Consider the following 71,906-nt stretch of genomic DNA (forward strand, 5'->3'; position numbering starts at 1 on the left):
TAAATTCTAAGTTGCAATTTTTCTTTTCCTTCAAAAGGTTTTAATCTTTCATATGTTTGTTTACTGGGAAGTTTTTCTACTGAATTAATTTCTTTTAGATAATTACATTTATTTTCTTTAAATTAAGAGTTATTTTTAAAATTTAATGTATTGTTTATTTATTTTATTATTTTCCAGAAGTAATTATCTTATTGGGTTATCAAAGTAATAAATTACATCTCATTAAAATTATTTCACATATGAAATTCCACATCATCCCCGTCAACTTTTGTAATGGTACTTTCATTAAATCTGTAAGAAAAATCATTCTGATAAAAAATGAATAAAGGTTGATGGCCAAAAAAGGCTTTAAAATAGAATTAGGGTCATTTTGACAAAATATGCAAACGTCAGTGGCCAATTGAACCATGTGTGTTAACTTGATGTTAGGGCTTAAGTTTGAGTCACGTTGCTGTTAGGGCTTTACCTTCCTTTCGAAATTCACCAAAAAAAAATTAATTATCCTTTTTCTATTATATTATTTATATGTATAATAAGTTAAATGATATGATGTTATTATTATGAAAATAATTGGGTTAATTAATAGTAAAATTAAGATGATCATGAAATTATGAGTTTTTTTCTTTTTTATGTTTCATCTATGGGAAATGATAAGATTGAGGTGAATTTACTTTTTAGGTTTAAATATCATTTATGTTTCCCAATAATATCTAAGCTGGCAAATTGATAGCCATTCATCATGTATTGGTAGTCAAGTTAATTACAACAATTAATCTTAGCATAAATTACTTTGAAAAATTGAACTTCTAACCACAAAAATAAACTTATTTCAAAGATAAATTATTTCTTATTTGTTTAAATTGAATATTTGTATGTATAGATAAAATATGAAACTCGAAAATAAATCGAAAAATAAAAAAACTCGTTTTAAAAATAAGTATGGGTTAAGATAATATTTTATATGATAAAGTTAATTGTGAATATTTGATGTATAATTAGCATAAAAATTTCATGCAAAGAATAGTAAATAACAACACGAAATTCTATTATTGGTGAAATAAAATTAGAGGAAATACCAAAATTATACATGAACTTGATCTAATATGTAATGTCATACATGAACTTTGATTTGTGCAATTTTATGTATTAAATTTTGACTTGATTCAATTTTCGAAACCACTAACGACATTATCAAATTAGCATTATTTTACGTTGATAGATTATATATACAAACTATTATATTAATCCGATATGGAAATGAATGAATGTATTTCTTTCTTTAAATGTATACAATCGAATCGAAATCAAAGTTTCATGTATATATATAAACTACAATTCAAATTTCAAGTACATAATTACACCAATTTAGAGTTTATATATCAAATTGAATATTAAAATGAAGTTCAAGTATAAATTTAATATTTCTCTGAAAAATAGTAAAACACTTATAAATAAATACTAATAACTTTTAAATATATATATATAAACTCGAAACCTAAAATCTTAATCTCTAAAACAAAATCCCTATGTAAAACTCAACTCCTAAACAAAAAATTTAAACCCGAAAATAATATAATAACTTAATTATACTTAAATAAAATTATTAACATTTATTTGTAAGTCCTAAACTATTTTTTATTTTATCCAATGATAATATATCAATAATGATACATAAAACTCATGTAATGACCGTATGTTAAATATCATATAATTTTTGTCCATTTTTATACATATTTTAAATAGGGTGTTCAATCGGTTAATGTAATCGAACTAGCATTAAACAAACTTTTAAACTCTTAACCGTTAACCGAATTGAATTTTTTTCAAAATAAATTAACCAAACCGAACTATTAAGATTAATTAGGAAATTTTATATTTTTATTTTTTTGTTAAACAAGTATAAAACATATCAAAAATAAATTGGTAATGTTCATTTAACTCGATTAACTAAATTAAAATTAACTGAATTAACTAAAATTAGCTGAAATTAACCAAAATTAACTGAATTGGTAATATATAATATTGGTTTTTGAAGGTTCGATTAATTACTCGATTTCAAACCAAATTAATCGATAACCAAACTTTCAAAAAACTATTAACCGATTTCCGACCGAATTAGTTCAATTAATCGAATAATTCAATTTTAACCAAAATTTAAAAACCCTTAATTTTAGTTATGCCTGCGCCTAAACAATAATGATGACGCTTCGATCCAAACCCAACTATTCATTAGCAGATTTATCAAAATATTAATTATTATTATTATTACTATTATTATCAAATGGGAATGACTCAAGAAAATGTTTTAGGAAATTTTTAAATTTTGAAAATTTCAATTTCATTTTAGAAAGTGAGAACTAATTCTGTTTTGAGCATCTTTTTCCAAGAAACCATATAATCTAAATTTTATTTAAAGAGAATATTGCCTATTTAAGAAAAAACAATTTATAAAATTATCTATAAATTTTAAAAAATACTTAATATTATGTGTTTGCTGAAAAGATGTTACTTTGTGAGGGTTTTTTTTACATTATTATTATTTGTTGTATTTACTATTTATTTAAATATTTTATTTTATGAAATATATTTAATTTATAAGTTTTGGTCTAACTCTCTAACTGCAGGCGATACCAAATTTTAGATATAAATTATAACGAAAATAGTAAAACCGTAATTTTACTATCAAAGGAAATATAAAATTTAATATTATGAATTTAAATAATAAAATCTGGATTAAATTTAAATGAGATTTAAAGTTGGTAAGTAAAAATAAAAAATAAAATAAAATGGAAATAATAAATATCTGCCACGCTTTATAAGTGGGTCACTCTCTTTTTTCCGTTTCCTCTTTCCATACAAATCTGCAACAAAACCAAACGCGCAAAGCAAAGCCAAACATACTGAAAAAGGGCACAAATATATATATATATATATATATACACACACACAGTTGCTTGCACGATCTTCAACCCAAAACGACCTTTTTGTGAGCTTCCATAGTAAACTCTTTAACCCCTTCTTCTATTTCGTATTTCTTTAGTTGCCTTAGCTTTCTGGTTAAGCAGAGACTTGTTTAATACTTGGACGTAATAATATAAAAGAAAGGTACTTCTTCTCCTTGCTTTTTGTTATCCATTTTCTTTCTTTTTTCGGCATTTCCTTACATTTAAAGGGTTTTTATTTTGGGGGGGGGGGGGAGTTGAGAGAAAATGTTGTGTGGGTTTTGGTTTTTGGGTGGTCTGGAAATGTGATACTGGAGATGGGTTTGGAGTGAAAATCGAGTTTTTCTCCTGCTTTGCTTTGGGAGTTTCTTGTTTTATTTGTTTTGAATTATATGGATTTTCCTTTTCTTGTTCCTTTTTTTTTTCTGGTAAAAGTTGCTTTATTATCGAACTCTTGAATTGTTTTTATAAAAAAATTTGTTTTAGTCGTGATTTTAATGAGATTTGTTGATGGAAGCTTAGTTTTTATGTTTCTTTTTGGTATGAATTTGAGGTGAGACATAGCCTTCATTGATGGATTATTGATCAGTTTCTAAGGTTGGTAGATTAGAGAATGATTCAACCCTTTCTTTTATTGCTTTGCCTAAATTGCTTGTTGATGTAATCCCCCAAAGAAATTGTAACCTAAAGAATTTGCTTTTGAATTGGTTCATATAGTTATTAACTGTTTGATTGAACAGTAAACCTTGTGGTACTGTATACTTGATGCTTTGTTTTTTTTCAGAAATTTTCCATTTTGATTGTACATTAAACAAAAAGAAATTTACGAAACACTACTTGGCTGTTTATTGTATTTACCGAAAAATGCTTTAATTGTTACAGTTGAATCAAACTGGATATGCCAAATGATTCTTTTTTTTTTATGACATTTCTAGAACAAGAATGTATGATGAAATCAAACTCAATTGTTTATATATGAAATGGTTGTATTTATCTCTTCCTTTTTTTGTCCTTGTTCTTGTATGCTTTCTAGTTCATGCTGATTTTTGCCTCTCGAAGTTTACTTCAAGATTAATTCGATCATAGGAACTAGCTCCTAGTAGCCTTTAATCTTTTATGTCTTGTTCTCCGGGTAGACAGATTTTGGTAATCGCTCGAGCCTAATGATATTCAGTATAATAGCAGAATACAGCTAGATTGGTTCTTTTATATGCTTCATTCATCTAGCAGCCCCTTTTAATGTATTTAATCTACTTGAAAACTGACTAATATAGTTTTGGTTGGTTTTCAGGATTATCTGTTTTCTCAACTTTGATTCTCTTCTACATATCTGATGGCTGAGGAGAGTATTGGTTCACCGGTGACACTAGATATTTCTGGGTCAGACAGGGGCAATTTGAGAAGAAACTCCTTGGCAGTAGCAGATTCGGTGAGCAGCAGAGAAAAAACTCTTCCTCGTTATTTGAGAGCTTCTACCGGTTCGTGTCATGATTTCTGCAAATATGGAAAGAAGCATGAATCTGAAGAGATCGCTAGACATCCTTTCCGGAAGAGGATTGTGAAAAAGCTGTGTGATGAGCCAAATTTATTTCGGAGCTTAGACTTAGTGCAGAGGAAGCTGACATCCACAACTGAATCCAAATCTTTTCCCAATTCCCAATCTCATACCCCTGATATGCCTGACACCATTGAGCTTCAGTTGCCCACTTGCTCTCCCAGTGGAAATAATTCTAGGATACATGGTGTTCAGTTGAAGAAAGAAAAGACATCAGCTGCAAAGCTTAAGTCTAAACATCCACCCAATTTCCGTAGTCGCCACAAAAGCTCTGATGTTGTCACGGCTGGAGTGTCGACAAACTCTTCCAACAGCCAAATTCCTAGGAATGATGAAGTACTGTTGGAGGAAAAAAAGACATCAATTGCAAAGCTCAGATCTTCACCCAATTTGAAATCCCGCTCATCCGATGCCTCGAAAGTCATGCAGAAGGGTGGATCAACATCTTCTAAGAAAGTAGGAATCTCTTCGAAAGAAGTCTCATCGAAACCTAATGACAAAAACTTTTCTAAAGCACTTGGTACTTCTTCGAAGCCGAAATCTCAGGCAGAAAAGCTTCCTTTGGTTTCTGCCCCTTCAGGAGCTTCAAGTGTTAAGAGAAACAGTGGAAGTAGTGATACAAAGATGGGGAAGAGGACTGTGACCTCCAAAGTAGCTGTAAAGAAAGCATTGGCATCGCCAAGAGCCTCATTGTCTCCAAGAGCTTCTCTCGCTAGAGCTACAAGTCTAACTGCAAGGAAGAACCTAAACTTAAAAGTTGTGCCTCTACAGAAGAATCAGAACAAAGTTGAAAAGGCTGAATCAGAGCAACCTCCCGATGAACAAAAGGTACGCAATAACAACGCACTTGAAGAGAAAACCCTGTATGTGATCAAGATGGAGACAGAAAATATGTTGTTGGAATCTGATAAAAATGAAAATTGTGCTGCTGAATTGCCTCCACCTGTTGCTTTATCTCCCAAGTCATCCTCCCTTACAATGTCTCCACCTTTGTCATCACATGGTGGGAGAGATGAAGATGAGTCTGAGTATACAGAGGATGACTCGGACTCTGAATATTATGAAGATGATGAAGATGAAACTGTAAATACTGAAGAAGTAGAACATTTGGAACGAGAAAATGGCGGAAGGTCCAGAAAGGGTAGGATGGTATTCTCTGAAGAAAAGGATAGCCGGCCTGTGAAATTATCTTTTAGGAGAGGAAAGGTTGTTGACATTCAGACTGAGAATAATGGTCCAAGGAGGCTCAAGTTCAGGCGAGGAAGATTACTTGGGGTCAACCAAAATATTAAGGCTGAGCGGAGAACCTTTAGGACAAGAGAAGTTGATGGCGACATGAATGACAATGAACCTGGTGGGGAAAAAGTTGTTTTGAGACACCAGGGTTTGCAGGGAAAGAAAGATGAAAAGGGTTTGTTTAACAATGTCATCGAAGAAACTGCTAGTAAACTCGTTGAAACCCGGAAAAGTAAGGTTAAGGCCTTGGTTGGTGCTTTTGAAACCGTCATCTCCCTCCAAGACGGCAAACCTTCATCAAACACCGTCACTTGAGTTGTGAAGAACATCTCTAATAACAGTAGGTTTACAGGGAAGAGGGGGTAGGAGAATAAAGCTAAGCTTTTGAGAGGTTACTCCGAGATTACACAGCTATTGAAGTTTGAAAGTAGATTTTCACTGTTTTGACTTCGAAACTCCTAGGTCTTGATTCGAACGCGAGATTCCGTGTGTACTGATCTTGACATACTTCACATACAGTCTTGCCAAGGGTGTGCTTCTTCTTTTTTCCGAAGTTATACTACGAATGATTTTCTATCTTGTGAATAAAGCAATATACTCATGACTTCCATTTACTGTTAGGAGATAATGTGGACGCCTGATAACTCAGATTTACGTAGTTGTGTCTTGTTTTTTCGTGGTTCATTTTCTATTCTAGAAATGTCATGACTGATTCTGTTTTTGGTTGGTTTATCATAAGTGTGTGCATTGCTGTATATTCTATTCCAAAGTATCCTTTAAACATGTAAGGTATATATTTATGTTCTATACTTGTACTTGAATCCTACCAACATCTTTTCATTCTCTTTGAAAGTGGAGGACACTCTTTTATTCTATCTTTTATTTGATGACCTCATCATCAATTATTAGAAATAATATATTAATCAAATAATAATTTTGGAACCTTTGAGGCTTCGGGTTTGAGTCTCGCATTATGTAAAATATGCGGTTTGTTTAGTTAAGTTTAATTATTGAATTTGGTGTTTGGAAGAATTGAATTTATTGGAATTGTTATAACTTCAATTTTTTTTTGAATATTTAACTCAATAATTGTAGCTGGCTGCTATTATTATTATTATTGGTGGTGTTGTAAAAATTTGGCTACCTCAATCTTGACCAAATCGTTAGGTCTGAGATATGAGATGATACATTCATTGCCGAAGTAATTATAATTTTGTTTCAATATTCATTGAGATGAATAATACAACAATTAAGTTATAAAACTTTTGAAAATATTGTTTATTAAAATCCGGGTTATAAGTAGGCTTACAAAAGCTCTCATGATACTCCGGTAACAAGTGAAGGACTAAATTGTAAAAATAATCAAAACAAGAGATGCGGCCGCAACATCAAAATATGGATGTCCCGACACCAAATGTAGTAACAAGATGTCACGACTTCATTTGAAGTGAGTCGCGACCAGGGAGATAGGATGTTGACGTCGCAACTTCAATAAGGGTGTTAGAGTTGTGTGACTCAAATTCCTTTTAAAGAAATCAAATACAGTGGCAAAATAGGAGGATCTGTGGGGGCGAAGGCCGAGGGCTGAAGTACACTTCTTCTATTTGAAATTGATTGTACAGGTAGAATCCATATAGAACTTCTTTCATTCTATTTGACATTGATTAGGATAGGTTTTCAACCTATAAATAGAAGTAGTCGAAACTCCTCTTGTATCATTCAAATTCGAAATTAGTGAATTTTCTTCTCCTCTGCCCGTGATTTTTTCCCGAAAGGGTTTCCATGTAAAATCTGTGTTCTTATTTTTCCTTTCTTATTGCTTTGCGATCGTTCTATATTACCATTATCGACGTTCAGTATTTACAAAGGGAAAGTCACGACCTTGAAAACAGAGAGCTCAATGTCACGACACTAAAAAATGCAAGTCGCGACACTAAAATCAATTAATTTCTAATCCCGTAACTTTACCAAGGAATGTTGCAACTAGGGGATCAAAAACTTATTGTCACAACTTCGGGAAAAAGTCGCGACTTTTGGAATAATTTACTCAAAAATGCCTTGTTTCAAACAAGATTACTAGGCACCAATCTCATTTGATCCAAAAATGACTCAAAGCATCACCTTAATCATTCACATACTTGTTAAGTAAAAACTAATCATGCAATTAATTAACTAATTACCACATATCATATAAGCCTAACCCATAAATTTAAACATATTAGAGTGTCATAACTATCATTTAATATAAAACAATTTATATTTAACATAAAAATTCATAATTGTTTAAAAATGGTTTTAATCAAATTTCTTAATTAGTAAAGAAATAATTTCAATAATATAATTATTTTAATAAATATATATTAAAATTTTAATAAAACATCTTATAAATAATTATAATATAAATAAATTTTTAATTATTTTATAAGAGTTGTTTTAACATTCAAACTTTTTGGATAGACTTGAAAGCTTAAAAAAAGTTAAAAGGTCAAATTTCATAGTTAGACCAACCGTTTGATTCATTGGACTTTATGCAATGGTCCCAAGTTCAAAGTGAGTAATTTGGACCATCGACTTCATTGAATTCACTAAGATACGAAAATTACATGAACTGAAAAATTACATGAGGGTATCAAAATATGCATATAATGAATTATTAACATGTAAAATTTTATACGAATTTATAATATTTTAAACAAATGAAAATTAACGTGAATACAAAAAAAAAAATCCCAATGACTTAACCATTTTCTCCCTATTTATATCTCAATGACCAAATTTGTAACATCCCTTGCCTAACTTGATCACTAGGTCTGAGCTACAGGATGCCACATTTGTCGCCAGAGCAACTACCATCGAATACATCGCAAATAAATCATTCAAACAATCAATCATATCATAAACATATTAATATTATGATTCACAATTAAATCTGAGCCTTAATTGAGATTACGAAAGCTCTTTTGTTGACCCGAGCATGAAATAGGACCAAATTGAAAAAATTTAAAAATTCAAAATCGATGTCATAACGCCACCTCCTCCATGTCATGACGTTGCCAAACAGTCTGTCACGTCGTGACCTCAAGCCACTCGACGTCGCGATGTGACTCACTATCGGTCGACATTGCGACGAGGAAGGTTACTCGTCGGGACGTGGACTCTATTTTTGGTAAAAATGAACCATTTGGTACCTATTTCAGTGCTTCCAAACTATTTCATCAAATTGTGCTCAAATGGCTAACTTCACCTCCACAAAAACACTCCAAATACATACCATTCAAGTACAAATAACCACATTTAACTTACCATCGAATACATCACAAATAAATCATTCAAACAATCAATCATATCATAAACATATTAATATTATGATTCACAATTAAATCTAAGCCTTAATTGAGATTACGAAAGCTCTTTTGTTGACCCGAGCATGAAATAGGACCAAATTAAAAAATTTTAAAAATTCAAAATCGATGTCATAACTCCACCTCCTCCATGTCATGACGTTGCCAAACAGTCTGTCACGTCGTGACCTCAAGCCACTCGACGTCGCGATGTGACTCACTATTGGTCGACATTGCGACGAGGAAGGTTACTCGTCGGGACGTGGACTCTATTTTTGGTAAAAATGAACCATTTGGTACCTATTTCAGTGCTTCCAAACTATTTCATCAAATTGTGCTCAAATGGCTAACTTCACCTCCACAAAAACACTCCAAATACATACCATTCAAGTACAAATAACCACATTTAACTTCATATCAACTTACATCACCTAATCATCCATTAGACATAACATTTCCTTACCTTAGCATACGTAGCAAACAATTGTCTAAATACCAACTTGTAAATGCCAATTCACATCTATATATGCCACTTTATTTGCTACCTACATAACACAAACCATTTACCATAACATACCATTTCATGTAGACATTCACATTTCCAAAATAATGCATTAGGTAAGTTTTCAAACTATGTTCAACATTCATGGTTAACATATACAAAACACCTATGCACATGCCACAAAACTGGACTTTAAAACGATTGAAAAACTACTGAATCAATAAAGAGATAATGTGAGCTTTTCAACAATCTGATAGACACGTTCCACAAATTGACAATCTACAAAGAAAAATGGGAGACAATGGAGTAAGCATATTGAATGCTTAGTAAGTCATTATGAAATTTACTTAACTTACTTTAACATTACAACAAATTAAACATTTAAATACATTGGCATTCTATATGGCATCCCTTGACATACTCAACATATCATATGCATATTAACAAATACAACCAATAGGTTAGTTCACTTATATATCAAGAACTTATAACACAAAACACACACACACACACACACACACACACACACACACACACACACACACACACACACAACAATTCCATTTAATATCATGTACCATCCCATTCATATCCAATTTGAAAGCATATGTAATTCAATTCATGTTTAAATCATTTCAACAATTCCATTTCGATTAGGTTACCATTTTCGCCTGAGAGAACCTTAGTAAATCAACTTGGATACACAAGACTATATTGCTCACACAAGCTGGCAGTGTGATCAGGGTTGCTTACACAACTTGACATTTATGAATTTGCTCACATAAGCTGACATCGTATCAAGGTTACCAGTCCAGGCTAAACCAATGATACATATAAACGAGAATCCACAACAAATTTTGGATCTCATATAACTACGTAAATCCCTGATCGTTTCCATATTTGACCCTAATGACATGCCATACATATCCTAATCCTTTGCTAAGTTCACACGGGTATTATTAATGTAACCATATCATTTCAATCCCTGTAACAACATATACATGTCAAACCAATCTTATAAACATTCAATTTCCATTTGGTACCTATTCATAAATACCATATTTTTCATACTTTACAATTTAGTCCAGTTGATTCCAAAATCACTAAATTCACATTTATATAAACTAATAAGCAAAAAAATAACAGTTCAATTGTAACTTGAGACAAAACAGAAAGTTCCATATGAACTTACCTGGCAAAAAATCAAATGAACAAGCCTTTAAAGACTAATAAACAATTTTTTCCTTTTTCGATTATCTTCGATTCGGTTCAATTTTCGATCTATACAATAATTCAGTTTAATTTATCAATTCTAAACATTTTATAACATCCTATTATATGCATGAATCAGTCCAATTTCATTTTTCAAATGCCTCTAAAGATTAATATTTTATTCGATTTAGCCCCTAAAATCAAAATTGTTATAATTTTCAATTTTGAGCTTCGGTTTCAAAACTGATCTCAATTTACATCCTTTTAGGACCTTCTACTATCAATAGTTACAGAAATTTCACAACAGATATTCGATTTATACACTTTAGTCCTTTTTGACAAAACTAGCAATTTACACTTTACAATCTAGTACTTTTTCACATCTAAGCTTTAAAATCTATCAATTTAACACTAATTTCTTTAAGAAATCGTCAATGATAACTTTCAAAAACTTTAACAGTTTTGCAAATCGATACATGAGCTAGCTAAATCAAGCTCCCACAACCTAAAAAACATAAATTTACAAGAAAAAGACTTGAAAACTTACCAATTTGAGGGACCAAATGTTTAAAGCTCAAAACCCTTTTCTTTCTTTGTTTTAAGCTCATGAACGGTGGAAAAGATGAACTTATGACAATTCTCCACCATTTTATCTTTTATACCATAATTAATACCTTAACAACTTAATTAAATTAACTTAATCTTAATTATATTAACTTAATCTTTCATTAACAATTATAAGTGGATTCTATCATCATATTCTACAATCTATTAATAAGAATTGGTCTAATTACCAATTTGGTCCTTTAACTAATTAAAATCTATAATGATAAGACTTTTACAATTTAGTCCCTATACCTTAATTAACTAGTGATTTGAAAAAATATTGAACCAAACTTTAATAAACTTTTATACTAGCCTCGTAAATTATTTAATATTTATGGACTCGAATTACGAAAATCGAGTTGCAAAACCCATTGTTCCTACACTACTGAAAATTGAATTGTTACAAAATTAATCATAATAGTTTTTTTTTACTTAATTATTGAAAGAAAATATGCAGCTCCAACCATTTCTATGAGGAAAGCTAAAGATGAAGAAGAGAGAAAGCGAAAAAGAAAGAAATTGAATTATGATTCATTAACGATCAACTTCATTTTAACTATATACAATTATAACTATATATACTTATCTACTAATAGAACATACAAGGTTGTTATCTAAAATTCGATTTGTGTTTGTTATATGAGTGTAGACAAGGAAAACAAAAGCAACCAAATACATTAAATAATAAGTAATTAGGTTTCTTGTTTTGAAGTTTCTTATATGGAAACAAACCTTGATGTACTATAGAAGGGATCAGACAAAAAATGGAATAGAAGAGAAGCTTAAGCATAGAGAGTTAACCCAAGATTCACTATGTTTCTATGCTTACGCTCAACTATCCCATTTTGTTGGAATGTATATAGACAAGATACATGATGTCTGATGCCACAACTTACAAGTACATGAAACAAATCTTTCTATTCATCGCCCCAATCATTGTGTACTTCAAAAGCTTGCACCCCAATCATTGTCCTCCAAGCCAATGTAGCATTGAACTTAGCCTTTAAGTGGTGGAGGATTTCGAATGTAGGGGACTATCATTGTGCATGTTATATTTGTTAGGATAAAGCTAAGGATAACCAAGTGACAATTGATTATACACATATGTCTTGGTATAGTGTTTTGGTTGTGGGACATATATCCTAAGTTCTTTATTAAAATTCTCTATTTAATAGCTATATCATTGCTTTTGAGAATGAAACTTCTTTTATTTGTACGAGGACATATTATTTTACATGTAACAACACTTGTACACATCATGCCAATAAGTTATAATAAATACTCTCTATTATGATTAACTTTTGGTTAGAAGTCAAACATTTACCAATTTAGAATTTTTGATATGTTGTAAATGTTCACATTGTTCTACCACAACAAAATAGGTATTAAAAAAGTTTTAAATATATACAGGTATCATTCTACTACATTGTTAAATATTTTGAAATAATTAGAGATTCGGTTCAATATAATTATTATTTTGATTAGATAGTTTTCTTAACATTAAATGAGAAAGGATAAAGCAGATGAATGGGTAAATTACTTAAAGTGAACTATTATTAACAAGATCATTGTACAAAGTAATGTGAATTAGAAGTGTAAAAGATAGTTCATTTTATTGCAAAACAACTGTTAGATGCATTTACTGGTCTAATGAGGGTAATCAAGTCTCACGTACTTGCTAAAAAAAACTTTGAATTTTAATTGATGTCCTAATAAAAAAAAACCTATTAGGGAGAATAAAAGTACATGCCTAAAGCATGGTAGATAAATCGGTTCCAAATATAAAAATTCTCATAAAAGGTAAGTGGTAAAATAGTCAAGATGTTCATGGAAACGGATGCTACTGAAGAGACTCAAGACATAACTAATTATAGAACTCTAAAAGAGATTTGTAACAGCCCGATTCTTGGCCTAGTCGGAATAGTGGTTTCGGGACCACAAATCTGACGAGAGAAAATATTATTATTATTATTATATTTTTATGATCTACAATTTCATGGAAAAATTTCATAAAAATTTCGTTTGAAAATTTCGACGTTTGGGCGCTCAATTTAGTCAAAAGGAAAAAGTGCAAAAGTTGAGTTCTACATGTTAGAAGTGTCTAATTGTTATGAAATTATAAATTGGTGGTCCTTATATGGTAATTAGACCATTAGTTAATTTATGAACAAAAATAGACATAAGAAATGGGTGAAATAGATTTTTTTTAAATGGGGGCATTTTAGTCATTTAGTAATAAAAAGAATTAAAAAGGGAAAAAGATGGAAAAATGTGCTCATCTTCTCCATGGTGAACAAAATCAGCAAGGGGGAAGCCATAGTTAGGGTTTTTAAGCTTCCAAGCTCAATAGTAAGTGATTCCAAGCCCCGTTTTTAATGTTCTTTACGTTTTTGGAGTCCCGATAGCTTAATTTAGCTTATTCTAGCAATAATTTAACCTAGGGTTTATATTTGAAAAAATACCCATCAGTGAAAAGTGTTTATTTTTCTGTTTTATGGTGGAATATGAAGCTAGAAATTATGTTAAACAACTTTTGCTAAGCGATTTTAAACGAAAACGGGTAAATTGACATAATCGGTAAAAATAATTATTGTTCAAAAGTATGTGTTAGAGTGAGAATTTGATGTTGCTATAGAAGGGAAAAGTGTTCAGCATGTTGTAAAACATAATAATAGGAGATGAAATTTAATTTCCGAGCTTAGGGACAAAAGTGTAAATATTCAAAAGTTTGGGGGCAAAATTGTAATTTTTCAAAAAGTTGGGTGGAGGACTATTTTATTAAATTTGAACATTAAATGAGTTAAATTTGATATTATAGATCAAGAAAGATGAGAAGACTACCTCAAACGGGGAAAAGAGAAGATAGTTGAGTAAATTGCAAAATTACGATATTTTGCACCGAGGTAAGTAAACATGTGAAATAATGCATATTTTTGATATTATTTGATATATGTTGAGATTTATTTGAACATAAATATTTGGTAAAGATTCTAAAAGTGTGGTTAAGTTGGGAAAGGTGGTAAAGTGTTGAAAAACACGGTTTCCGGTTGAACACTCGGAATAGGCCGGATTACATTGAATATAAAGGGGGTTGCTAAGTGCTGATTCCCCGATTCATTGGTGGTTGCTAAGTGCTGATTCCACCGTATCTTAAATGTGAAAGGGGTTGCTAAGTGCTGATTCCCCGACTCATTGGTGGTTGCTAAGTGCTGATTCCCCCGAGGGGTTGCTAAGTGCTGATTCCCCGAATCATTGGTGGTTGCTAAGTGTTGATCCCACCGTATCTTAAATGTGAAAGGGGTTGCTAAGTGCTGATTCCCCGACTCATTGGTGGTTGCTAAGTGCTGAATCCACCGATAACGGATAATATTCCGAGTGTTCAACGAGGAAATTGGAAAGGTGAATATTTATATATGGTGGACAAGTTTATGGGAGGAATATTGGGTTTGATACTTAATCAACCCATATGTAAGATGGGAGGAAATATCAAAAATACAAAAGAACAATAATACAAAACTGTTTTGAATAATAACAGTTGGGCAACTTTGAAAAATCACCATAAATGGTGGAAAATGAATTAGAGGTTGAATAATATATGAAATTAAATCTGGACGAGTTTATTTTCATATGAAAGAAATAGAGCAAGCAAAAGAGTTGTATATTTGGGGATATTTGAATTTTATTGAGACAGGGTTGAATTGATTTCGAAATCCCCTGTTCCAACTTTGGAAAATCACCATAAATTGTAAAAAAATAATTATGGCCTGAAATTTATATTTTTGGATTTTTTAATGAGTCTATTTTTAATATAAATAAACGATAACATTTTTTTAATTCTGTAAAGGGAGTTAAGAAAATTTTAGTAAGAATAGGTCAGAACTGTTGAGCAGTGAAACAGGGGAATCTTTAGAGAATGAACTGTAATAATTGGCCAAACCAAAAATTCTGAAAATTTTATGGTTGAAAGATATATGAATTTAGTTCTGGGGAAAATTTACAGAACTTAATTTGGAGCCCTGTATCTCCAGATAAAAATAAATTAGTGACCATGATGCAGAAAAACAGCTTGCTGGAAATTGAACAAACAATGAAATTTATGTGTGATTAAAATTATGTTACTATGTAATCATGTGAGGAATTTATTTATTGGTCATATGTTTACTTACTAAGCTATATTCTTACTTGTTTTTATTTTCCCTTGATTATAGTGACATCAATCAACTCGGAACTTGGACGACGTCAGATAATCATCCACACTATCATCAACTTTTTGGGTATTTTGCAATTAATACTTTGGAAACATGGCATGTATAGATGACTTTATGTAATGTGGTATAAATATGTATATATTCAGTATTGTTCGGTTTAATATGTTGGTGTTTATTAATGGATAAATTATGTCTGAACATATAACTGTAATTGGTTGGAAATATTGAAGTTGTTTGAAATTGTCTTTGAAAATTTGCAGGGAGTTTTATGTAAAAATAAGCAGAAATGCTGCCGAAATTTTTATAAAAAAAATTATAAGTGTTTGAGTTCTAGTAATACCTCATACTCTGTTCCTGCAAGGAACACGGGTAAGGGGTGTTACAAGATTCATGTACATGAAAATAAAAATAAAATGAAAAGATCTTAATAAGTTATGTCATTACAAGAAAAAGGAAATTAGAAATGAAAAAGTTGTTGACAACATTTTTGCATTCAATGTTATTGTTGAAATAATAAAAGAAATTGAGGATGTTGAATATAAATTTATTGAGGAATATAGACATCAAAATGATTGATCAAATGGAAAGACACAATTTAGTGTGAAGTTTTTGAACTAATAGTCAAACACATAATATGTAAATCCATGGGGTACATATTGTTCGTTTTGTAAAATGAAATAAGAAAACTGAAGTTTTAATATATAAAATACAACTATAAAATCAGGATTTTGCAAAGTATTGACATTGATTATGAAAATATATAATATTATTTTGTAGCGGATGCAATCATATTTAGATATCTCATTAATCTAGCAACTCATGGAAAAAAAAAGCATGCGTCTAATGGTTGTTTTACAACCTTTGATATGAATTACTATAAAACGAAATTTATATTAAAATCTTGAAGAATTTACAATGCTAGAAGCATATAGAAATATCGGAAAATGTTCAAAACAATTGTGTAAAAGTTTATACATATTGAACCAATTGGGCATATTGATATAATAGATTGAATGAATGATTATTGAAATAATATTATAAAATGATCCAACGTGTCCATATGCTTTTATAGAAAGATCAAGATCGGGGTTTATTGTAATTGTATTTGTTTAGCTAAATATTGTTGAAACTTTAAAGAGATTACATGATAGTAAACCATTCTAAAAAAGGACTTTGAAAAAACAAAATATCATCTCGACTTGCAAATTAGACATGTTTGAATTTTTTGTCAATAAATTAACATTTAGCAAAAGGATTTTAAAATGGTCCAATATGGATAAAGCGCATCCATTGCCTACTCTAATGGTTGTAGGATTGCTAGAAGGACCATCTCTTAGTTGATCTAGAAGTACTATATCTTAGTGCCATAGAAGCATTATTGTATCTTGGTCATATGACCTAATATAACACTTTATGAATTGTATATCTTCAAATAACATAAATCCAACTGACTGTGCTAGAAGATAATACTATATGCATACCTTAGCTAAAAGAACATAGATTATTAAAGGAATTCGAATGAATTGTATTTCTCTCAAACTTTCTGCATGCACAATCTTCACAAGAATGTAAATAGATATTTAGCAAACCCATTTAAAGTTACAAATTGAAAGGTTGTTTTGTGATATTGCCATGAGGACGAGTAAGTACACATTGTACTCTTTTTTTACCTGATATTGTTTTTCATTAGACATCCTTGATAAGATTTCTAATAAAGCAGCATACTATGCTAATTAAAAATATGTATGCTCCTTTTGCTTCACTAAGATTTTTCTATAAAGTATTTTTATCTTAATAAAATTTTAAAAAACATATTATCTATCAATGGACATCCAATGAAGAGTGATAAATATATTTATTATAATTGAATATTCATTAGGATAAAAAGTTCAATGTAATTTTTATTACTAGGACTTTGATGTCTTAGGAAAATAATTTTATATTATTTCTACTTTTAATGTTTATCGATATTGTTAAGTATGACTCCTATTTAGACCTGTCCATGGGCCGGGCCTGGAAAAAATTTTCGGCCCGCCTCTTAGGCCCGGACCCGACCCGAAATATGGGCCTGAAATTTTGCCCAGGCCCAACTCGAGAAAAATATCATAAGCCCGAGCCTGGCCCGGCCCATTTTTAAATAAACATTAAAAAATTATTTTAAAAATAAAAAAATAAAAAAATATTTCAAAAGTATTTTAAAATTAAAATTTAAAAAATAAAAATAAAAAATATATATTTATTATATTCGGGCCAGGCTGGGCCCGGGCCAAAAAAGTGGTGCCCGAGGCCCGGCCCGTTTTTTTACCCAAGCCCATATTTCGGGCCTATATTTTTACCCGAACCCTCCCATATTTCGGGCGGGCCGTCGGGATTTCAGTCAAATTTGAGAAATAATCTTTTAGTTAAACTCTGTTTATTTGTTTCAATCAAACACAGATTAGTTTAGATTTTATTATTATTATTTGACATATAAATTTAGCCTATAAATAGGCTTTTTTATAACCTTAGAAAACACACCCATTAGAGATTAAAACTCATAACACATTTAGAGAATTTTGTGTTTACGTTTTGAGGGTTCTTTGTTTTCGGGTTTTTGGGATTTAGTTTTTATCTCCATCTTTTGTGCTTTTCGTTCTTTTGCTATTATAATAAAATTATCTTTGCCCGTGATTTTTTTATCCTATTTGGAGGAGTTTTTCCACGTTAAATTTGTGTGTTCAATTTCTCAATTTCTTTTGCTATTTTTACTTGTTCCTTATTTAATCGGGTCGATCTCTAACAGATATAAATTTTGGAGAAGAATTATAAGCATCGAGTTGGTGAGTAAATAATACATATTTTTCTTTATTACTTTTTTTTTTGTTTTCTTTAGTTTTAATATATCATTTGGTACTTTAGTTTGACATTTTTTTAATATTACACCTATATTTGTTTTCAATATGGTAGATGCATTTGATAAAATTATATATTTTAGTACCCATATGTAATGGTGTTAACATTTTAGTGTTTAATTGAGTTTTAGATTTAATTTGATGGAAGTTAATTGCTAATATTATCGAGTTCAGACTTTTATGATTTTTTAATAAAATAAATTTAGTGTTAATTATGAATTTATTTAACTTTGTTTTAATTTGTTAAATATAGTTTGCTTGCAAGAATCGCTAATTATAAATATTTATCAAATCATCCCTAAAACTCAATTAAAGGTTAAAAGTTAATACATCTACCTTGAATACCAAATTGTATAATTTTGTAACATATAAGTATTATATTGAAAAAAAATCATAAACTCATCTTTTATTTTATAACAATGTTAAATTTTCAAAATGAAAATTAAATAGTTTGTCGTATTTAAGAAAAAAGAAAGAAGAAATTCACAACATTTGCAGGAAAAAGCCAAAGACGTGACGTCATATATTTTATTATCATTAAATCAACTTGTAAAAAGAAAATTGCTTTTTAAAAAATTGGGAAAAAGAAAGGCAAAGATCAACAAAAGAACCCTTCAAATTTCGTACAAAGAAAAAAAAGGGAAACAGCCAATTGGGAGATGCCACCTGAGTAACACACAATCATTTTTACTTCCAAGAATTCGATATTTCTACGTGGCAGAACATGACTGGTTAAGAATCTTTCTGTGGACAGAATACTTCTTTGTCATTTTACGTTTTTAGGTCCAACACAAAAATATTAAAACAAATTAACAGTACAAAATTATGGGCTAAATTTTCAAAACCCTGAAAGTCCCAACCCTTAAACCACCTCCAATGGATTGACGCCACGTGGTGATAAGCGGGCGACCTAAAACTATTTAGATTTTCTAGGTTACACGTGGATTAATATAATTGGTCATTGATGTGCGAAAGAAAGCCAAGTTGTACGATTAATTTCTCTGAAAATATTTAATATTGTAATTTTCTTTCTTGTGTATGAAAACCCAAAGCGTCTTTCTTTCCTTCTTCTTCAGTCTTCTCTCATCACCGTTTCTCTGCAATTTGATTTCTTTTGGAGAAATTTTTCAGTGACAAAAAAGAAGAAGATTTTTTTAGTTTACTGAAGTACCCTTCTGCTGACGTTGAAACCCAGATTTAAATCCTCATGTAAACTTTTTTTTTTATAAGGGAATTTTTTGACATTTTTTTGCAGGTTTGGATATTGTTACCACATGCAGGGAAACCCTAAATTATTTTTTGTTCATTTTTCTTATTTTTTTTGCAGCGTATTTCTCTCTATTTTTAAAGGTCTAAAACTATGTAAAGAAAGATTCTTTCAAGGTGAAGGTGAGAGTTTTGGCTTTGATCTCATAATTTTTTGTTGCCTTTTTTTAATTTTTGCTGAAGTTTGTTTAATTTGTAATGGGCTTAGTTCTTGAGGGGTTTTTGTTTCTTAATTTATAATGTGGGTTTTGGAGAATTTAGTGAAGACTTGAAGTGGGTTTTGTTTGGGTTAAGCATTTGAGTTGAATTGGTAAAATGGTTTTGTTTTTTAAGTGTGTTTTACCTTTGGATCTGAGCTTTGATAAATTAATGTCATGCATTGGTAGAATAAATTAAGTTCTTTATATTATCTTGTTCATCTAAGAATCTAATTAAGTTTCGTTGAGAAGAAAATTAAGTGACTTTGCTATAAAGTAAAGAACTGCTTTGGCTAATATGGAAATATGTATAAATGTTGTGATTGATTGTGAAGTATGAGGAATTTTGAAGTTAAAATCGAAATTCTAATTTAATAAAAGTATGATTCTCCAAAAATTCATTCCCCTTCTTAGATGGTACATTGTATTTCTGTGTTTCGGGTTTCCAACCCTTTGATGGGACCTCAAACTAGCTTATTGATTTAACTTTCTTTTATTGGAGCATCCAACCTGTTTAGAGTTACATTTGACATGCAATTAAGATAATATATTGTTTTTCATTCATTGTTGAAATCTAGCTTTGAGAACTCTCGTCGATGCTGTTATGGTATCTTTGTAGAAAAAATGAAAAATCTTGGAGTTCAAATGTAATTTAATCCACCATATTGCAGATTATGGATCGAACTCAGACATCCTACTTTTTCTTTTCGGGCGTGGGAAACTATATTCTTGATCTGAAATTAGAATTGAAAGCCATCTGTAGATCCACCCCCCTGGGTTTCCTGGGAACTGCTGCCTAAGCAGCTCAGCTAGAATTGGTCTTAAGGCATGAATTTACAATGAAACCTTAGTCTTCTTTGCTTGATTTTGTTCCGAGAAAATAATTTTGGACTTTATGCTTTTAGTTTTTAAGTCTTTAATTTTTGCTCTTTCGTTATGCTGTTAGTCTCCATCTCGGATTTACAGCTTATGCCAAGCTATCTGGTTCATAAACTGGATATTCAACTCCAAGATACTAAATCGTGGTGTGTTATTGTGATTTTTGTTGGCTTGCTTAACCAGGAAATAGGATCATTGTTTCTTTCGCTGGTGGGGACAATGATCCTAACAAAGCAGTATCGTTGTATACACTCGTCTAGTTGTCAATGCACAAAGGGTCATCTAAGTGAAGATGTGATCTTCTTAGTGTTTCAACAACTCAACTGGAATCCGAAGTTGATTGCGACTCTTTCATGCGTATGCAAATGGTTTGATGATCTTGCCAAGAGAGTACTATGGAAAGAATTCTGCAAAACAAGGGCCCCAAAGATGATGCTTGATCTGCAATCTAGTGGAAGTCACAGTGTTGATGGGAACTGGAGAGCCCTTGGAAAACTGCTTATCTATTGTTCAGGTTGTAGCGGTGGTCGCTTGTTCAATAGTGTTCAGATCCCTGGTCATTTTGTTTACAGGACCAGGTTCTCTAGGACCTCAGGGAAGAGCTTCCTTTTACCACAATGCCGGACTGATATTTTATATGTGTCTGACCCTTGTGAACATCTGGACCAAGGGGACGAGGGTGATGTGGGATTTTTCCGAGGAGTTTTCAAGTCATTCTTGGTGTCCAAGGTTCGGAAGATGTTGATTGACAGGGCAGCCAAGCTTCATCCAACAGCAGTGTGCCCTTATTGTAAGGCAAAGTTGTGGGACATGCTGCAAGCTAAGATGATACCGCAAAGTGCAAGCTGTAGGTTGGGTGCTTATGAGGATTGTATCGAGTATTACGTGTGCCTTAATGGTCATATGCTTGGCATCTGCACCCTTTTGCCATTGTCTGATTCTGAAGAGGCATCTGAATCAGAGTGATAATTTGAATGCAAACCAGGTAATTCATGTAGTTAGAATTCATATTTTATCAGAAAGGAAGGGGGTTAAAACTTTTGAGAAAATTGGAAATGATTATTTATGGTTAGTTCAAGCGCAAATTACCCGTTTTTGGTTGCCCTGGGTAGACATTTCCCATGATTTTTAGAGTACATCATCCTTAATGCTACCTACATCTTTTATTTCTTGAATATGAGAAAGATAGTTGACAGTCTATTCATACTGTAAGGGAAGAACCATAAGACCCTTCTTTTTCTCCATCGAATTCCCTGGCGCAAATGTACTTTCCTAGTGAGCTTAATTCAATTTTTGCTAAAATTACATAAAATACCCTTTCCGATGCATAACCAGCAATGTGTATGATGTGGACATGTGGTTAATAATATTTTCTTGGGAGTTTGTGTGAGTTCTTAACTGACAAAACATGCCTACATCTAAGTATATCATGTTCTTTGCAGTTTGTTTGTCATCTCATGTGTGGATTGATCTCCTGGTGGATCAGATATAGATGGTGTGGAGACAAGATGGACAGCACTAACCTTGGTTCTCTGAACCTGAAATCAACCATCATAACTCGGGCTCCTCTCTCTGGTGTTTTGCTGCTTTGTCTAAAGCCCTCACCAAGTGTTCTCTAGAAGGGTTAGAAGCTATTGCTAACCATTTGCTTTTTTTAATTATACATTGTTCTAATGATGGTCAGTGTGAAACGTGTAATATCCCGTACTTTGTACATTTATGTATGGGTCATATATGTTTGAATAGATGATTGGCTTCTCCAATATTTCATGAAGTTGTTGTTTAGATCATTCATTCACTCTGTTTACTTGCTTTTCTTTAAGAAAAATCATCCTGGTTTTGAAGCTTGTTTTCCATTGACCTCTGAAAAGGGTATCTCCGAATCTGATTTTTGACGAGATCCTTGTTCCTATCTGTTACATTCATTCACCATCTTTTATGATACCTTCAAAAAGGGTACCTCTGAATCCTATTTTTATAAGATTTCATCGTTCCTGTTACATACATTCACTGCTTGTGCTTTTCCTTTTTGCCAAAATGCTAGATGCCAAGGGGTGATAACACAGAATTGAAGTACTTAAATTCGAGCTGACATCAAATTTACTCATTGACTGAGATTCTCGTGTAAATATTATGTTTAAGTAATCTTCCATATGTTATAATTGGGATAAATCAGTATATCGGGATCAAAATACTTGATATGTTTGTACACACTGCATATAAAGATAGTCATTTGGGAGAGCAACCAAGTTGCCAATGGTGAGCATTGAGAGGAGGATTATTTTCAAGCTTTGATGGTCACATGAACTGACCAATTAAGCTTCTGTTCAAATTTCAAGTGATTAAAGTTAGTTTTATTTTATTTTTCTAAGTTACTTACCTAAACTCGAAAGCTTGCTAGATATGGCTTGACCTCTTTTCAGTTTTATATGTTATATTATCTATACAATAATTAAAAGAATAATATTAGAATAAAAATATAGGTGAGGTTAAAGCCATGTCAATATAAATATGACAATTTGCAAATGAAGTTAGTAATTTGTAAATATAAATGGTGTTAGCCTAAACCTCACCTAGCCTGGTTCGTATGCACTCAGACTGAAGTAGCCTAAGCTGTTGCCCATGCTTTCGTAATTTCTTTTGAAATACCTTATACTGCATACACCAAATGTAGGATATAGTGCTAAAAATCAATTTTATCCCTTTCTGGCATGTTCTCTGCCTGTTTGAAATATTAGAGATTATCATGAATTAAATTCATTATCCATGTGCATGCCCATCAATTATCCATACTGTCATCATATGCTATGGCATGGCAATCTGGCAGCAGGGCTCACTGCCCATTACTCTTTAGATTTGGCAGTTCCTATCCATTCCAACCTTTGAAATTTTACTTCATATCACAGGAAGAATACTTATGGGAGTTCTTGTATTTGTCATCTTGGAACTGGGACATTGGGGAGCCAGAGTGGAGTTAGGTAAGCAAAGAAAATATTGAGAGCCACGAGCACCTATTTGTGACGCACTGAATCGTCGGTAAAACTTTAAAAAAGATGTCATATACAATATGCGAGAGATTCTAAAGTGAGCTGAGGTATTTCCTTTGCTCAAAATTGTGTAAAACCTATATTAATTTGGTAAAAACTTTAAAGAGCAACTCTCAGACAATCTTTGATAAAGCTTCTTGACTACCTGTTGCTTGAGTATCCAAATCACCATTGAGTCTCTTGAAGACTAGCTTTTGCTGGGGGATTGGGCCATTCGGAACTGCCGTTTGCTCGGTGTCTACCAAGATGGTATCCTCATCTTTGAACTCCCCTCTCAAGATGCCCTTGGCAAGTTCATTTTCAACATTCTGTTGAATCACTCTTTTTACTGGTCTAGCACCATAGTTTGGATCATAACCAAGATTACCAAGAAGCTGAACAGCAGCATCCGTGATCTGAAGTTTTATTTTCTTATCTGAAATCCTCTTTTGCACACGTTCCAGCTGTAAAACAAACACAGAAAAGGCAATGGAGTGACAAACCAGAAGAGAAACAACGTGAGCTTGGCAACATGATAGGGATTTGTATTTCTCTTGCAACCACAGTAGAGATCCTATGGTATTCAGGCTCCAGTATTTGTCCAACATACATATATTTAAATTTTCAAGGTTTTCATATATTTGTAGAGTCCTTAGAGGATCATATCCTTATACCTATGTCCAAATATATGTCAAAAATGGGTTTAATGATCTATTGAGTGAGATCTACCTAAGACCATTAATTTTGATCATTTAAAAGAAAATAATAAAAAATAAAGAGCACGTTTCGTAACTTGCTGAATCAAAATCTAGTCTATAGAAGAAACCACAACCAAGCAATATCAGATTCATGGATGGCCAACCAAACTACCGACTCATTCTTAAAAGGACCATTTGCAGCATCATAGGATAACTGCAGACTAGAGTTTTTTAGTTAACCATTTACTATTGTTGTAGTAGTATATCTTTAGAGATTATTTTTATAGTTAAAAAATGTCATTAATATCCTTATCACATCCTATGATGGATATGACATGGTTGAGGATTCGGAATCTTTCATTCCATTATAATCGAATCTGCATCAAGTAAATGTACATGCAAGAAATTATGCCAAAAGACAGTCATCAGAGCAACTCACCTGTAATCTCACAATACTGCTTATTTCTTCGCGGTCCAAAGGCTGGAACACTATATACTCATCAACACGATTAATGAACTCAGGTCGAAAAACTGCTCTTGCAGCCTCCATCACCCTCTGCTTGATAGTTCCATAAGCTATATTTTTAGGAGTGTCCTCATCTGAGTTAAGAATGTATTGTGAACCCACATTTGAAGTCATAATGATAACAGTGTTGGTAAAGCTCACAGTCCGACCCTGAGAATCAGTGACTCTCCCATCATCCAATATTTGAAGGAAAACATTAAACACATCACCATGGGCTTTCTCTATCTCATCAAAAAGAATTACAGCATATGGCCTCCGGCGAACAATCTCTGTCAACTGTCCTCCTTCTTCATACCCCACATAACCGGGTGGAGCACCTATAAGTCTTGAAACTGCATGTTTTTCCATATACTCACTCATATCAACTCGGACAAGGGCTTCTTCAGTATTAAACAAGTAGGACGCAAGGGCCTTTGCAAGTTCAGTTTTCCCTACACCAGTTGGGCCCATAAACATGAAACTGGCAATTGGACGACGGGGGTCCGAGAGACCAGCTCGAGATCGTTGAATAGCCTCAGCTACAGATCTAACTGCAGGATCTTGACCCACAACACGTTTATGCAATACTTCCTCCAAATGTAATAATTTTTCCTTCTCAGATTGTTGAAGCTTGGAAACTGGTATGCCAGTCCATTTACTAACGACTTCAGCAATATCATTCCCTGTAACTTCTTCTCTCAGCATGGATTTTCCGCATTTCATGTATTCATCTAATTCATTTTCAGCATCAGCAAGTTGACGCTGCAAAGAGTTCAAGCTCCCGTATTTCAGCTCAGCAGCACGATTGAGATCATACTCCCGCTCAGCCTGCTGGATCTCTACATTTACCCTGTCAATCTGTATAATTAAAACAGTTAGCAAATTACGTCCTTTTGTCTTCAATTGATATAAAATAAAGGTCACCCCTGTCTGGCTTCTAAATTACCGTTAGTAGGGGGAAAATCAGGGAACAATCAAAGATGCAGTCTTCACTTGCAGATGTAAAATGAAAAAATGTGATGGCAGAAAATAAAGTTTCTAGAGCAATTTTAAGATAATACTAGCATACTTCTTCCTTGATTGACTGAATGCGTGTCATGACAGTCTTCTCATGCTCCCATTGCTCAGTCAACTCAGCCTGTCTCTTCTTTAAGAGGGATAACTCAGACTCAAGGCGGCTCAGTCTATCTCTCGAAGCTTTGTCAGTATCATTTGTGAGAGAGAGTCTCTCCATCTCCAGCTTCAATACAGAACGATTAATCTCATCGAGGGCAGTGGGTTTTGAAGTGATTTCCATTTTCAATTTAGCAGCTGCTTCATCAACTAGGTCAATAGCTGCAATTAGAAACCACATAGTAGTCAGCACACATTTAAGATGATTAAGAAACCGGGGCATCTAATTGTCTTAAACCTAACTACCATCCTATACTGGGGAAATAGACAACATAAAAAGACAGTTAAGTTGGTTAGCAGCCAGTTGCAAATAATTTGAGTATTGCATGATAACCCATTAATTAATAGAGTTTTGTAGTAGCAGGTTGCATCTTGCATGATGGATCACCAATTCCAGTTGTTACCTTTGTCAGGTAAAAATCGACCACTGATATAACGGTCAGACAAGATTGCAGCTTCCACAAGTGCACTGTCAGAAACACGGACTCCATGATGCAGCTCATATCTCTCACGAAGTCCCCGGAGTATAGAAACTGTATCTTCTACTGATGGCTGACCAACATAAACCTGCTGAAAACGACGCTCCAGAGCAGGATCTTTTTCAATGTATTTACGATATTCATCCAGTGTTGTTGCCCCGATGCATCGCAGTTCTCCCCGACCAAGCATAGGCTTCAGAAGATTGCCTGCATCCATCGCACCATTTGTGGCACCTGAAACAGTGATCATTGCAACAGAAAACAAATAAGGTGTTATCAGTCTATTAACCTTAGAATTTTATTGGGAAAGAAACACATAATTCGATTTAGAATTTTATCAGGAAGGAAACACATATAATTCCATACAGAACAATTATCTCCAATCCGGTAGAAAGGCTAAATTTTCACAAACTGATGTAACCCCATAAACACCGACAAAACAGATGGAAAGCCTCTTATAGTTCAGCCTGCTTTACGGATATCAGACAATCAACCTATATAAACTAGAAACATAAAAAAACATTACCTGCCCCCACAACCGTGTGAATCTCATCAATGAAGAGGATAATTTGGCCATCTGATTCAGTTACTTCCTTAAGCACTGCCTTTAGTCTGTCCTCAAATTCTCCCCGATATTTAGCCCCAGCTATGAGTGCACCCATGTCAAGGGATACAAGCTGTACAGAAGGAGAAACCGGATTCAATCAGCATCCACAATTTGATCATTGGCCAGGATATTGTAGCAACATGTCACTCTAGCACACACCACCATCACACACATCCGAAAAAAGAAAAGCAACATTTGGTTTTTCATGGGAAAAAATGCTAATTAACTTCAAGGATGGCACACACCTTACGATCTGTCAAAGCTTGAGGAACATCCCCTGCCACAATTCTCTGGGCAAGCCTATTAAAAGACACGGTCAGTTCACTTAGATAACATGGTCATTAAGCTAACATTACTTGCGAGGAAGCTAGATACAGCAAACTACATGCCAACCTAAAACAGGAGCACATATAAAAACAAGCACAACATAATAAAACTGAGGCCTAAGTTAATAACAAGGGTACCAAAAGTTCATAATGTTGAAAGTTAGCAATATACCGTGGAACTATTCTGATAACCCAGGAATTTAAAACAAAGAATATTTTTGAAACATTAATTATCCAGTTTACTTGCAGGACTATTTAAATGACCATGCATGAAGCAAAACCTAAGAGCTTAATGCTTACCCCTCGGAGATTGCAGTTTTTCCGACACCTGGTTCACCAATCAGCACAGGATTGTTCTTGGTTCTCCTAGAGAGGATCTGGATGCACCTGCGTATTTCATCATCTCTTCCTATCACTGGGTCAAGCTTTCCTTCTCTCGCCATTGCTGTTAAATCTTTCCCATACTTCTCCAATGCTTCATATTTTCCTTCAGGATCTATAGTCAAACTCACATTGTCAAACAAAAAGTGAAGCGAACAGAAAATACATCATTGAAGTAAAACCCCCCACACAAACTACAACAAAATATACTGAAGCCTTGAGAAGCAAGATTATGACAAGGAGCATAAGTTAAGCTATAATCCACAGAAAATGATGCCTGGAAAATAGCAGACTAGAAAGAACCAAATATTTTTAGCAAAGCAAAAGCCAACCACACACAAGTAAATATTACAACAATTGTTCCACCAGTTTATGAATCAAACGGATGTTTCAACTTTGTAATCAGAAACCTTAATGAACATCAGACCAGTTTTTGCCCTCTTACATCAAACCTGTCTTTATCCACGCCACCAAATTGAACAAGTGGTTAACAGAAGTAAACAGCAGTAACTTCAGATAAAGAAAAGACACCAATACAAGTACTAACAAAAAAAAGGTAATATATGGCCTCAATCAAGGAAGGAGAAAATGCTTCATTCTCTACAACTCACATAAACCTCTATATTTTGCATGTGCCAATTTCATTGAACCAAGTAAATCCCAGAAAGTAATATCAAAGAAAATTCCATTACCTTGGTCAATAACTGACTGACGTCCCCTAATGGATTCCACTGCAGATTTCAAAGATTGATCAGATATCTGGAAATCTGTGAACAACTGCTTCCCAAAACGTTGATCTTGTGTAAATCCAAGAACCAAATGCTCAACAGAAACAAACGAATCCCCATAATCCTTCTTGTACTCCCTAGCACGTTGGATTAGAACTTCCAAATCGCGTCCTAACATTGAACCAGCTGACTCACCCAAAACCTAGTACGATTTAACAGCATAGAAGAGCTATAATCAGGATACAAGACTTTGTAATCCAAAGAGGGAACACAGTTAACATAATTTCAAAATATATTTTCACATAAAAAGAATCAAAATTTGCACTTGCATATATTCTCAAGAAGCTAAAAGTTTTCACCAATCAGCTTTAGTAAAACAATACTGTGATGAACCATAGCGGCAAACAATGCATCCAAGTTGAATTGCATGTAAACAAATGCACCACAAATAGACAAGAGTAGAGAATTAATATCAATGTTGAAGGACTGAAGGCATTGTACAGAACATGGAAAAGACTATATCAGAATGTAGTAGGGGTCACCTTCGGCTGCCGTTGAATGAACTTGTCAGTAGCTTCAAGAAGGCGAGTATTGTCAACTCCGACTTTAGCAAATATCCTACGAGCAAGACCATTCTTCTGCTCCAAGAGAGCCTTCATCAAGTGTTCTGTTTCCACAATTTGATGCTTGTTCTCTCTAGCCACATCTGGAGAAGAAACAATAGCTTGCCAGGCCATTTCTGTGAACTCTTGTTGAGTAATCTGTCATAACATCCCTACCCCCACTCAATAAACAATCTCAAAAGAAAATGACATTTAAAAAAAAAACAACCTACTTCACATCATACAAGATCAAAACTTTCAATGCTCTATAAGTATAAAAACACTTGATAAGATCATTGCCGAAATAAGGTAGCAAAAGAGCAAAATTCAAATTCATAAATCAGCAGAATTTGCTTAATCCAACACAATATTTGCACTGAACCAATAAAATCACTAAAGAGATAACTCTTAGGGTGAGTTTGAATAGACGGTGTGTTTACCTAGTATAAAAACAGCGGTGGCGGTGAGATTAGATACTGTAGCGATACTATAGCGTGAGACAAAAAAATAAACTAAACGCACCGCACCGCACCCAATCGCCCATCCAAACCCACACTTAATCAATAGATATCCAATCACCAAAACATCAACAAAAATAAATGCATTAAAAGAGAGTTTACAGAACTTTCTTTCTTTTACTCAAAATTGGGTTGGCAAATAAATCGATGAAAGTACCATCTAACGAAACACCTTCAGTCGATGTAACGAAAACCATCAAAATACTTAACAAAACTCACCCTTCCCGCTGAAGCTTCACAACGAACAACAAAAGGTCTTGAAGAAGTCCTGGAAAACTTGTCGAGAACCCCATTTTTCCTTAAGTGAAGCGGTTTAAACGATTTTAAGGAGTTGGGTTTTGAAGGGAAGCTCAAAGAAATGCATGGGTGTAACGAAAAGAGATTGTTTTTATTAGAAAAGGAACGTGTAGCGCATAAACTGACGCCACTAAACGACGCCACAGAAGAAGAAGCAGCAGCCATTGTCGGTCCAAGGTTTCAGAAAGGGAAGTGTGATCACAATGAAATACCAAAAAACCGAAGATGGGTTTGCGTGAGAATAAGGGAAAAAATGAAAAAGAAAAGAAAAGGGTGAATAGGTCTCTTCCTTTTCCTGTTGTTGTCTCGCGGCTTTTTTCTCGGAGTTTCTCGTTTATCTTTTATGTTTGTTTTTCAAAAAATAGTAACGTAGTGTGTTATTGTTTTAGTGACGATTAGTGAGGAAAAAAGGAGTCCGTCGGGGATTTGATTTGTTCAGAGGTTTAGGCGGAGAGACTTCGTGAAGTGTCGCGAAAACATCGGAATTCCTTTATGCTCATACACGTGGATTCTGATGGAAAATTCAGTAATTTCGATTTTTTTTTTGTCTTCTTCTTACAAAATTTAAGGGTAAATTACAAAATATTCGCTTTTATTTTTCTTAGATTATATTTAGCCATTTATATTTGAAATATTACGTTTGAGTCATTTACGTTATCGTTTTATTACAAAGTGGTCACTCTGCTGTTAAATTCTGTTATCTTCCTAACGACAATCCTACGTGACAATCTAAATAGATTTTAAATGGCAGCTTGGATATCTAGTTGTTGAGATGAAAATAGGTTTTTAATTAAATAAATTTAATTTGGACTGCCATGTAGGACCGTCGTTAGGGAAGTAACGAAGCTTAACGGCAAAGTGACCACTTCGTAACAAAACGATAATGTAAGTGGCTAAAACGTAACATTTTAAACATAAATAACTAAAATATAATATAAGGTAAACAAAAATGACTATTTTTACAGTTTACCCAAAATTTAAATTAGGAAACATATTGGTTGAGAAGCCCAATAAGGCGGTCCATGATCCAAGAAATGAAAAGTATAGTAAAAGTTTTACTCTTAAGTACGAATGAGAAAAAGGTAGTCAAATAAAATATTCCAATTTAACTCTTTTTTATCAATTGTTGCGTAAAGCCGTAAGATTGGAAACCCCTACTGTTAGCTTTGATTTCTGTCTTTTTAAGTGATGAAGTATGGGTTAAGTTAATAATCGATTTGATAAATCAGGGGCATGACTTGTTTGAGAGTTTATTGGTTAGTATAAATAAGAAAGGGTGAATAAGGTGGGGATGGGAAGGCCATAGGGTATGTTAAATACTGTTTTGAATGTTCTTTGTAAGTATTAGTGGGGTGTCTGGATGTTGTTGTTTCGGCCACAAAACTGACTAAAAGAAAGGGGAAAAGGCTTGAAAGGTTGCCCACCAACAATGGTAATAAACGTACCTTGATAGTGTAAGGTTAGGTAGAGAGCTAAAAAATCTGAAATAATTGGTCTACATCCTGAGAGCCATTCAATACTCAAACTAACATCTAAAGGGATGTTATGACATAGCGTTATGTGTCATTGAATGTTTGAGATTCGTCATCAGCTTGCAAAAGAAAAGAAAAAAGGACCCGAGAGATGAAGCAGTTAAGCAAATGTTCATCAGCTAGGTGGCTTGGTGCTTGGCATAGGTTGGCAGTTGGAGGGCTTGCGGCAAAGAATCCAATACATGAAGCTGGTTATTTTTATGCATCCATTTATACCTTGTCCTGTAATATAAAAGACAACCATGAATAGTGTTTGATTTGGTGGAATAGAATAATATTATGTTGAAAAAGCCAATTCAAAAGGTTAGATCTATGGAATAAGCTAATAAGGAATTTGTGTGATTTATTTGGGGGCGGGGGGGCAGTGGTTGGGTTAGTTTGAATGGAGAATTGATGGTCATGAACGACAAAGACGAGTTCTATGTACTTGGTCTCAAAATTGGTTTCTAAGGTAGATTTGAGGTCTTGTATCCGAGAAGCAAAAGTTCCTACAACACTTCGAATATTTTGTTGAGGTGAGGGCATGGTGGTTATGGCGGAACGGCAATGAAAGCACCAATGAGACTAATGAAGAAAGACAATATTTCTTATATTTTTATGCAACCATGTCACTTATTTATAATGCTAGTAGTTCACGCCCACAATTCTCTCAATTATTTTATACTCAGTCCTTGATATGTTTCCATGGTCTCTAATCAATGCAATATAATTCCATGATTTCTTGCCAACTTTTCATCCAATAACAAAATCTCTAGTCCAACTTGGGGGCTGGGGGTAAGGCAAGTGGTACAAAGCAAACCAAAGTCATTAAACAACAGCCTACATAGAAATAAAGCAATCAAGTGAAAGCATCACGGGCCGTAGATCGAAACCTGTGATAAATGCACACAAAATATCCCAAGGAGATCAACTAATTAAATGAGACTTATTTGACCCACTTGAACTGGCCCGATTCGTGGAACGTATAGAGAAACCTATCTACTTGAAGCATTGGTGGCCCAGTGAAACACGCCAATAAAACTAGAGTTACCATGGCAAATATTGTAAATCCTAAGGGATAAGATTGTAAAGAGTTTAAATCCCTTAGGACTCTCATCTTGTAGATAGGTTTTAATCTTAACCGTCGATGTAATTTAAATTGTACTTTTGGATCTAAGGGAGCTCAACTATAAATAGAGGTCTTCCCCCCTTATTTGTATTATTTCATTCATAGTTATTGAATATATTTGAGAGTATTTATTCAAACACCTTGTTCGTATGCTTTCTTGTGGCTTTTCTATTCGATTCGAGTTCCTTTGTCTTTTAAGGTTGTTTTTACTTTGTTTCGGTGCCTTAGAGAATTTTCTTTGAAGAATTCTCACTTTCGATAGATAGGCTGACTTAGGGTGGGTTTGGATGGGCGATTGGGTGCGGTGCGGTGCGTTTAGCTTACTTTTTGTCTCACGCTACAGTATCGCTACAGTATCTAATCTCACCGCCACCGCTGTTTTTACACTAACCGCAGGTAAACGCACCGCCCATCCAAACTCACCCTTAGACGAATTTGAAGTGACAAACTTGCCTAAGGCCGTACGGTTTGCAAGACTTAAGTTCTAATCCCATGATAGTTGGTATCAAAGTCAATGTTTAGTAAGGCGTCAGTTGAGATGACAAAAAGAGTAGACAAGTAGATTGAGGCTAGGGAGACCCGTGGAAGGGGCAAGAAAGCTAGCAAATTGAAGGATATGTTGTTGACTTTGGAAAGTTGAGTGGTCAATCTCGAGGAATCCATGAGTTTGTGAAGGAAACACTCGAGGTAGTTGAGAGACGCATCTATGAGTTGGACTTGATGAAAGATCAGCTCAAGGAATATGTGGTGGAGAATCTCGGTTTTAATGTAGAAACGATGCAAAGGGTGCTCAATTCCATTGTGGATTATTTGACAGAGAAAGATGATGCTTTCAAGGTTGTGGTGTTGGCCTTAAAGGAATAGATTGAGGAGCTCAAGGTGGAACTCGTTATCTGCAAAGCTACTTTGTGTAATAAGGTGTTAGTTGAGACACCCAAGCCTAAGGTGGATGTCATTAAGCTGAAAGAGGTTACAGGGACGAAGTCCGCAAGAGATGTGGACAACTTCTTGTGAGTAATAGAGCAATACTTCCGAGTCAGAGATATCATGGATAATGCCACTAAGGTAAATATTGTTGCTACGTATTTTACTGATTTTGCTCTTTTTTGGTGGCGTCGTAGGTCTACAAATGAGAAACAATGTAGAGTCGAAATTGAGACTTGGGAGGTGTTTCAGAGAGAATTTAAGGGGCTTTACCTAGAGTATGGTGAGGGTGAGGCTCGGGCTAAGTTGTGTTGGCTTACGCAACAAGGCACAATTAGGGAGTATGTGTAAGATTTTAGTGAAGTGATGCTCCAGATTTTCGATTTGGGTGAGAATGAGGCATTTTTCTCCTTTACGAATGGGCTGAAGCCTTGGGCGAAGTAAGAGTTGCAACGTTGAGGGGTCAAAGAACTTACCAAAGCCATGACCATAGTGGAGTCCTTATTGAGCTTGTTTTGAGAAAAGACAAGTTTGAGTCTTCCAAGCCTAAGAAGAAGGGCAATGGTGGGGGAGATGAAAAAAGATAGGTCAATAACGATAATGGTGGTAATGAGAAACCACATTATAGGAAGTTGAAGCCCAACAACAAACCAGAGGAACTAGTAAAGTGCTTCTTATGTTGTGGATCGCATAAGATGCGAGATGTAACACCTTCTTACCTGACCCGATCACCGGGTCCAAGCAACAGGATATCACATTCATTTCCTGAGCAACTACCGTCATATACACTGTAATTAAATCATTAATAAATTCAATAATGTCATAAATACATACACACTATGATACACAATTAAACCCGAGCCTTAATCGAGTTTACGAAAGCTTATTTGTTGAGTCGAGCATGAAATAGGACCAAATTATAAAATATTCAAAATTCTAGAACAAGTATCAATACTCTAGCTAGGTACTGATGCCAAATTGAGCTTCGATGTTTGGAAAAATTGAATAAAAATCAATAATATTGATACCTCACATAAAGTCTCGATATTTTGTTCTGGTATCGATACCATTTTAAGGTTTGATGTTTCAAAAAAATTAAAGAAAAATCAGTGAAGTATCGGTACTTCTCCCTTGGTATCAATACCTCATAAATTAAGGTTCAAAATCTGCTCTTAGTACCTATTTCTTGCCAAACCATCATCAAACTATACCAAAACATTTTACCATTCCAAAACAACCAATTCAATATGTCACGAATTAATATCAAATATACCATTTCAATCCACCTACTCAATTATCCATTCAACCTGTCCAAATTCATACTATTTGACAACTACTAATCATCTACCTATTTTAAGCTCCATTCAACATGCCAAAACATATTATCATCATTTACTAGAGGTATACCATACCACAAATGCTAACTCTGCCTATGCATACATATATAAACTACCTAACTAGTTCATTTCATCCTATCACATAAAACATGTTACAATCACAAATATCCATTTGCAAAAGCATCTTGTAATTCTTCCATATTATATAGTAACTTAGTTACCAAAACTTTACATTCATAAGATTGTGCTGTAACGTTGGTACTCCCCATAGCATGGCGAAAAAAAATTATTATGACGATCATCAATCATGGATCCATATACAAGGAACGAATCGGGTTGAAAACATACATTTTTTATCTCTTTGTGCGATGCCAAAATCAAGTCGCAACAATAACGTCTTAGCCTCTATGTAATCCACCCAGTCAAGAACGAACAACAAAACTCTCTTGAACTTTTTTCAGAGAGAATTTTCAAAACGGCTGCTAGACTTTATTTTATTTTTCTGACAACTAACACACTATTAAGGATTCTATTCCTTTTTTATTAATCACCCATTATAAAAACAGAATAATTCTTTTTTTATTTTTAGAGAAAACTATGAAAGATACTAAAATGTTATATTCTTTTTAAAAGAATATTAACTTCCATAAATATTTTATTTTGACCAAAATTGTTATAACTATTTATCCCTATTTGTGTACAAAAAATTTGTACATATAATGTGTTCAATATTTAACTGTCAAATAATTAATTTAATTCATGTGACAACTAAACACAATACCAATTGTGTTTGGATTTTGTTCACTTTAACCATAGGATGTGACATTGTAGGCTCTTGTAACGTTAGTAGTAATACTAGAACATTTCTAATGTTATAAGCAATGAGTGGCATCTAGCAATGCATCATTGCTACCTAAGTTACAAGAAGTCGTGATTTGACAAAACCTTTCTATGATGAATTTTTCATGTATTTTATCATTTTGTCCTTTATATCTAGATTGGACTCAAGTCATGAAATAGTCACATTTGTATAATCCAATATCATATTTCTTGATATTCTAAGTAAACTAAAATAAACAAATAAGTGTGATATCTCATATCAACTTATTTGAACATGGCCTTGCATTTCTAGTATCACTCCATCAAGTGGCCTAAGATATTGCTCCCATTATGTAGGAGGGACAAATCCTACCTTGATCAATCATATTCCACTACATAGATTGTGACATACCCAACATCAGTCTTTATAGTACAACCTGTTACAGTAGACGTTTGACTGTACCAAAATATTCGACTTATGACATTGGGACAATGATGATATCAAGTCCGAGAACCGTATACATAGTTATCACTATGAGTAATGTTGTGACTATTACATAATAATCCAAGAAACATACTCACAGCGAGTCAGTCCAATATGTTGTTCTCTAACACATACTAATGTATTCATTTTGACATCTCTATGTCAATGACAACACTTTGTCATCAACCAACTACAATATTGAGTAAAAATTGAAATATTTAATGTGAGATTGAATGGTGTTGTATTGATAATTTTTAATTGTTTTAATTCCGTAGCTAGCGTCGTACCGAAATTCTTGACTAAAAGGGGGAAAAATATGTCGACGAGGAATAGCTCAGAATTCTTGGTTTGTATTTCTATAATTCGAATTTAATTATCAATTGTTGTATTTTGATTAAATGTTATAGTAAGTGATTGAGGTTAGAATTATTGTGTTTTACAATTGAAATAGATTGTCTTGATATGTGATGAAATTATATTGGTTGAATTGAATTGGAATATATATATTATGAATATATATATGTGTGTAAATGTGAACTTGTGCAAATATGATAATTGGATTTTTTTTTATATGTATAAAATTCAATTTTAATGCCCAAGTAGAAGGAATTTAGAACTACTGGGATATTAGTGGCATGCCATTAAGGAACTTTAGCGCGCTCTTTAATTATTAGCACATCAGTGCTCTCCAATTATTAGCACGTCAATGCTCTCCGATTATTAGCACGTCAGTGCTCTCCGATTATTAGCACGTCAGTGCTCTCTGATTATTCGCACATCAGTGCTCTCCGTTTAGTACATCAGTGCTCTCTGTATAGCACTTCAGTGCTCTCTGTTCATTAGTGCATAATAATGCACCTCTATATTTGTTTCGTATATCCGATGTGTTCTATAAAATCTGCTTTGGGCTAAGAATAAGAATATGAGATAGTGCATTGAAAATAGAATGTGAAAAATGATTGTGAATTGAAAATAGAATATGAAATATGTTGTAAATACATGGAATACACGAGTTATATACTTATGAATTGAATGTGGAAAGCTATTATATATAGCAAGTGATGATAATTGAGTATCGTATGGTTTTAAATGTTCAATTGTGCTTGACATTTTATTATACATATTTTATTATTTTATTTTTAAATATTCGGATTACAGAAATACCACTGAATTTATACTCAGCGTACGGTTTGTTCCTATGCGCAGGTTAAGTTAAAGCCAGATCATTGAATCAGCATCCAAAGCCGATTTCGAACTAATTGTGGTGGTGAACATTTCTTTTGGTAATTGCATGTACTTAGGATGTCATGTATGTCATTTTACCAAATAATTGTAACAAAGTTAATTATGACATTGGTTACTTTATGCATAAATATATGTATGTTATATTGTGATTAAGGAGGAATATGTTTAAGTTGTTATTTAAGTGGATATTAAATAAGGGATGCTAAGATTAAATTATGATGTGAATGTTAAATAATTATGTAATGTTTGTATTTGTATCGAAATGTTTGGTAATGCTCCGTAACTCTATTCCAGCGACGAATACAGGTTAGGGGTGTTACAAATAATATTTATGAACTTACTTAGCGGATTTGATGGTCTCGAACCATTTTTTCCGACACCACTGAAAAATCGAGTTGTTACATGGGTTATAGAAATACAAACTAAAAGCTCGCGTCACTCGTTGTTGTCTCTTGCCTTTCCTTTCCCTTTCAGCGATCCTACATTGTCTTTACCTAAGAATAATAATCCAGTAATAATATAATATCAAATTCTATCCAAATCACATTAAATTGCAAAGTCATACATATTTTATAAATTATTCAATTTAGTCCCTAAAACCGATATAGCTATGTCTTTCAAATTTGAGCTTCGATTTTAAAACTGATATCAATTACATCCTTCTATAGACCTCTATTATCTATAATTATAGAAATATGGCACCAATTTTGTAACACCCAGAACCCGTGTCCGTCGTCGGATTAGAGTTACGAGCCATTACTGATCAAAACCCAACTCAAAACTGTCTTTCATTTTATAATTTATTCATAAATTAGACTAATTCAATCACGAAATTTCATTATTTTTTTTCGATCAAATTCAAATAACATTCATTCACTCGCCCCATAAGTCATCTCATATATATATAAATATATAAGCACATAACCAATTAAAATCAAACATGCATCATTAATCAAATTACATATACCAACCATGTTTCAAAATTCAACCATATCATTATCATTTACCTAATCAAAATTTGATATCATTCAAATTCTTAAAACATTTCAAACATATTTGGTTATATATATATCATAAACCAAGCATATATCAAAACATCTATTCATACACATTTATTTCATTTCAATTTACTAACTATACTACATATTAAAACATAGGTAATCTACCCTGTTTGTACAGCTCTTATACATCAAATTGGGCAGCATATATATATATCAAATTGTACAACATTTTTTTACACCAAAATTTGACAACAAATATACACCAAATTGGCAGCATATAGACACCAAATTGGGCAGTATTTTTACACCAAAATTGGACTTGAATCGAATCATAACAATCCACATTTACAAATCCTACCACAAATATATATATATATCATGAAGCATAAATTTTTCCAACATGAACATATACCATGACCGAACATACAAAAAAAAAAACATAAACATCATTTCTAGCCATTTTCGCATGGCTTTATATTTACAATTTCAAAATTCAACCAAAACAAGTACTAGCCTATACATGTCATATGTTCAAAAGTTTAACTTTTATAGATACCGATAAACGAACGATAGTTTGATTGACTTCGCTGACGATCCCCGAGCCCGTAATTAACTTCCCAAATCTAAAAAACCGAGGAAAACACATATGCACAATAAGCTATCACAACTTAGTAAGTGATAAGCAATTAAACAATTTAATGACGTTAATAATTCAATAACAAAACCGAATAATGCAAACATATTCATATGTACATATTTGAGCTTGTAAAATTTAAATATCAATTATGTAACTATGAACCAATTTCAACTTGGCCGAATATACTTATCAATAAAAACGTACTTATTTTTCACTTTCAAATCATATACCCACTCTTTACCAAATGTACTCAATCATATATAGATGCATATAATTCACAATTACAATATCACATATACTTACCCTTTTGGCGAATATAGACTTTCATATACTTATATACTTTCATTTACCTCATATAAATTTTTCTTATCACAATTGAAGTAATCAACTTACCTTCATATCATGTATTATTCAACCATTGCATACTTGTACTATCATGTACTAGGGGTGTTCATTCGGTTAACCCGAAATAACATTAACCGAATTAACCGACCTTTCAAAATCTTTAACCGTTAACCGAACCAAATTTTTTTTCAAAAAAATTAACCGAACCAAAATTTTTTCGGTTAATTCGGTCGATTAACCGAATTAACCAAAAATTATATGTTTTTTTTATTTTTGGTTAAAAATTAACCGAATTAACCGAATTAACTGAATTACCCGAATTACCCGAATTAACCAAATTGAATCACTACATAATTAAATTATTTTTAGACTTTTAGACTTTAGTTTTAGTCTTAGTTTTAAAATTTTATTTTTATTTATTAAATTATTTGTAATTTAATTTTATGATTGGGTTGGGTTGGGTTGAATACTTGGGTTTAGATTGGGTTTAGTTGAATAGTGAGCCTATTTATATATTATAATTTTATTTATTAATTTTTTCGGTTAACCAAAAAAATTCGGTTAACCGACTGGTTTCGAACCAAATTAACCGTTAACCGAAAAATCAAAAAATAATTAACCGACCCCGATCGAAAAAATTCGGTTAACCGACCGATTAACCGAATTCGGTCGGTTAACCGAATTTTTCGGTTTTACCCGAATTTTGCACACCCCTATCATGTACTAAATAATTGGTCGAGGCCATAATGAAGTTGCACAATTAGTGCTTTTTCTCATCTAACCAAATTGCTCTCGGTATCGCACACTTAGTGCCCGTTATTCAACATCATCATTTTAATTTCGCACACTTAGTGCCTATTATTCAACATCATCATTTTAATTTCGCACACTTAGTGCCGTTCATATAGTCGTAGCTATTCCATACTCTCACACTTAGTGCTAAATATCGATAAATCACATTCACGTCTATTTCTACTTTCCGAACTAAAACACATTCAGCTATCTATATATATTTTTGCATATTTCCATTTCAGCATATATAACTAACATTTATTCAGAAATTTTAACATCTAATTGTTTATAAACTTATTTCGGATGTCGTCGATTGTTAAATCAGCTACTCGACCACTTTTGTCTTTCCCCAATCCAAATTCGATTTCTTTAATTCTTGATCTAAACATATTCAAATTAAGCTTATTTAAACATCATTCCATTCAATTTAGCCTAAAAACACATGAATTGGCAAATTACAATTTTTCCCCTAACATTTCACACTTTTTACAATTTAATCCTTTTTGTTCAAAACACAAGATACACAAAATTTAACTACACTCCTAATGGCCGAATATTCCTAGTGTCCATACAAGTCTATATTTTTCATTTATTTAGCATTTTAGCCCCTTGAAAAATTTATTTTCACAAATTAACCATAATTAATCAATTTCACCAAAAATTAAAAACAATACGTGTTAATCTAACAAATATATTTCATATTTCACCTACTAGCATCATAAAACTCAAGCATTCATCAATGGCACATTTCAAAATTATCCACAATTCACAAAATTAAGACATGGGTTTTGAAGAGCACGAAGCAACGATCTCAAAAACGTAAAAATTATCAAAAACCCAACAAAATACATACCTAAATCAAAGAATACAAGTGCCGAATCTAGCTTTCCTCTTTTCTTTCTTTTCTTTTGAAGTTTCGGCTATTTTATGAACATTTGCATGGTTCTTTTTATTTTGTGTTTTATTTTATTATCATTATACTAACATTATTATTATTTTACTAAGTTAACCTTTACTAATATGCATATATAACATATAATATAAGGTCATTCTTGACCATTACCATCCACTAACTTATATAGTGGGCTAATTGCATCATAGAACCTCCAAATTATAAAGAAAACAACAATTAGGCTCTTTCATAATTAACCACTAATTTTTATTATACGCGATTAAGCCCTATTCTCAAATTAGGCACTCAAACAATAAAATAAATTCACGAAACTTTCACACATGTAAATTCACACATAATAAACACAGAAAATAATATTAAAATATTTTTCAGACTTAGATTTGTGGTCCCGAAACCACTACGTCCGATTAGGGTCGAAATTAGGCTGTTACAAATTTTGAAATTTATGCACTTTATTCCCTATGTTCAAAAACTAACACTTTAACTTTACAATCTAGTCCTTTTGCACTTTTAAGCTTAAAATCTAACAATTTAGTACTAATTTCTTAAAGCATTTATTAATGACAACTTTTATAAACTTTAACAATTTTTCAAAATAATACATGGGCTAGCTAAATCAAGCTCTCAAGACCTCAAAAACATAAAAGTTACAAGAAAAAAAAACTTAAAATCATACAATAATGAGGAATAGATTGTATGGAAGCTTTAAACCCTATTTTTCCTCCTTAGTTTTCGGTGGAGAAGATGAACAAGGATGATGACAAATTTTTTTCTTTTAATTTTCCTTTTTATACCATTAATTAGGCTAATTAATCCTTCTTTACTTAATTAAACATTAATTAACAACTTAATTATAATTAACAAAGTTGGTGATGCAAGATTTCATCTACCACCGTTTGGCACAATTGGAAGGGTCCAATTGCTCAATTGGTTCTTCAATTAATTAAAATTATATGACGATTAACTTTTACTACTGTTACAATTTAGTCCTTAGACGTTAATTAACTATCAATTCATCATAATTACTAGACCAAAATTTAATTAACCTTAATAGTAACCTCATAAATATGAAATAATAATATTTATAGACTCAAACATCAAAAATGAGATTTCAAAACTACTATTTTCGACACCACTAACTTTTAGGTCATTGTAGTTTAATTAACTTTAATTTATTTAGTTAATTCACTATTAACATCACCAGCCACTAACACTTACCTTGACACGGTCTAATTTCTATTTTAGACTTTTGGTGAATTTCAATTTAAGTCCTTAAGCCATTTTCTAATTAAAAATCTATAGCGATTGAACTTTACAATGTAGTCCTTGAACCTTAAATAATCACTAATTTAGCTAAATTACCTATTCAAAATTCAATTCACTAATATAATAAGTTTGTAATTACCTTTTTTTTAATCTTTATGGGCTCGTTTTATGAAAATGGGATCCCGAACTTGTAATTTCTGACACCACTAGAAACCGGGTTGTTACACGAGACTTGTTAGATCAGGTGCCCTAAGTGTAATATTTTCGTCTATGTACACTTGTAATTTTTTTGAAAAGATTAGTTAATAAAATTATTCATGAATTACATTAATAATCTTTGTATATTGTCCTCACGTGGTTTTTGCATGTAAAGCAAAATATAAGCAAATATTAGCTCACTTGTTGTCTAATGTTTAACTAATACTAAGTGGTTTTACGTGTCCCCAAGTTGTGTAACTCTCTATAACCGTGTGGATTAAAAGTGACCATTTCCATCACGTCACACAGCCGTGTAGCTGGACTATGTAACATCTTATAATCGTGTGGCTTCAAAAGCTTCCTTTTATTTTATAATAGTAGAACATTATATATTACTTATTATTTTATATTAATGTTTATTATTATACTAGTTGAAATATGCTCTAAGTCCCTAACTTTTTTAACTCTCTTACTAAATTATATAATGCTATATTATATTATATAATATATTAATAGTTTATATGTATACATTAATGATTAAACATTATAATATCTTGTAATACTACATCTTTTACTATAATCTATATTATAATAATAGTTATATATGTATTAATATTTTTAATAATAATTTATATTATATTATTATTTTAAGTATTAGTAATACTAATACATTATAATATATTATTATTTTATGTATTAGTAATATACTAGTTTAGTATACTAGTTTAAGGTCATGTTAAGTAATCAATTTCTGTAATAGTTATATAATATATTATTATATTATTATCATTAAAGTTAAATTTTATAGATTTTAATAATTTTAATTATATATATTTATTATACATATATAATTATTATATTAAAAATATTTTATATTAAATTAATATTTTTAAAAATTATTTCACTTTATAATTTATCATAAAAATAATATTAATTATTTTTCCTATAAATAAAATTTTAATATAAATATGCAATGCTTATAAATACATTTTCAGAAAATAAAGAATTATCATTTATTTATATTTTGTTTTAAGTAATATCATAGAATCATATTAACTATTAGTGTCTATTATAGTTGTTCAATTATAAACTTAGTTTCTTCGAGCCTTGGTCGAATATATCTCAAGCTTGGGCCTTCTTGAGCTCAAGTTTTGTTGGGCTCTGGCTTTCTCTAGCTTGAGCTTTTCCGGGAACTAAAACTTTTTCGGATAATTGCGAGCTCTAAAGGAGGCCATCATTTTGCATCAGCATTTGGTTTGTAGCTGGATTGTGTGGCATGGCAAGGACTGTGTTAATAATCGACATTTCTCTAATAGGTAATAAGCTTCGCTGGTATGGTAGTAGGATGAGAGTACCCTTTGGTTTTCCTACATGCTTGTCTTCCATGGAGCAGGCTTTTCCAAAATCCTTTTGACACAGTCTTTTCGCTAAGGTTTCCACTAGCAGATAACTATCTCCAAAACTGCTTTGTCGAATCCATATTACTAACATTATTTTTCATAAGGTTCCCCGGGATTAGTAACATTATTTTTGTCAGATATCTAAGTCAATTAAATATCATAAATTCAATAAATTAAGTTTATTTTATTTTATTTTTTGCATTTAACAAGTAAACAACCGATAGATACGAATTCCAATATTCAATTTCTGCACAGGTGATATTACAACAATCTTACAGAAAATTTTGCAGATAATTAACTCGTGAAAATGATAAATACTTAGGTGATGTTGCCAAGGAGAAATACACCATGAACCTTTCTTCAAGAAGGCCAGTATGAACAAAGGAACAATCCAAAGTTATGTTGCTTCAACTTCTCGTTTTTTATTTATATATCCATGTTCGACACTCATCGATATCTAACACTCACACCCAAATTTCATTAGCCAAGATTCCAAGTTACTAACTCTAATTGCACCTCTCAGCATTTATACTTGGTAAAAGTATGAACAGCAACATGAATTAGAGTACAGGGACAAATTAATCGATAAGAATGATATTATACAAAGGAGACGAATTCAGAAACTTGAAGCACGGAAAATGAGTTTGGTAAGACATTCGGACGTAAAATCTGAGGTTTAATTGCTTGATAGCAGAGTCTAATTAATGTGAAATGAACAAAGTGAACAAAATAGATGGACAATCATCGACTACATGAATTCGGCAGAGAAAAGCAGAAAAATAACACATTCTATATATTAAATGTGCATGATACAAACCGGATTCTTCGATCAAAAAGTCTTCAACTTCATTTTGTAAACCAGTTCCGTCACTCTTTCATCTACAGAAAATTTTGTGAAAGCATAACTTAGTTTAAAGCTAAGGATTAGTAGATTAGGAGTGAAAGAAACAGTCAATTAACTAAAAGTCGAAAACTACCTGAAAATAATGTTGTCCCCTCTTCAAGCTGTGGATTATAATATGACACAAACACATTTGTTCTGCTTTGGTTCGATTATTGCTTTCTTTTCTGCACATAACCGAAAGATACAAATGTTACTTTATGGAATTGCACAGACTGAAGTTTTCAGACCAAGGAGTATTATTATTGATCTTTATGAAAAACTTCATATTATAGCTTCCAGAATTGCACGGATAAAAATTGTACCTTTTTCCACAGGAGGAGGTTGAACAACAACATGCATAGTCGTTACCCCACCGGGAATATCACAAAGAGGGCTTTGACACTCTCCCAAAGTTTTGTTGTTCTCCAATATTTTTCCAGCACTGATTAACTTGACATCTTTCACTGTCCTCGGACCATTTTCCTTCTCTGCCCGAAGTTAAAAATAGTATAATTCATCAGAATAAATGTCAATAAGTCTGAAATAAAATAAAATATGAGAGAGGTCTCATCATAAACGGGAATAACAAAAGAACATCAAGAGAAATCCAATGCCATTCAATCACAGACAAAAGTCGAGACTTCCCCTCAACCACAGTCCAAAACTAATACAACCGTTTCTTTTCTTCTGTTCTTTCCCGTGTTCACTAAAAGTAAGCCATTTTCCTTTTATGTGAAATGTACAGTGAAGTAAGAGCTAGATGGCAGAACCTAGTTCAAACAACGTTTTAGTTTAACTGAGTATCTGTAATTTATAATTAAAATGCAGACCAAATACGTAAAAAACACAAAGCACCTAAGAGAAAGAATCAAGAGAGTGAGACAGAGGGATGAAGATGAAAGCAGGTCAAACTGATAACAACAATATACTAGCATAAATCTTAAAAAATCATCTAGATCATCTCAGTTTGGAATTCAATTATAAACTGTTCAACACAAGTGCCTCATTCACCACAGTTTGGTAGCTACCATCCAACAGTGCCATGGACGCTTTATAGGCCGCACATAGAAGAAGAAAAAGGCATTAGTTTAAGTCTTTAAAGTAAAATTATTTACTTTTTCTTTCACGTTAGTTTTACTTTAGGTTCAGTTTATTTTAGGCAATTTTAAATTAGGGTTATGTTGTTTTATTTCCTTCGAGAAACATATTTTTATTTATGTATAACTAGCCCCTGTTTAAGGACCTATTGGAGAATAAAAACATAAGCAAAATTTCTATCTATATTTCAAGAGATCTAGGCCTCTCTCTAAACAAGTCCTAAAGGTTTCAGTTTCCCTTCAACAAGCTGATTGTTAGTCACCATAGGTCGTTCTAGAAATAGTGATAAAAGAAAGGCAATCGCTCCCAACATGCCCATTAATCGCCCAGTGACTTGATCTTATTCCCTGTTCTCAACAAACAGACACATTTCAAAACGGAAAAAGAAGGCCCTATGATGCAATGAAGTAAACCAAAACTTTTATGGTAAGTTGGTTTAATTTATTATTCTCGCCTACTTCATATGAATACAAATATCATTTATCCATAAAGCAAAAGATAAGAAACAGCAGTATCTATCACACTCTTCAATCGATACAAATTTAACACCTATTCATCTTATACCAGGAGAAGGCATGAACCTGATTTTAAGGTAATCGAGCATTTCTAATCCATTTACTGATCAAAGTATTCCGAGTACTCTGCTATGGAGGACTGAAATTTTGGTCTTAATAATGATTCTATTTTCTTGCATAGTTTCACATATCTGAAAAGCAAACCAGCAAGGTAGCAATACAAATAAACCACGAAAACATCGAAAAGTAATGTCATGAACATGATCCCATGATTCCCATCCTTCAATTCAAACCAAATGGAACAATAAAACAGTAATAAAAAACAATCATATAGTAAAATAAAGCTGAAAGATAGACTGCATAAATACATTAGCATTCCATCAAACACCTATGGAACTAACCTTTAGGCCATTGAGCAACAACACTTTCCTTCAAAGTTGCAACACTAGTAGCAGCAGGGAAAGTTTTGGGACCGATATCGGATCCATCTGTCAATCGAAACTTGATCTCCAACTGATCTTGTACACTAGCCATCTTCCAAAATCTAAACCCTACCCAATATGGAGTTATCCCCAAATCTATACAAAAATGTCAATCTAAATGACTTGCAAATATGCCAAGATTACTCTGAAGTGGTTGGTTTCCGATATTTACAACAATTAAACACTTCCCAAGAACTCTCAACCGGAAATTTCTGCAGAACTGAAATTAAAAAAGGCAAAAGAAGAAAAAAGAAAAGAAAAATTGAATTACATATGCAGGCGATCTATTTAAGGAAAAAAGAGCATAAAAAGTTAAAAGTTCAAGGAGTACATAGATTTGAATGATAGTTTCCAAGTAACCCAAATTGGGTAAATCCAAAAAGTAGAAACATCGAATAAGCAAAGATCCATGAATATGAACTATATATAAAAGAAAAGGAAAAGAAAATCCCCAAATTATAGTCTTTAAGATTGCAAAATCAGCTAAAAGATCCAATAATGGGTCACACCAAAACCAAATAAAAGAAGAAGAAGAAAAGAAGTGAAAAACCCTTGATGGGTTATCTTACTTGAGTCCAAAACTAATCTGGGTTGGCTGAAAAAGCCAAGCTTTGAAGAAGAAGATAGATATTAATGGGGCGGCTTTGATATGATTATATATTATTATAATTTATGAAATATCAAATCAACAGAGAGAGGAAGAAGAAGAAATCAAAAGAGAAATAAATCTGAACAGAGAAGGCTGTTTTGGAGTTTTCAAAGTCTTCTAAATCTGTGGTCAATGCTCCCATTCTTCCAATCTCCTAAGCTATGGAAATTTACACCTTTTTTTTTTCTTTTTGTCTTTAAAAATTAAAAAGAAAAAGAAAAAAGAGTAAGTAAAATATGACCTTTTTCTCTAATTTTATTACATCAATTTTTTTAACTTGAATCAAAATTAAGGTCCCTTGTTCATATAAAACAACTGATTTAATCAGGGACCTTTCATGTGTCTTTTGTTATTTGTTTCATTTATTTATCGGTAAAGATGAGATTTCAAATTTTAATGTAAATTTTCCAGTCAAATTTATTTTAGTCTTCCTCAATTTTAAAATTGAAGAAATTGGTCTCTAAAAAATTAGAGTAATTTAATTCCGAACAGATAAGGATAATGTACATGATTTTGATTGGTATAATAATGAATTTAGGTTTCAAAGTTTACATCTTTTATCAATTTGGTCTTAATTTAAAAATGTATCCATAACATTTATGCAAATGTTGAAGCTGATTTTGTTAAACATTTTAAAATTAAAGTGAAAATGATCAATTATATAAATATTGAAAGCTAAATTTATTATTATATTACGTATAATCATGAACCCTGAGATTTCAAAACTACTCTGAGGACTAATTCACTAAAATTAGAAACTGAAAGGTCTTTTTGCCAAATTTTTCCTAATTTTCAGGGAAAACAAAGACACAAGGAATCTTTCTTGTAATCAAATTCCAAAAAATACCAAACCTTTCCAAGAACACGAAGTTCTTGCTTCTTTGATTCACAAGAGATATTATTACAAAAGGAAAGATGTAACGATGGATTTATTTGACAAATAAATTAAACAAATGAGTAGAGGATCCACAGCCATCTCCATACAGAAGGGAAATGGAAAAAAGAATATTTCTGCAAATCTTTTAAATGTTTCTCGTCAAGTGTACATAACAAATACTGAGATATATTATAATATACCCTAAGAACAGGTCCCCAATTCATGGGAGCTGTAACAAAGCAATCTCCATAATCTATGTTCTAAATTTCAACAAAAATATTTCAAATTCAAGTAAAGAAAAAAATTTATGGGGAACTAACAAAAATGAAACCAACAGATTTTTTTTTCTTTTTTTTATATAAAGAAATTGGAAGGAAAAATGAAAGGAACAGTCTGAGTTTGATGTGGGAGCCTTTCCAAATGAACTGCTCAAGCCATTCATTGTCTTCCTACACCGGCGACATCAATGGGGAACACATCTGAGTCTCGTGTATTTTCGCACCTTATTCCGAACACAAGCAATATAAGCCAAGAACCCCCTTGCAGGAAGAGCAATACGTGTATCCTTTTCCCACACAAAAAAAATAAACATTGATCGATTGCTATGTTACAAACTGAAAAAGAAAGAATTTTCATGGTCGTGCTAGAAATGCAGGTCCTTTCCGGCTAAGCGTTTTTTGAGTGATGACAGTAAATCCAATCCTCAAAATTGTTGCCCTCTTTGGCCCAATTTTTCACCCACCTCCCCCCCCTCCCCCCTTACCTTTCTGAAATAGATCTTGATATAATTTTCAGGCTGCAATAAAACACTCAGACTTGGTAGTGTCTCTTCTGAGTCTATTATATCTTCCCTTCTAACTCCTCTAACCCCGTTAACTACAATTCCAAAATGTGGCAGTTCCTAACAAAATCATTGGAGTAGTTTACATACTTGGTCCAAAATGGCCGAAGATGCTCGAAGCCAATCTGCAGCCATGGTTTCGATTGGCCGTTGTAATGAATAACTGCAGCTCTTTTCGCTTTCTCGATATTGGTCTTAGACTGGTAGCCCAAGCCAAGCATATGCCATGATGGGTCAATCGGATGAATGTGGCCTTTAAATGCAATTAAAGCAGGTGGCAGAGTTCCAAGCTTCCACATTGTTAGGTTTGACTTCAGGTTCTGCCACAAAGAAACCAATAATCAAAGTAAATGAGTGAAATAAACTCTTTTTTGCCAACCAAAATAATAATAATAATAATAATTCCGACCAAAATGGGATTTCTTGTACAGAAATACTGCCCTTGCACAAAATATAGAAAAAATGAAGCCCATCCCAATATAAGATCAGTAAACGTAAAGGAAGGATGACAGTGATGATATTCAATTTCGAACAAAGGTACGGTAAAATTAAGCAAACAGTCAGGAACATGAGTAGCCAATAAGTTACCTCTTTCAGCCAATAATGATATGTTTCTCTTATATTCGTCTTTCTCCAAGTGCGGAGATCAAATATATTCATCCCATAAGCCCATGCACATTCATCAGGATCCAAATGCTTAGCTATAAGGGGATGGGAAAAATTGAAGTAGTTTCTGAAATGTTTGGACATCACCCACTCATCCTCACCTTTACAAGTTTCAACAGCTCCATTAACCTTTCCCCATAAGTCAATCTCCCAAAGAGGAGATAAATCACGCTGAATTACAATGTCGTCGTCTAGAAAGACCACTTTGTCAAGGTTTGGAAAAAGCTGATCAAAAACCCACAATCAGAAAGCATATTTTGGGAGGAAAGACGGTGTGTGTAAAAGAAATTACCTCTGGTAAATATATCCGAAGATGGTTGAGTAAAGATATGTACTTTGGACTTCTAGCCTGCAATTTTGAAGCGAATGTTCGAGGAGTAGTATTGGAGAGATTTGCCCCGGCAAGATGATTGCCATGATAATAATTTCGAATGCCATGATGGTTCTCTACAGCTTCAAGCACGGGAACATTCTCTAGTGTTAACCAATCAAACTGGTGAACCCCTTTCACTTCAACTATTGCAGGGGATACAGGGTTTAGTGCGAACCAGGCGTGCATACCAGCATATGTCTTCTTATCTGTGATGATATGGAAGACAATCTTTTCAGGTCTCAGAGATGACTGAACAGCAGAATTGACAACTACCGATGCAGCCAATATGTTGTCCGTTGACAGGACGAAGTGGTAGTAAGAGTTGTTAGAAAGCACAGGGAGGAGCTCAGGAGAAGGCAGTTGTCTGCGTGCATGAGCATTGGAAGAATATTCATCAGTTAAACGCAGAGAAAGACAGTACAAGCCTTTCGGAATGGAACTTGCAGCAAAGTGTTTGTTCATCAGCTCGGAAAATTTAGATTCCCTAATTTCTCTTTCGAGTTTCTCCATCTGCACAGAAGAGCCAAATTAAATAGGAAGTTCACCAAACTTTACAAATTTTGAGAAAACTAGAATTCATACCGACTGTATATGGATATTTGTATTTCTGATCACTTCCTTACACTTATCAAGATGCAAATATACCCAAAAAAGTAAAGAAGAAATTTCATTAAAAAAGAAACAAAATTAGAGTCGGAGCTACAACAGATAAAAAATAAAATATAAGCCAGTAGCAGGTACGAAAAAGACATCTTGGCACAAAGATGATCAACTTATTCTAGGCACAATGCAGCCTGATATATTCTTCAAAAAACTTGAAATCTTATACAGCCCCAGCCTTTAGTTTTCCTAAGGCCACCAACATGAGGCTTTAATGTCACTAGCACTAAAACTTATCCATATCAAACAGGATGATGATTTTAGTGCAGTTGAAGCCTTGCAAACAGATCATGCATGCATAATGTCAACCAGACTGCACTTCATATATCCATTGAAGGCCAGGAATAGGTTAGTACCTAGTATCAGTTAAGCAAAAGATAAGCATTCTACAGACGTGAAATGATTAATGTCCCTAGCTTTCACCAATTTTGCTCAAAGAAGCTAGACTCTTTAGGTTTCTTCTTCCCTATAATTATTAACATCACCACAAATAATCGTACAAAGATGCTATGGACATTCACAAACTTCAAGAATTTTGCTTTTGTTCCTTCTCGGTTGCAACTTATAGAACTTGTCGTGCTCATGAATTATATAAATAATATTGAACCAAAGTAGAAATTCAAAGATCGTGCTTGAAACAACTACATTTTTTTGGCTTCAATAATTGATTTGATCTCTTCCCAAAAAACTTGGGTTTAAGGCTTCATTAAAAAGACAAAATGGAGAGAAAAAGGAGACAAGGGGAAGAGAATGAGGGAGGGTAAGATAATAGATCTAAACAGATCATCTTATAGACATTAACAAATTAACAACTTGGAAATTTGACACTCCTAATAGCATTTCTGTCTCTGAATTTTGATTGCATCCAAGTTATGTACCAAAAAAAGAAGTTATCTCCAAGTCCATTATAACAGCAAAAGTTGGCAAACACGAACATGCTTTTCATAGACAAACTGAAGAGCTTGTTTGTAACGCTTTAGACGTCCAAAAACTAAAAATTGATAACCATATGATTATGTGTCATCTAGAAGCTGAAGCCCGTAATCTTCTTTAGTTCATTTTTCAGAGTGTCATTGGTGATCCCGTTTGTTCTCGAAGCCCAAAATACCCAAAATGCAAAATACCATCTAATTTATGCCCACTTCCATAATATACAGCCAAAGGTCAATGAAACCGCACAAGTAAAACAAGCATTTAATCTAGGAACTTCTAGGTCTAAATCTAATATAGTAGTGAGAAGAAAATGTTTCAAAACCTATTCAAAAATCAACCCAAGGGGTCTAATATATTAATTCATGTAATGAAATGAATTAAATATCAACCTTCAATCATGTTAACAAAAAAAAAAAAAAAGAAGCAATAAAGTAAATTAAAAAGTAATGTAACATGATTGTACCATTGCTCTTAACATGAGAGCGAAGGTCTTTGCATCATATTGATTATTCTTCATTTTAGAAACAAGTTGATTAAATGAATCTGGAAGCTTTATACCATCTGGGATTTCCTCGGCGTTTACTTGATTGAGGATCTTATAAAAGTCCTTAACTAGTCTCTGCTGCACCATCATCATAAAAGACCAACTCAATTTAAAAATCATAAATAAATTGTTGACCACAAGAAAAATAGGAAAATTGGTTCCAGTATGGAGAGAAAGGATATTTACCCCTGAATCATCAACTCTACCAAGAAGCCTCGGTCCTAACCGCCTACCTAAACAATCTGGGAATGGTAGAACAAATAATAAAAGTCATGGACCTGATGACAGCATTATGAAACAATAAAAGAATATACCAATCTAGTTACCTAACTTGGAATGCAACATGAAGAACAGACCTAGTTCATAACTTAATGTAGTCAAATTTATCGATACAAACGTTGAAATGTACCAGAAGAATAAATGAACATGATCAAGAACTACGATTACACACAATAAATCTCAAGCATCAATTAAGAATTTGGGTTTACTGGTTCCATTCGATTCCCATGGTATTTCCATCAGGAAAGTAAGTGCTCAAAACCATTAGATTACATGCATAAATAAACTTTTGAAAACAGAAAGATCTGGTTCCAAGTTGAGCAATTCCACATCAGAAAGTGGAAATTTTTTTATGTAAACAGAGACCGAGGAGCAACAAAAAATTTATCTAGCTAGTTCAATTAATTTGACAACCTAATCATTTATTGCTTAAAAACTGAACTGCAGTAACGAGATTCAGATTCAACCAGCAACATTAGGTCAAAGAAACAAATTGACAAATCCATTTTTTGTTATCCTTGGATCTTATACAACTGCAAATAACTTTTTCAATTCCAGCAAGATGAACACAATTTACCATCAACACGCATTACAAAGAGATTTAGGTAGCAAACCAATCATGCCACATTACAACCACAAATCCAAGTCCATCTATAATGCAAAACAAGCCGTATTAACCAATGAACTCAGTCCTGAAACAAAATCAGATCAACAGGAATCTAAAAAAACGGAGCATCATCACATCAACCAAATGAAATAAAATCAAAAGTACCTCCCACAGCAAATCAAATGCATGACCAAATCAGAATCAGGAGAAACTAAGATTCCAAGAAAAAAAAAAGGGAAGTATATAAAGGAAACGAACATCATATGAAGATAATAAAATAACCAAATATTATCCAATTAGCTCCATCAACACCCAAATCAGATTATGATAAATCCAAATATTATCCAATGCCTCATAATATCAATCAAGATCAAATGCATAACCAAATAAACATGAACAGAGTCCGAATCAGGATAACTAAGATTTCAAGAAAAGACTAACAGATAAACAAAACTAACATCAAATGTCAATAACTATAGAAAACCTACATCAAATCAGCTGCCACCCGCATATAGAAAATAACCTCACATCAAATCCAATAAAGATCTATCAGAAAACAATAAAAAGAGAGCAAAAAAATCATAAAAAATTAAAAAGTGCATACCAAATGAGGAACACTTGTTGACACCTTCAAGGGTAACAATAGCAGTAAGAATGAAGACGAAAGGCAATAAGAAAGCGAGGATTAGAATGGTATGGAAAAGGGTCCTATATGAAATGTGTCGAGCTGCCACCTTGATCTTCATTAAGTCAATAAACCCATTGTTGCTTGATATCGTTAAACTTCTCATGCTAGGCGAGACGTGAAGCTGCATCCTTGTCTATGCAGCCCCACCACACCTAAACAACTCCACTGTACCCCAAAACACGCCACCCTTGTTCTTGTTATCAAATCCCGCTCCTCCACAATATCCCTCGCTGCTCGGATCTGCACCCAATCCCACTCCCACCACCATCAGATCCAACGCCTTCCTCTTCTTTCCCTGATTCAATCTTTAATTTCTTGATCTGGGTTTCCTTCTTTGTTTTTCAGTTGGTCCTTTTTACAAAGACCTTCACTGCATTGAATTTTTTAACACCCACAAAAATTTTGGGTTTTTTTTTCCTCTTGATTTCCCCCCTTTTCTTGATTTTTTTTAAAATCAAAGAATTAAACTTGGGGTTGTTTGAGATCTGGGTAATGGTTATTGAAGCTCTCACATAGATCAAGAAAAAAAATAGAAGGAAAAAAAAAGAAGAGGAAAACAATGGGAACCTGGGTCCTTTTTGTTTTAAATTGTGTTGAAAAAATGGGTTTTTTTTTCTCTTTCTTTTTCTGTTCTAATCAAGCTCTCTCATTGGTGCCGGTGGATCAGCTCATCTAATTTACTTTCTTCTTTTATAAAAATATTAATTTAATTATAATTTTTAAAGAAATGAGAATAATTAACAAAAAGAAAAACAATAAAAATGATAACTTTGATTTTGATGAGTCAATAACGTGTGGGCTTAGAGAGAGAGACGAAGGTGGGAGATTTTGACCTTTGAGAGAGAGATAGGGAGAGGAAGCAAACCAAAGCTAAGCAAAGGGATGATCTTTAAACCTATATTTAGATGTTTTTTCCTAAGTTTGTGGGCAAGCATTTACTTTATTTGTGGATGTTATCTTCTTAATTTCACTTCAACAAAAATAAACTTTTTGAGTTTTTTTTAATCTCATAATAATTATAAAAATAGTATTTCCTTTTCTTAATATTTATATTTTTAAACTTTAAGTAGGGAGATTTAATTATAACATTTTATTTACACTTATATTAAAAATAGATTTAATAGTCTCTCCTCAACCCATAAACATCCTCGTGCGTTAAGAATAATACTCATACCAATAGAATCAGGCTCGATGAATTTTTTTTTTAATCATATCTCACAAATTAAACTATAAAATATCAATATGAAAAGTGAAAATAACAAAAACTAACCTTGTTGGATATTTTTAACTTTTGTGAATATGACTTAAATGATTGCGGAAGTGAAAAGTTTGTAATAAGTTGTAGAATTTAACCAATTTTGATGAAAGAAAAATATTATATTAATGTTTCTTTTATACCCTTTTTACTATTACCTTCTTCTTCTTCTTTTATTAATTCATAAGAGGTTTTTTCTTCTAAAAATCAAAATCTAACTCAAATTTAAATTAAACATTTAAAAAATTGATATATATATATTAATATAAAATTATATTTTTTAAAATAGTTAAGTAGATTTTTGACGGGTCGAGCAAGGATCAAATTAATTTTACACACTATTAATATATTAACAATCATATTTCATACTCCATTCATGTAGATAATGCACGTCGGGTTTAGCATAAATTATATTTTTTAGTAGTTTTATGAACTGTTAAATATATATATATATTAATATAGACAACATTTTAGATTAATATGATAGAGATATCGGATCGATTCAAAATTAACATGCATAACAAATACAAATATATTGATAAATTGAATTATTAAAATATTAATAGTATAAAAATATAAAATAATTTAAATATTATATCTAATCTTTATGCCATTGCTTAAAGTAATAAATATGTCTTTATCATGGTATAAGTTTGGTATAAAAACATCGTAATAATCTTGGCCATAATATTTGTTCAGGTTGGTCCATTATTTGTCATGAACTAAATTATGATTTATGATAAATAATGACAGATGTTTTGATTGTTAAATGTTGAATGTAATAATAATTAACAATAATAAAAGAAAATTGAGAAAAATAATTAGATGAATAAGGAAAGTGATATATATGACGAGAAATTATCTCATTTAATAGTATAAAATGGAAGTTTTAGACACTACAAGCAAATTGACAAATGTCTTTTAAAATATAATAAAATATTAAAAAGTAAATATTTAAAATAAGTGACATATGTCAATTTTTAAATCCGCTTATGGGATAATAAATAAATATTTAATAAATGGCTGATGTATCAAAAACAAGATTTTATATAATCTTTAATGTCTTAGTTATCGTCTGGACATGATATATTAAAACATGACAACAAAAATACAAAAATATAAATGTTTTAAATTTTATAAAAGTAAAATCTGTTCATGAGCTACGTTATTCATCCGAGCTTAAAGGTCTGTTTGAAATTTGGAAAGGTTTGGACAAAAATATTATGCTTGAAAATTAGATTTGGGCAAAAATAGTAGATTTGTTTAAAATATGAGTCAGGCTCAAGATTAAACATTCAAAACCCAAACGGCTTTTAAATTTGTAATGTTTTATGTTATGTTATTTTTTATATATTATGTAATTTACAATACATAAAAATCAAATCTATAATAATATATATAATCTACTATAATGTAAACATTAAAATGTTAAGATAATTAAATATAAAATTTTAATGAATAAAAAATATATAAAATCATTAAATATTAAATTAAAAATAATATGGGTGGATCTAAAATGAATTTGAGTTAGCATTTTATAAATATTGATGGATTTAGACAAAACTTTAAACTCATATTTTAAATCGGACCGAACTTGAATAATCATAAAATATATTAATATCATACCTAAACTCAACTCACGTATCCCTCTGTCCATTATTGACCAAAACAAAGTTTTGGTCCATATAATGCAAAGCCCCCAACATTGCTTTAGGTTTGAATTTGACAAGAAAATAAAGCTAAAAAGTCGTAAACTGGGTTTAAGATCACTTTAAGGCATCTGAATTATCAAACTCTTAATCGAAAAGAAAGCTCCAAAACAGAGTAAGAAAGTAGAGATGGTGGGGCATGTGGAGACACATAAACATTGTAGGGTCAATTCCACCCATAAAAATAAAATAAAATAATCTATATTTTTAAAAGTATTATATAATTAGAAAATTAATCAAAAAAATTGTAAAATGAATTATTTTATAAAACCTTAAATCGTAAAAATATATTTTTATTTTTTTAATTTTTTATATTTCACACATACTCTTTAGAATTTTTACAATATAATTAATCAATCTTTCGATCCTTTTATGTGGATCTCCCTAATTTGATAACAATTCTTCTTCTTCTTCTTCTTCTTTTCAATATTTATTGATTAATTTCTAGAAAGTTAGAATTGCGGCTAACCTTAGAAAGTTAGGATTGTTTTTTTCTTGTGATAGATTGGGATTTTTTTATGTAAGATTTAGTTTTGTATTTATTGAAGAGTTTGGGATATTGATTTTGTACGAGATCTTTAACATCTTGATGAGCAACAATTTTTAGAGGTTGTTTAATACAAATCATTGAAAAAATTAGGAGCGATTGTATTTATAGTCTTGAATTTCTTGAATATAGATTAAAATTTAACATTTTGTTCGAAATAGTTGTTGCTAGTGTGATTATTGCGGATCTTGTATTTGAAAATTAACATATTGCATCCTCGTAACATATTACTAAATGTTGGCTTCATGAAAACTTGGGGTTTAAAGCTTAGTTTTATTTATTCTAAATGTTTAATAGGAATGAAAAATATTTTATAAGAAAGTCTAAAAGTGGAGTAGAATATTTTCTAAAAGAAATGTTTAGATTTATTTGTTCTAAATGTTAGCTTACGTTGATTTTGTAAGTTGATAGAACAAGTTGGGAAAGATTTTTTTTTTTTGCAATGAAAATTATGAAAATCATTTGAGTAATTGAATTGAAGATAAATGGATGAAAAATTGTTCGATTACATATGTTGAAAAGATATTTTTAACTACATTGACAAAGAGATGATAATTCAACGATTTTAACATATCAAAAAACATCGTGGACAATTAAAATGAAATACACATTATTCAAATTTATTTGATGTACATTTCTTTTAGTTATTATTTTTAATAGTTTTGTAATAGTTTTACATTTAACCAAATATATTGATTTATCTACGAGTAATATTATGCATTAGTTTATATGGCTTCTATAAATGTTTTAATTTTTAAAAATAGTTGACCCCACAATCTAAATTTCCCCGCTACGACCAAGTTTAGAGTTTGTAGTTACCTAATCAGCAACACTTCGTTAACTTTCAACCAACAAAAAGAAAAAAGCATGTGAAATAGCTTAAAGAACGTGGAATATCATGTTCAATCCCATAAGAACTATATCAATCGACGATATCAATCAAGTTGAGTTGAGATGAGTGATTAGGCTATGACAATCAAACTTAAAATAATACATGATCATCCATAATCCTTAACTAAGAAGCATGTTGCTTGAACCTTGGTAGAAGTTGCGGGGACAAGGTTGAAGACCCCAATGACCAAACAACCAACATGGTCACAATAGAAAACACTAGTGCCAAACATACCAGAGGCAAGGTAAAAGAAAGCACTAAGAATTGAAACCAATGGCTTTTGCCATTGAGCTAGAGATCATACAACTAGAGAGGAACCCGTAACTATATCCGCAAGGTCACCAAGGTAAATGAAATCATGAAGCAAGTGATTCCACATCGAGTCCAGGTCAATATCAAATCCTTCAAAAACAAGACAACTTCAAGCCTTCCGGAAAGGCTAGTAAATAATATTGATAAGACTTTTTAATAGAAAAATCCAAAAGAAAGGGAAAAAGTCACAATATAGTTCTTACAAGATTTGAAACCTAGGAATCCTTTCCCTCGAGATTTATAGTTGAACATTGATGCTCCTCTTATAGCCCTAACAAAAATATAGAAAATGAGAACATTTTTGATAAATTCCATTTCCTCGCCACATCTCATGCAAATATTTTCTTTAGTAGCCATTTCATTTTGGCATTCTCTTCATAGAAAGTTTTTAATCTTTGGAACCATATGAATCCATTAAATGTTTCCATCTATTATAGCAAAATGTGTTGTTATGACCGGAACCACTTAAAGTTGGAGAAGGGAGGAAGCAAGAAGAAAGCAAATGGTACTCGGATTGAGTATTGTAGGATCTATCTCTTGAAGAAATGCTAAATAAATTTATCACGTATCTCAAGAGAATCAATTGGTATTTTTTCTATGGCTTTGTGCTCATTATGGTTGAACCATAAGTGCAATAGTGTTGGAACATTGGTATGCCCTGTGGCACAACGAAAAAAAAAAAAACCTCCAACGATCACAATCCATGGAGCCATGTACGAGGAATGAACCCGATTGAAAAAAAAATTAAAAAATATACCTTAAAACAATTTGAAAAGAAAGCAACATTAGTATGGATTTGAAATCACCATCAATACGAAAAACCTCAGCTACAACAAAAATGTCTTAACCTCTATGTGATCCATCCGGTAGAAGAATGATCATAACACTTTTCAAACTTTTCAGAAAGAAAACACGAAAACTTTTTACTAATTAAAATGATATTTCAAGTAAACCAATAATTGAGATAACCTCTTCCTTTTATTCAAAATCTCATATTGAATAAAATCTTTCCATAGAGAAATTTAAAAGATCTTCCATAAAAATGTGATATCCTTACCATAAGGTTACCTGTAACACCTCCAACTCGTATCCCTAGCCGGAACCGGGTTACAAAGCATTATCGGAGTTTACAGATCAAACAGACAGAAATCTCAAACATTTTATATCATCAAAACAAGTTATCAAAGCATAATTTTAATCCAAATTATAAACTCTCCAAAATAGATCTTATAACTTTATTTACAATCAAACCACAAAATAACTAATATTTAGACACTCTAGGTACATACCGACACAAAGAAATAAGCATCACCATATTTGAGTTCGGGATCGTTGTTAGATGCTGAATCAGCGATCAAACTTAAGTACTTAACCTGCGCATGGAAAACAAAACCGTACGCTGAGTAAAAACTCAGTGGTATTTCTATAATCTGAATTTTTTTTAAAAAATAAAACAATAAAATATGTATAATAAAATGTTAAGCACAATTGAACATTTAAAATTACGCAATACTCAATTGTCATCACTTGCTATATATAATACATCTCCATAATGCATTCACGTATCATTTAAACAATGGTACTATCCATTCCACAATCAATTTATGAATATATAACTCGTGTATTCCATGTATTTACAACATATTTTACATTCTATTTTCAGTTTACTATCTCACATTCTTAGCCCAAAGTAGATTTTATAGAATACACCGGATATATGAAACAAATACAGAGGTGCATTATTATGCACTAATGAACAGAAAGCACTAAAGTGCTAAAAAGAGAGCACAAATGTGCTAAACGGAGAGCACTGTCATGCTAGTAATCAGAGAACACCAACGTGCTAATAATCAGAGAGCGCGCTAAAGTTCCTTAATGGCATGCCACTAATATCCCAGTAGTTCTAAATTCCATCTACTTGGGCCTTAAAACTGAATTTTATACATATAAAAAATAATCCAATTATCATATTTGAACAATTTCACAATTTCACATTTACACACACACACACACATATATATATATATATATATATATTCATAATATATATTCTAATTCAATTCAACCAATATAATTTCATCACATACCAAAACAATCCATTTCAATTGTAAAACACAATAATTCTCACCTCAATCATTTACCATAACATTTAATTAAAATATAATAATTAATAATTAGATTCGGATTATAGAAATACAAACCAGAAATTTCGAGTTATTCGACGTCAACTATATTTTTCCCCTTTTTAGTCAAGAATTCCAGTACAACACTAGCTACGGAATTAAAACAATTAAAAATCATCAATACAACACTAGTCAATCTCACATTAAATATTTCAATTTTTACTCAATATTTACCTAAATTCCAATTTAGTCACCGAACCGAGACTAACTTTTATTCTCAAAACTAATTTCATATTTTCATTCCATTCCACTTTAAACTAATTTAACTCTCTAATTTCACCATAAATCCCTAATTTTGAAATCCTCTCAATTTAGTCCCTACTATTCAAAACTTATGATTTATTTTACAAATCAATCCTTTACTAACTCCTAACTTGAAATTCAATCAATTTAACCCCTAATTTATCAATTAATTCAACATAACTCATGTCTAAAAATCTACTATCTTTCAAATTTTCATCATAAATCATGACATATTTTGTTCTAGAACTCCAAAAACTCAAAAATTACAAGAATAGGAACTAAATTGACTTACCAATTGAGCTTGGAACTTCAAAACCCTAATTTTTCCCTTTTCCTTCTTTCTTTCTTTTATTTCTTTCTTTCTTTCCTTCTCTGTTTCGTTTTAAGCTTTATGTTTCTTTCCTTCTTTTCTATTTGTTTTATAAATATAATAATATAATAATAATTTAATCTAAAATATCTTATACTTAAATAATAAGAAAATTATACATATTATTACAAATGTATGTATATATTTTATTACACATGTGTTTTATTATTACCACACAAGTGTCACATTTTTGTTTATTTACTAATTTAGTCCCTTAATTTTTTTCTATTTCATAATTAAACTTTCACAATCAATTTAATTTAGTCCTTTTATCTAATTAACCTTAATTAAGTCAAACTCACCTAATCAAAACCTAATTAACCACACAACTAGCTTCGTAAATATTTATTAAAAATATTTACGAGTCCGATTTACCGGAACGGAGTCCCGGGAATGCAATTTTTAAAAAAAAATCACATTTGACTCGTAAATATTAAATAATAATATTTACGAACTTACTCGTCGGATTTAGTGGCCTCGAACCACTATTTTCGACACCACTGAAAACTGAGCTGTTACATTATCAGTTTCCATAATTACTCAAAACATATCTTTGACCAAATTATTTAATAATTTTGATAAAATTATTCCTAGTTAAAATTTATATAAAATCTAATTCATATATTATTTTAACTGTATCCTTTATGTGTGTACATCAAGTGTGTACATATATCATGTTTAATATTTAATTTTGTCAAATTAAATTAATCATAAAAATATTTCTATAATTAACTCAACCTGTGTGAATAGTTAAATATTATCCCAACTTTCTTTGGATTCTAATCGCTTCTACCATATGGTGCGACCCTATAGGATCCTATAACATTGAAAATAACATTAAAACAATTCCAATGCTACAAGCAGTGAATGACATCTAGCAATGCATTATTGTTGCCCAAGTTGCAAGAAATCATGGTTTGACATAACCTTTTGTGATAATATTATGCAACATATCCCTTTGCCTTTGATATTAAAATTGAATACAAGTCATGGAACAATTACACTTGTATAGTCGGATCTCTTATTTATTGATTCCGTAGTAGACTAAGATAAATAAATGAGTATGATCATATCAATTCTTTTGAGGATGGTCATGCATGTAACAATCCTATAGTCAGGAGTGTCGAAAAGTGCATTCTCGAGACTTCGTTCCCGTAAATCGGACTCGTAAATATTTATTATATTTACAAAGTTAGTTGTGTAGTTAGTTGGATTTCAGTTAAATAAATTTGTATGAATTAAGAGTTATTAAATTATAAGGACTAAATTACGTATAGGGTAAAAGTTGAATTATAAATTAAAATTTATTGGACTAAAGTAGCAAATATACATTTGCTCTATTTAGTGGACGGCATTAATGAAATATATAACATATATGTAAACTTATTATATATATATTATAATAGTTAAAAGTATGTATATTTGTATTATATAATACATATATGTTGTAATAAAAATAAAAAGACATAATAAAAGATAGTGGAAATGAATGAGAACATGCAAAACAAATTAGAAAATAAAAGAAAGAAGAGAAGAGTGCGAAGGCAAACCTGAGGGTTTCAAACTTTTCAAGATCAATTGGTTAGTCAATTTAGTCTCTTTTCTTGTAATTTTTATATTTTTGGAATCTTGGTACTTAGGGCTAGCCGACCCGTGTTGTAATTTTTAGTATTGTTTGAAATTTTGGATGTTAATATTGTTGAATGTTTCAAATATTAGGGATTAAATTGATAGATTTCAATGTATAAAGTGAAAAGGACTAAATAGTTAATTCTTGATTTTAAGTATAGGGAATAAATTGTGAAAAATTCAAAATTTAATGGTATAATTGAAAATAGGGAGCTAAATTTAGTTTGAAATGACATGAGTATGAAAATATAGAATCTAATGTGAAGATTAAAAATTAGTCTCAGTTTAAGGACTAAATTGAAATTTAAGCAAACATTGAGTAAAAATTGAAATATTCAATGTGAAAGTGAATTGTGTTGTATTGATATATTTTAATTGTTTTAATTCCGTAGCTAACGTCATACCAGAATCCTCGACTAAAAAAGGGAACGATAAAATCGACGTCGAATAGCTCGAAATCCACGGTTTGTGTTTCTATAATTTGAACTAAGTCGTAAATTATTGCATTTTGATTTATTGCATATAGTAAGCATTAGAGGTGAGAACTATTGTGCTTTATAATTGAATTGAATTCATAGCCAATTGAAAATGGATTGAATTGGTATGATATGAAATTATTGAGTTTATAAAGATTGAATTGAATGTATGTGTATATGTGATAATGTGCTTATATGAGAATTGGATACTAGATGTATTTGTAAATGAAATGGAACCCTATTAACTATCTTGGGCTAAGTCGGATATAGATGGCTTGTCATACAATAGGAAGAGTTCAAGGATTTTCTTCGTCTTCGAGTCAATGAGGCATTGTGTGACAGTTTACTTCGGTTTAACTGATGGGACACTAGGTGTCAATTTATATAGCACTGGGCATAGTTATTACTTCAGACTTATCTGATGAGCCACTGGGTGCCAAACTGGTGTGTTGGTTGGATCCGTAGATTCGTCCGAATCCGAGTCGTGTTAATAGGGGTAATTAAATAATAAAGTTCTATAATTGATATTGAAATGACATGGTATGTGAAATGACAATGAGATAGTGACTTGAAACATAAAAAATGAAATATCTTGTGATCAAATGAAATATATGAGTTTTGTACTCATGAATTGAATATGGAATGGATAATGCAATTGTATAAAAAATGTGGATTGATATGTGAAAAGCTATTTATATAGCAAGTGATGTGAATTGAGGTATTTATTATAAACAATCAAGTATGAAAACATGTAAAGATTGAGTATAGTATAAAACGATGTAATGATATACATGAATTTGAAATGATGATATATATATATTGTAATTGTAAGCTTATACAATAGTGTGATTGTATAATTCAATTTGAGCATTTATGTATCATTATATTTTTAATTGTTCAGATTATAGAAATATCACTAATTTTTACTCAGCGTGCGATTTTATTTTTCGTACGCAGGGTAGGTACTTCTCTTTTGATCGCCGACTCAGCATCCAACAACGATCCCGATCTCAAATGTGGTGATGTTTACCTTTTGTGATGGAATGTACTTAGGATGTCCTAGTTGATGGTAATTTTGTGAATGGATTGTAAATTGAGTTATAAGTATAATGTTAGTTTGAGTATATAATATGTGTTTGTGTTTGAAGCCATAAATTGACATATTATTTTGGAACCAAGGCTTGTTAGGGGTATGTGAATTTAAGCTTGATGTTTAGGTAGTTATAAGATAGGCTAATTGAGTGATTTTGGTATGTTTTAAACTTTGATTTGAATGATGCATTGTTGATAGGTTTTGATGATATAAATGCGGTATCAATGAGCGTACATTGGTTAGGCACCTAAGATGATTGTTTTGACATGTTTGAAGTATATTTGATCATATTTCGAATAGGTTAAATGATTGATTTTTGAGTTGTTTGATGCCAAGCAAGTAGGAAATGGTGAACTTATTGTTTAAGGTACATTTAAGTCCACACGGCCAAACACACGGACATGTGACTTAGCCGTGTGAGACACACGACTGGGCGACACGGCCGTGTGTCGTCTGTTGAGTGCTTAAGGAATAAGTTAGCTAGCACACGGCCTGACACACAGGCGTGTAAGGCAATTTCAAGAGTTACACGGGCATGTGGCTTGGCCGTGTGACCTAAGTCAGAGAGTTACACGGGCACGAACACAGGCTAGGATACGGCCTTGTGTCTCTATTTCGAGAGTTACACAGTCTGAGACACGGGCGTGTGTCTCAGCTATGTGAGTCACATGGGCCTAGCCACACGGCCGTGTGACCCTTACAGTTGAATTTTTCTAACTTTTTCCTAAATTTTTCAAATGTTTCCGATCTAGTTCTGAATCATTTCTAAAGTGATTTTAAGGCCTCGAGGGCTTGAATAAAAGACAATATGCATGTTTAATGTTGGATTATGGTATGTTTATTATAATGTTTTGAAATGAACGATTTAAGTTATGTTTATTTGGTAATGCTCTGTAACCCTATTCTAGCGAAAAATACAGGTTAGAGGTGTTACAATACATTTCTAGTTTCACTCGATCATGAGGCCAAATATATTGCTCTCATTATGTAGAAAGGAAAAATCTTATCTTGATCACTCACATCCCACTACACAAATTGTGGCATACCCAACATCAATCTTATAGTACAACGATTTACAGATGTCATTTAACTATGTCAAAGCATGACTCATGATGTTGAGACTACGATGTCAAAGCATACGACTCACCATTTATAGACGGTGTTTAACTATGAAAAATGTTGCAACTATTACATAATAATCCAAAAAGCATTCTAATGGTGAGTCAGTCCAATGTTAGTTCTCTAACATATATTTATGTGTTGATGTGATATCACATATATATAACAATATTTGTCATCAATCAAGAAAATATTAGTCTTAATGCATTATTGTTGTCCAAGTTCACAATAATACTCGACTAAGACCATTTAAGAATGATCATATCATTCTTTTGACTTTATCATTATACAATTTAATTTAACACATAAATACATATTAAAAACAATAATGACAATGCCTTTAGTAATAAACTAGGTAAGCAAGTATGTTATTACAATCATCATATAATTGGTCTTTGGACATACTTCAACAAATAGAGTTTCGTTCCTAAATTTTATGTCTGCATCAATAAGATCTTTAACTATCATTGGTCTCCCATCAATAAGAGTGGGAAAAGAGGTGATATAGCACAAAGGCAACTTTGGAACCATTAATCGTGCCAAATTCTTATGTTCTAACCATTTCCCATATTCCACTCAAGACATTCTTTAAGTAGTTCAATCCCTCATGAATACTCTACCATGCCTGTGATGAGGGCCTCAATAGTTAGGACTTTAAATAGGATGAGTAAGGGAAACATGTTAAGCTTGGTGGATCAGATTTACCAAGAGAGAGGTGAAGTGGTAAATCAAAATTTTTGCTAAGATGTGAATGAAGGATAGAAAGCATTGACACACTTGATTTCTAAAGGTTCGACCTCACTTACCTACATCATCTACCTTAGTTTTACCAAGGATTTTTTCAATTTACTAACTTAAATTGTTATATTTCAAGGATAAGGTATAGGTTTTACAACACTATATCTCAACAACATTCCTAAAATTTAGTTCAAAGTCATTTTCCACAATTATACCAACCAAATAAACTTTAAATGTGCTAGATACATGTCCTTACAAAAGTTCATTCAAAAAATTAAAAAATAAGAGTTTCATTACGAATAAAAGTGACAGTGTGGAGACTTGGGAAGAGTTGATGCCATAGGCTTCCTTCACACTCCCTTTGACCTGCGCACGGAACAAACAACCAATGCGCTAAGCGAAAACACTGAATAATTATTCAAGCAATATAAAGATTCACTAATTACAAGTATATAAATATGAAGTTTTGCTAATCTTGTCCATAGTAGGGAAATATCAATAGAACAATTTCAATATCAAGTTTTACCATGCTAAAAGTACCAATGTAACGTTTGATGAAATAATTTCAATGATTTCAATAACATTATTATTAGTACGATCATTAAATCAATTTGATTAGTTATCTCACTCAAATAACTCAAGTGGGAGAAATGTTTGAACACATGAGTGTCCAACTGAACTACCACAATCAATCAATAAGTAATGACACAAACACCTACAAAGACAATACTCCTACTACCACAATCAATCAATAAGTAATGACGCAAACACCTACAAAGACAATACTCCTACACACAATGAACATGACTTAACAATGTTAATCGAACACTGGATGCGTGAGGCACAACAATATCAATACTCTTAGACGCTCGAAGCTGTCCTTACGATACATAATAACAATAATGAGGTCCCTACACTCTACGGCATGTTGATTAATGTTGACTATATCAGACAAATTCCTAATAAATTTATTGGGTGTTTCAATTATCATTGAGCAATTTAGCAGTTACATTCAAAATAAGCAATTAAACTAAACTAACACAACACAAGGTAAATTCTAAATGCAGAGAATCACAAACCGAGTTTCCTAAACACTGGGTGCTTAGAAACGGTTACTTGTCGCATATGACCGCCTAGCCCTTCGCTTTTGATGACTTGACAATCTTATTTGCTTCAAAACGAATATTTGATACACGATTTTAGCAATAATATTCAAAAATCAATCATAATAAACATTAATTCGAACACCTGACAAGCAACGAAGTTGCGAACTATGCTACACTAATCCGATACTCGCTGTCCATTACTGAAACTCTCCAAACTTAACCGAATTTCATTTCGAATGACTCAAAAGTAACTTCCATCACTTCGGAACTTCAATATCAATCCAAATACACATGAAACTTAAAACTTACCGTCGACAAGGAACTTTTCCACTTCTTCTACTAATTTTCAGAATTTGGGATATGGGAGATTTTGGTGATTGAAAAGCTAAGGATTTTGATCAAAATCAATGGATATGTGTAAAAGTTTGTGGAGTTTGCTACAAGAAAGTTGAATTTTCAATAATAATTTTGGCTAAAATCCTCAAACAATACTGGCGCTCTCATGAACAGTGAACGACGTGGGCAAGAAAAATAAGCACCAGACTTCTCACGTTCAAAAAATAAGGGAAAAGCATGGTAAAAGAATTTAAGGGAAAAGGGAATTTTTGTACTTATTGTAAATTACCCAAATGAATGCTTCTAACTTTAGTTCTTTTTACAAATCAGTCTTTAAAACTCAATTTCTCAATCTCTCTTCTCTTTCGATTCAATCCATGGCCAAACAAAAACTCACTATCTACTAAGAGCCCGACAATAAATTCTCAACTCATGAATTAGGATTTCCGGTACTAAATTCGCTTCGGAAAATTCATTTCTCTATTAACCTTGCATTATATAATTGAGATTTTGTGAAATACAACATAAAGCACACCCAGCTGTTTATCTCCAACTTGAATTAGAATAGGTCAATAGCCTTCAACACATTCAATCCTACTTAGAAGTAAATCTTGATCAACTCATTCACAAATAAGTAGAACTTCTAATTCAAGTCAAAAATTTCACTTCACTTGGTTAAGGCTTTAAACTCTTTTAAATGTGGAATTTATTACATGAACTATCTCGAATAATATTTAAATAAAAATCTTCATAAATCAACTTCCTCTTCCAAGAGATAAAATGAACATGATACTCAATCATCTCAAACTTCTTTACTTCTTCTTCAAGTCATTCGAATGAATGATAATCTAAGTAATCTCATCTCAAACATCCCTAGTTACTCATTTGCTGCTTAACAATATTCATAGTCATAAAAAAGTCAAATATGTCGACACCAAAAACTTTGACTATTGTTGTTTTAACTGCTATGCGAATATGAAGTGGGACAAGAGAAGCAACCAAAGTTTCGTATAAATCATTATTCAAAATCATTTGGTTATTAAAACCCAAGATTTTTATGTTGTGGAACAGAATTGGAGTAGCCGGTTTCCTTAAGGTTGCGGGTTGAATAGCTAAATTAAGTGTTGAGTGAAGCTTCTATCTTTGCTCTCCCTGCTTGGCTGGTTTTATTTGATCTTAAAAAAAAAAGAAAGAATAAAAGAATATAAAGTTATCAATTACAGTATTTAATATGGTGTATCATTATTATAAATAGTATATTAACTAACCTTTGACGTGTTAGGAAAAATCCAATAAATAAAGCCACAAGGAAACCACATTTTGTTAGGAAATCCTGCAGGCCATGCACATGGTCTAAACCAAGTGCTAGGCATCCATGGTCATCAACAGATCCACATTTTAACATTTAAGTATTTGTGTATGTATATCAATCTCATCAAACAAAATAGTATATAAAATGACTATCAAGTAAAATTTCTTTCATTTCATATTCTGTACATTCACCAGGCTACTGAGATTTGCTACAAACGTATGAAACAAAAGAATGAAAAACCAAAAATATGACAACATTCAATCAAGATATATTGAGCAATGTTAATGCTAATCAAGTCCTAATATAGGTATATGAAAACTATGAAAAAAAACAATCGTATTACAGTATCAAAACTCCCAAGGAAAAGCATCAATGGAACTTTGCCATGTCAAATATCAGTTGAAAGAAGCAACCTAGAAGTGAGTTACCATTGGAAACCACAAGAAAAGCCACTAGTAATGGTTTTGGCATCACCTTTCATCAGTTAGCAACTAGGCTCAGTAGAGCCTCATTCTTGCAGTCAGTTCCAAGCCGGCACAACTTGAGTCCGGTGTCACCATTAGCCTCTTCATTGTGCATAACTGGGAGGTTAAGATCAATAACATCAGAGATGTTAGAAAGGTCTAGCTGCTTTGCAGGCTGTTTGTCACCAGTTCCGGGGTCTCTCGAGATGTGAGACCTCTTGTGACCACCCAAAGCCTGACCTGATCCGAAAACCTTTAAGCAGATTAGGCACTTGTGCACCTTGTACACCCTTGTTTCAGAACTAGTCACCTCATTCATTTCCTGGTCCACTGAATGCTCAACATACTCAACCTTCACAAGCTTGCATCCAGCCTCAATTTCAGGAGAACTGCTAATGTGGGTAGTTTTCTCGTGATCCTCGACCGGCTCGGCATAGGTATTACTCTTTCTGTGGATTGTTTGATGACCTCCAAGGGCCTGGTGAGATTTGAAGGTCTTGTTGCAGATCCTGCATCTGTATTTGTTCTTTCTCAGGGAATCATCAGATACTTCAGAATTCAATGGAATACTTATTAGCTTGTTGGAAGCATCATCAACTGGTCCCGAATCGCAAGCATCGAACATGGCATCTTTGCTAGAACTAGATTTTGTGGATCCTAAACCAGTTAAATCCAGTCCTTCCATCAAATCCTGCCTTGGTTCCGCTTCAATAGACTTCAAGTTCATTATTTCACCAGAAAGTGTTCCCTTAATCTCAGTTTCATACAATTCAAATCCAGATTCAGCATTCTTTTCCTTTGCAGACAAAATCCCAGAATCCAATTCTTTACATTCACTTATGTTCTTCTCATGGAAAACATTCATAGAACCAGAAGCATAAGAATCAAGCTCATCCCCATAGCCAAAACTAGTCTGCAAAATCTCTTTATTTTGATGAAAAGATTTGATCTCAAAATCATTATTACCACAAGACTCCCAAAAACAATTGAACTCAGTGCAATTCTTTACACCCCTAGACATCATTATCAAGCACAAGGCAGCATCCTCAACATCTTGATCAATTTCAACTAAACCAGAAGATTCATTCAAGCTAGAAAGTGAAGAATTCGGAGCACTATTATACCTCGATCTTTTCGATCTCTTTCTCTTCACTGTTACGCTCTTCAAAGGGTGCAATCTCATGTGAGCAGTGAGAGCCTTCAAGGACTTAAACTTTCTGCCACATTCTTGACAGTTAACTTCTTTCCTTTCTCTTGCAGAATGATGCCTCATGTGACCGAACAAAGCTTTCATTGACTCAAATTGTCTGCCACAAGCTTTGCACTGAAACTCAAGGGTTGAGCTGGTAGCAGCATTGTCGTCGTCACCATTAAAGCCCAAAGATTTCCAAGATTTCTTAGGGTTATCCCTCAAACCATAACCTTGAAAACCCATCTTCTCCTTTGCCTTTCTTTTGCCACACTTCTTTTCCATTGAAACAAACTCACTTCAGATTACTTGTTCTTCAATGCACACAGCTAAAACCAAGAAACCCAGAGAACATAAGAAAAAAAACAGAGTAAGACCCAGATCAAAAAGAAGGTTCTTTTAGTGGGAAAAGAAGGAAAATCTTACAACTTACACCAACTAAAGAAGAACCCATTGCTTGTTTAGTTAACCTGATCGAAGTTAAAAGTGTAAAAATGAGATCTAAGTGTCTAAAGAACCCTCAATGAAAAACAAAAGTGCGTTTTGACTCTTTTTTATTTATTGGTAGAATGAAGTATAAGCGAACATGTTTAAGGTCAAAGTAAAGTGAAAGAGAGGTTGGGTTAAGCAGATGGGAAGTAAGGAAGAATAAGAGACTTTGA

At 32.3% G+C, this 71,906-nt stretch overlaps 6 protein-coding genes and 3 long non-coding RNA genes across 15 annotated transcripts; 3 read left to right on the forward strand and 6 right to left on the reverse strand.

Moving 5' to 3' along the window:
• Positions 1–2,852: 2,852 nt before the first annotated feature.
• On the forward strand, positions 2,853–6,488 carry LOC105779976 (hypothetical protein). 2 transcript variants are annotated; one of them, XM_012604011.2, is made up of 2 exons: positions 2,853–3,105; positions 4,234–6,488. In XM_012604011.2, exon 2 carries the CDS (start codon positions 4,276–4,278, stop codon positions 6,046–6,048), a length of 1,773 nt encoding a protein of 590 aa, XP_012459465.1. In that variant the 5' UTR covers positions 2,853–3,105; positions 4,234–4,275; the 3' UTR covers positions 6,049–6,488. The 2 variants fall into 2 exon arrangements, with proteins under 2 accessions (XP_012459465.1, XP_012459466.1); XM_012604012.2 differs by lacking the exon at positions 2,853–3,105 and adding an exon at positions 3,208–3,539.
• Positions 6,489–13,646: 7,158 nt separating this feature from the next.
• On the forward strand, positions 13,647–15,911 carry LOC128040522 (uncharacterized). Its single transcript, XR_008195059.1, has 3 exons — positions 13,647–13,743; positions 14,213–14,297; positions 15,603–15,911. It is a non-coding gene; the product is annotated as an uncharacterized LOC128040522 (long non-coding RNA).
• Positions 15,912–19,537: 3,626 nt separating this feature from the next.
• On the forward strand, positions 19,538–22,625 carry LOC105779756 (EID1-like F-box protein 2). Of its 4 annotated transcripts, XM_012603674.2 has the most exons (5): positions 19,538–19,702; positions 19,821–19,882; positions 20,628–20,782; positions 21,019–21,820; positions 22,278–22,625. In XM_012603674.2, the coding sequence occupies exon 4, from the start codon at positions 21,055–21,057 to the stop codon at positions 21,799–21,801; it is 747 nt and encodes a 248-aa protein (XP_012459128.1). In that variant the 5' UTR covers positions 19,538–19,702; positions 19,821–19,882; positions 20,628–20,782; positions 21,019–21,054; the 3' UTR covers positions 21,802–21,820; positions 22,278–22,625. The 4 variants fall into 4 exon arrangements, with proteins under 4 accessions (XP_012459128.1, XP_012459127.1, XP_012459126.1 ...); XM_012603673.2 differs by having other exon boundaries at positions 19,538–19,882; XM_012603672.2 differs by lacking the exon at positions 20,628–20,782.
• A 1,224-nt stretch (positions 22,626–23,849) lies between these two features.
• Positions 23,850–30,651, reverse strand: LOC105779755 (chaperone protein ClpB3, chloroplastic). The gene is made up of 10 exons (XM_012603671.2): positions 30,098–30,651; positions 29,301–29,519; positions 28,723–28,960; positions 27,950–28,145; positions 27,569–27,623; positions 27,243–27,393; positions 26,642–26,950; positions 26,134–26,399; positions 24,999–25,922; positions 23,850–24,325 (listed from the first exon to the last, which is right to left on the reverse strand). The coding sequence occupies exons 1-10, from the start codon at positions 30,338–30,340 to the stop codon at positions 23,996–23,998; spliced, it is 2,931 nt and encodes a 976-aa protein (XP_012459125.1). The 5' UTR covers positions 30,341–30,651; the 3' UTR covers positions 23,850–23,995.
• Positions 30,652–38,806: 8,155 nt separating this feature from the next.
• LOC128040473 (uncharacterized) lies at positions 38,807–41,327 on the reverse strand. The gene is made up of 2 exons (XR_008195044.1): positions 41,253–41,327; positions 38,807–39,248 (listed from the first exon to the last, which is right to left on the reverse strand). It is a non-coding gene; the product is annotated as an uncharacterized LOC128040473 (long non-coding RNA).
• A 3,504-nt stretch (positions 41,328–44,831) lies between these two features.
• Positions 44,832–47,976, reverse strand: LOC105780520 (membrane-anchored ubiquitin-fold protein 1). 2 transcript variants are annotated; one of them, XM_012604904.2, is made up of 5 exons: positions 47,724–47,976; positions 47,074–47,374; positions 45,383–45,547; positions 45,154–45,244; positions 44,832–45,055 (listed from the first exon to the last, which is right to left on the reverse strand). In XM_012604904.2, exons 2-4 carry the CDS (start codon positions 47,204–47,206, stop codon positions 45,189–45,191), a joined length of 354 nt encoding a protein of 117 aa, XP_012460358.1. In that variant the 5' UTR covers positions 47,207–47,374; positions 47,724–47,976; the 3' UTR covers positions 44,832–45,055; positions 45,154–45,188. The 2 variants fall into 2 exon arrangements, with proteins under 2 accessions (XP_012460358.1, XP_052485647.1); XM_052629687.1 differs by lacking the exon at positions 47,724–47,976 and having other exon boundaries at positions 47,074–47,704.
• Positions 47,977–48,797: 821 nt separating this feature from the next.
• Positions 48,798–54,948, reverse strand: LOC105780011 (probable galacturonosyltransferase 13). 2 transcript variants are annotated; one of them, XM_012604071.2, is made up of 6 exons: positions 54,188–54,948; positions 52,884–52,939; positions 52,617–52,772; positions 50,480–51,070; positions 50,110–50,412; positions 48,798–49,841 (listed from the first exon to the last, which is right to left on the reverse strand). In XM_012604071.2, the coding sequence occupies exons 1-6, from the start codon at positions 54,396–54,398 to the stop codon at positions 49,557–49,559; spliced, it is 1,602 nt and encodes a 533-aa protein (XP_012459525.1). In that variant the 5' UTR covers positions 54,399–54,948; the 3' UTR covers positions 48,798–49,556. The 2 variants fall into 2 exon arrangements, with proteins under 2 accessions (XP_012459525.1, XP_012459524.1); XM_012604070.2 differs by having other exon boundaries at positions 52,617–52,775.
• Positions 54,949–58,919: 3,971 nt separating this feature from the next.
• On the reverse strand, positions 58,920–59,261 carry LOC105779328 (uncharacterized). The gene is made up of 2 exons (XR_001128965.2): positions 59,190–59,261; positions 58,920–59,113 (listed from the first exon to the last, which is right to left on the reverse strand). It is a non-coding gene; the product is annotated as an uncharacterized LOC105779328 (long non-coding RNA).
• Positions 59,262–69,729: 10,468 nt separating this feature from the next.
• LOC105780967 (uncharacterized) lies at positions 69,730–71,794 on the reverse strand. Its single transcript, XM_012605521.2, has one exon. The coding sequence runs from the start codon at positions 71,527–71,529 to the stop codon at positions 70,072–70,074; it is 1,458 nt and encodes a 485-aa protein (XP_012460975.1). The 5' UTR covers positions 71,530–71,794; the 3' UTR covers positions 69,730–70,071.
• Between the last annotated feature and the right edge of the window lie 112 nt (positions 71,795–71,906).

This window comes from Gossypium raimondii, chromosome 4, assembly GCF_025698545.1.
Source record: "Gossypium raimondii isolate GPD5lz chromosome 4, ASM2569854v1, whole genome shotgun sequence".
NCBI lineage: Eukaryota > Viridiplantae > Streptophyta > Magnoliopsida > Malvales > Malvaceae > Gossypium > Gossypium raimondii.

Bases quoted from the DNA above. Each gene is read 5' to 3' on its own strand.
- LOC105779976 (XM_012604011.2), top strand. From the start codon at position 4,276: ATGGCTGAGGAGAGTATTGGTTCACCGGTGACACTAGATATTTCTGGG.
- LOC105779756 (XM_012603673.2), top strand. From the start codon at position 21,055: ATGATCCTAACAAAGCAGTATCGTTGTATACACTCGTCTAGTTGTCAA.
- LOC105779755 (XM_012603671.2), bottom strand. From the start codon at position 30,340: ATGGCTGCTGCTTCTTCTTCTGTGGCGTCGTTTAGTGGCGTCAGTTTA. The intron at 26,400-26,641 runs GTAACAACTGGA...TTCTAATTGCAG, and splicing joins TCGATTTTTACCTGACAAAG to CTATTGACCTAGTTGATGAA. The intron at 24,326-24,998 runs GTGAGTTGCTCT...TTTGTTTTACAG, and splicing joins GCAGTATTGTGAGATTACAG to CTGGAACGTGTGCAAAAGAG.
- LOC105780520 (XM_012604904.2), bottom strand. From the start codon at position 47,206: ATGGCTAGTGTACAAGATCAGTTGGAGATCAAGTTTCGATTGACAGAT. The intron at 45,548-47,073 runs GTTAGTTCCATA...AACTTCGGGCAG, and splicing joins TGTTGCTCAATGGCCTAAAG to AGAAGGAAAATGGTCCGAGG. The intron at 45,245-45,382 runs GTACAATTTTTA...GGTTATGTGCAG, and splicing joins ACCTCCTCCTGTGGAAAAAG to AAAAGAAAGCAATAATCGAA.
- LOC105780011 (XM_012604070.2), bottom strand. From the start codon at position 54,398: ATGCAGCTTCACGTCTCGCCTAGCATGAGAAGTTTAACGATATCAAGC. The intron at 52,940-54,187 runs GTATGCACTTTT...TACCATTCCCAG, and splicing joins CAACAAGTGTTCCTCATTTG to ATTGTTTAGGTAGGCGGTTA. The intron at 50,413-50,479 runs GTAATTTCTTTT...GTTTTTGATCAG, and splicing joins TTCGGATATATTTACCAGAG to CTTTTTCCAAACCTTGACAA.
- LOC105780967 (XM_012605521.2), bottom strand. From the start codon at position 71,529: ATGGAAAAGAAGTGTGGCAAAAGAAAGGCAAAGGAGAAGATGGGTTTT.